A 62,173-nucleotide genomic window follows, 5' to 3' on the forward strand; every position below is an offset into this window, starting at 1 on the left:
CAGCATGGTAATGCTCAGCAAGCCTCTGAGAAGGAGAGAGCGTGTTGCTGCATAGCTGAGTGCAGGATTTGACATCCTTGATTTCCTGTCACTGGCAGTCACATGCCGATTGTGTGGGCGAGATAGCTGAGTGAAAGTGGAATGCGTTAAAAGAGGCGAGGCAGAAGTGCAGACGTTGCTGACTCTCTCACTCACTCTCTCTCTCACACACACACACACACACACACACATTTGCACACATAGACACTACTGTTCTAACTGTCGGAACTATTGTGAAGAAAAAATGTGAAGACGTTTTCAGGCAAAGCTGTGCAACAAGTCATCAGGGCGGGCAGGCTCAGGCTCAGGCCAAGTACTTGGAGAATGAGAGAAATGTATTTGATGAGATCAACATGTCGAAGGAAAATAAATCATATATGCACACACACTCTTCATTTGTGTAAACTGTGCTTAACATGCTTTTCACTAAGTGTATAAATAAATAGAATGTGTTATTCATGCATATTCAGAAGATTATGATGCATAACTAATTATAGGATATTAGTGACATATTAGACTAACTATGCATGTATTTGTGGTGCAATCAGCCAATCAGCAATGTAATTTCCCTTCGGCTCTACAGTGATTAGTCATTTTCATTTATGGCTCAGGTGATTGGCACAAAAGAACCTATATCCACAATTAACGCTGGGTTCAGAATTGCATACTACCAGATTACTCTTACTATTTCCGCCATAATCAGATATGGTCACTGTAGTATGGGTAGTATGCAATTTCAAACTCAGCCTAATCTGAGACTGTACAGGATGTGACTGGTCACTGGTATACACCAATGAATGGGAGAAATCTTTATGCTGAATATGGCGGCTCTAGGAATTCAAGTCCTGCCTGACAGTTAAAAGAGCCATACAACTTTGTTGATAGAGACATCGTCTATCAATTTCCATCTAGAACGTGTTTAAGTTAAGCTCAATCAACAGCATTTGTGGCATGTTGATCACAAAAATTAAAGGTGCACTCAGTAATTTTTTGTAAGACATTACATCTGTAAACGTTAAAATACTTTTCAAAAGCATAACCACAAGACATAAACATTGTGCATATTAACATTATTTTAGTGTGATTTTATCACACTAAAATAATGTTAATATGCACAATGTTTATGTCTTGTGCATATTAACATTATTTAAGTGTGATTTTATCACACTAAAATAATGTTAGTGTGATAAAATCAGTTACTAACCATTACTGTGTAAACAACCTTTATAACTAAATTTCTATGATGACGCAACACCAGTGAACCCTTAAACGACCGTAAAAACAAAGCTTTAAACAACTTTACAGCTCAAATAATACACAAGTTTTAACAGAAGAATTAATATGTGTTTTTAGAAATTTATATTCTTCACATTTCTGCCTTTTAAACCATCCAGAAGTCTCACTGTAACATTTTTGCACTTTGTAAAGAAAACGAGGGATGAGATGAAATACTTTTTTGTGGTTATCAACATTATGCCACAATGCTGTCGATTGAGCATAACTTGTATTGAACCCGGAATATTCCTTATTAAGGGACTTTGACTGAGTGTGCATGAGCAAATATGACAGATTTAAAATAGTATATTTACTGGAGCCTCCTGCTCCAGCCAGCAACTGCTATTAAGATGAACGGGAAGGCTAACAGATAGATCTCTTTAGGTATTATTGACTTCCTTGAGTAAAATAGTTTTGAAACCCATCACTCTCTGCGAAGATCTTTGAGAAAATAGCTCTTCCCATTTCTTCACAGAGCTAAAATGCAGTGTGAAAATTTCAAACATGCAGTTTCTGGCGTGACTAAGTACATTCATGTATTCTTACGCCACAGACTAAATGTCAAATGCCGCAATACTAGAGAAGCTTGGAGGAAAACTACAGCAGAATATGGCATCTGAATGATCTGGCTAGCAGATCAGCATCCACAATATATTGGTGCAATGCTGTCATGTCACAAGGAGTGGACGTGTCAGAAGTTTATCTCAGGGTTGCAGAAGATAATCCTACCGTTGTGGGGAGGGTAACTGGTCACTGAAAGTGCCAGCCAGATTATCTGACTGCAATGATAATCAAAAAGAGTTGAGCCTTTTCATAGCTGCAAGTGTGAGGCACTGTAAGGTCTTAAGTTTTAATGCTGGCTCCTAGTGTGCGTTAGAGCTGAGAGTCTGCAGCTGGAGCTATTGGCCTGAGAATGGAGGGCGCCTGACAGTGGACGACTACAATCGGAAGAAGACGTGTTCCTATTGGAACACTGTTAAAAAGACCAGCATACCTGGTAACTAGCATATGTGTTTTGGATGCTGGTCCTCAACATAGGTTTCTGGTGTGATTGTGTTCCCAGCAGGCTTTTCCAACTGAGTTACATAAGACTTCCTTGGTCAAGCCAAGCAGCATCTCAAGAGAGTCTATACTGGTCGACCAGCATAACCAACTAAGTGTTGCTGGTCCACCGTCTAGACCAGACTTAAACCAACATATAACTCCCCCGGACCAGCATAGAAAACCATGCTGGTTTAAGAAGGTCTTTTCAGAATGGGATTACACAGCCTTTTTTGTAGTTTAGTGTAGTGGCATTACATATTCGTCCTGTGCTTCCTCACCTGCAAGATTGAATGTTTATATGCACAGAAATACGCTTATAACTATAAAAAATCAGCTTATCCAAAAAACCCAGACAGAAACCTGCATTTCTGAGTCATGAGGGTTAGTCTCTTCTTCTGATGTCAAAACGTAAACAGGTATGCTCACAACACCTGCACACATTGGATAAGCCAATAAGAACATTAAGTATAAGATTCTTATACATGCAGAGCATAATCAGGGTAATAGAATATAGAAAAAAATAATGTGTGCCGATCAGTTCACAAATAAATGATAAATCTCCCAACATTTACTCACCCTTATGCCATCTCAACCTCATATTACTTTCTTACTTCTGTGGAAGAAAAACAAAGATATTTTGATGGTGGAAAAAATGTGCTTGTATCTAAGTCAATGGGGTCCAACACTTCCAAGCTCCAAAAAGGACATAAAGGAAAAATAATACGACTCAAGTGGTAAAAGGCATTCAAGGAATTTTCAGCACCAAAATCAGTCTGGAAAATAGTTTGAAGGTTTAAAAGTTGTTGTTTTTTTCAATGAACACAAGGCTAACACATAAATACTCACTTATTCTCCATTGTTTTGTGAGTTGCTATATTTCTAGCCAAAGTTCAAATCGAGCACACTCAAAGCCGGACTGTCTAAAAACACTCTCCACTACCTGGCAGTCTGATGATCTGCCTTTCCTCTCTATAATGTATGGTTCTGTTATATGTCTCCAAATAATTCTAAACAAATATAGATTGAAACAAATACAGTTGTGTGGTGGCACAGTCAGCAATACCTCATCTGCAGTGAGGTGGGCTCAGACTGGGAAGCTGGTTAAGCAGTGTCAATGTGGTCTCCCTTCAGCCTCTCTTGGCTCAGGCTGCATCTTTCCATTCTGCACAGTGTCAGCACAGAGGTTCAATACTCAATACACAGCCATCCTAGCAAGTGTCACAGTGTGCAGGCCATTGCAAATACTCACACATATATACTCATTTAGATCAAATACTCACACATCTTAAAATATGTGCCACTTTATAACTGTAGAGGAGATGACCTTCCTGTTTGCACATCATCCAGTGCTGCTCAAGGAGCAGCAGACCTACAAGCAATGATTCAAGGTCTCCATCTAGAGGTTGATTGTGAAAGACACAAACTAAAAAATGGCAGGTAAAAGAAGACATTTAAAGATAAAGAATGTAATTTCTGCACCACTAATGCCACCAAAACAGAAATGCACAAATATATTATTTTCAAAACACTCTTCACATCTCCCATTGATGGGAAAAACAGATGGTGTCTCACCAAACTTTTGCCATTGGTTGAGCCAGTGTTGCTGTGTCGGACTGGTTGGGATGCTTAAACAAACTATATTATGATATATAAAATATTTTGATAGTGTCACAGAGCCTCACAGTTTAAAATGGTTTATAGATGTTGCTGTATTTTTCTAGGATACGAAAAAGTATTTTACAGTAAATAAATTTATGGTCTTTACCTTTAAGTATAGTCTCCCGTTCAAATACTTTTGCTGGGTCCATAATTTTATTATTGGCAACTTTCAAACCAGACCGAAAATGCTAGCATGTTTTATACTGTATTATGGTTCCATCCATCCATCTTCAATCGCTTATCCGAAGTCGGGTCGCGGGGGCAGCTGCTCCAGCAGGGGGCCCCAAACTTCCCTATCCCGAGCCACATTAACCAACTCTGACTGGGGGATTGCAAAACTAAAATTTCACTCATTTAAAATGACAGACTGTTTGTTATTTTTTAGTTAAGCATTCCTACCAACCATCTCATATTGTTGGAATGCAGTGAAATGAAAATGTTTTGGTCATTCATATTTCACGTGATTCCTAGCTGTCATTCAGTAGCACATCATAACTCTATAAGTGCTATGTTGGTACCATGTTACAGTGATGGTATCAGATTGTTACATCATACTTGATATGTACCAGGGTAATTAATAGTTGCGTTCACACTTACAGCCTTTTCCAGAAAATGACCTACAATTTCCAGTTTGGAGGTCATATGTAAACACAACACTTTTGAAAATGTAAATACCTTTAACTATATATTTCCTTATTGATGGTATATGTGAACAGCCCATTTGGTACAATTACCAGTTAAGTCAACCCAACGATTTTTCTGTAATTTACCTGGTTGCATGTGTGAACATGGCTAATGATATTGACAGACATGCAATTTATAGGTCAAGTAAAAGGGCACTAGAGCGAAATCAGTAAAGGGGGGAGTAGACAGCCTGAAAGCTGTCTGGAGCTCAACAATATGGACTGTATTTTGACCGGCAAACTCTTGTCAACAAACTTCCTTGATTTATGAGAATTAAATCCATAAAGCCGTGAGAAAGAAACTATCTTTGCAATTGAAACAACTTTGAACTTTTTTAATTTGAACTTTTGCAGCGTGTACTTCGATACTTCTAGGATTTGCTAAATATCGTTTTAAATCTGCTTTTATTTCATCAATATTTCAGAAAAGTAGTAGAGGTCATTTTGTTTATTTTTTGCATTGTAGTGTAATGCTACTATTGCCAATTTGTCTCTGATTAGTTGTCATTATTACAGGAGAGATTAAGCAACCCTGTTGTTTAGAAACCCCGGACATGACAAAGAAAGAAAAAAACAGTTACAACAGTTACTATTATCACAGTAAAACCATTGTAAAACCAAAATACCTATTTATATAGGTATTTTATATAGGTATTTTATTTCGTTGTGTTGTCTCATGTGGTTGTGGGTTTGTCCTATGTTGTTTTATGTAGCACCATGGTCCTGGAGGAACGTTGTCTCGTTTTGCTGTGTACTGTACTAACTGTATATGGTTGAAACGACAATAAAAACCACTTGACTTGACTTGACTTGATTGTAAAACAGACTGTACATTTTCATACACAATTGGCCTTCTGGATTCAATTGTATTTTATTTTTCTACTTTGTACATGCTTTGTGGCACGTTTCATCACATGCAAATAATTTTCTCAATGCTGATGTTACAGATAGGTAACAGAAAAAGTTTGAAGAGTTGAGCAGACATCTTTGCAAATCTGCTAAGCCACAGAGTCGTTTTGCTCAAGTTAAAAGGTGTCATCCTACCAGCTTTCTCACATTTCCTTAACTTATTGTTAAAACAAGAAGTTCAATACATTCTTCCTCATCAGAGGATTACACCACTTGGTATTTTATTTCACTTATTGACAGTTGTTCCTCTATTGTAACCGTTTTAGAAATAATTAATCAGCATTTCTTGGAACAATATGTCTTACTTCTGTATGAACAGTAACTGATATGCATACAATAACAGATATTAATTATTTGATGGCATGCTCTCACATAAGTACATCTTTAATCCGTCCTCTACACTGTCTGATCCACACTCTCGCAAGAATGTCAGGTTCATGATTTTAGTAATGAATTAGGTATCATGAACTATCAATCATTTTTTACAACATTTATTAAATAATGGTTAATATGTAAATAAATATACTATTTTTCATTGTTTGTTCATGTGAGTCCATAATGTGTAAACTAATGTTAACAATGTTTTGGTAAAGTCAGAACATGAACCGAGATTAATAAAATCGCCGTAAAAGTATTATTCATTGAAAGTTCATGGGACCATTAACAAATGTTACCATAGAACCCTTGTGTAAAATGTAAAATATGATTTCTGATGTAAATAACTATGTATTAACACTTAGTTTGTTGCCAGATGACACAGATGTACAGCCTCAAAAATAACCTCATAATTCAATGAGCATCTCTGTAATCCAGAAACAAAAGTTAACATTGTGAGCTTAAATTTCAAATTCAAATCAAAGCTGAAATGTATGGGAGGGCAGTCATTCTGAAACTGTTTGTTTCCAAGGCCAAAAAAGAAATACATATTGCTTGGGTGTATTTAGATATCAAGATTGAGCATTAACATTGTTAAAGATTTTATACAAAAAAATATTTTTTCAATTGTGAAATGGGTGCATGTTGATCTCAGAATGGCTTAAAAGTGTTTTGAGGGAAGAAATGTTCTTTCCAAACATTCTTTCCAAACACTGTAGCAATGCTGAGAAATGAGTCTTGAGATTTCCTGGTCATTCACATTTGTAACAATCTGTCAGCTGTCATTCAATATCCTAACAAAAGTAAGTTTCATGAGCCATATGATGAGAAAAAGAACTTCTGCTTTGTATGCGTGTATGAAGTAAACTTAATTACAGAAAGGAATTACTGTAGAAAGAAATATTGCATTTATGGGGTACAACAGGGCTACAGGCCCGTGGGGTAAAACGCTTTGATTTTATTTTCTCCCAAAACCCTAAATAGCAACAAGAACTACCACAGTACTTTCCTAAACACCTGTGGATTCGAACCACCAACCTTGCAATTAGTGGCCAACACACTCTACCAACTGAGCCACAGCCACCCCAAATATTGGACATTTTTAAGACATTTATTCTGAGAAAAAATACTTATTTATCATTTTCAGTTTTGTTCAAGGTCATTAAATCAAAAGTGTTTTAATAACTGTCCAATAAAAAGTGAAAGGATGGAATTTGTGGTAAAAATTCCCCCTGTTGCTGGGTCTAAAGGCCCCCTTAAAACATATTGTGGGGCGAATAGATTTGTTCTGACATTTTTTAAAAGTGGCTCACATTGAGTGATCCAATCACAATGGAGATGAATTTGTTTATTTAATACTTGAGATGTTATAAAATGCCAATTGTGTTGATTAACAGGAAATTAACAGGAAAATTTACAGAAAATCGTTCACCCTTTTCTGAAGCGGTTATTTTGAATAAGTAATATCTTAATTTGTTATTGAAAAAAAGCATCTTGCTTTCTCAAAATGATTTGCATTAGTTGATCAATTTTGCCCTCTAACTATTGCCTCTATATCTACATGATATCACTATTATAGGTTATAGGTTATTAAAAGTTGACGTTATTAAATTGTATTCCATATCAGTATCGACAAACCTGCTGGAAAATAGTTGGGTAAAGTTATATAGTTCAGAGTTGGGGATTATTTAATAAAAAATCATACATAGTGTAAACACACAGTCTCAGTGTTGCCCAATGTACATAACATTTTCATTTGTTGCAGTAACATGCATGATACAAATGAAGTGGTGAATTAGTACTAAACAAAAGAGGAAATTAAGCATATTTGCATCAGTGTCATAACACAATGAGCAGGAGGTTTTGTGGATTTATTTAAACATGATAAGGGAAGCAGTCAATGGTTTGAGGTTGTTCATTTTTCGGGGCTGTTGCACACAGCTTAACAGACATTATAGCCTATTAATACTTGTGACTTAAAGTACACTGATCCAATTCTCTTTCTCTCTCTCAAACACAAAAACATTTACTCACACTCTACTGTAACTGTTTTCTAAAGGAGTGTAAAGCCCAAAAATACTACTAGTAATTTCCAATGCTTCTAAAAATGGTGCATTGGCACAACAAATAAATATGAAGGAAAAAAAATCCTTTTTATGGAAGTAAATCCATGACTTAAGTCTTCGAAGTATAAAAGCATGCTGAATTGTTCAAATCGAAAAAATAAATGCATTGTATCATCAGTGCTTACATTTAAATGTGTTGTATTTACAGTGCTTGCATTTTGGAAGGCTGAAATGTAACATGTATTTTAAGCATTGAATATTTTATTTGGAAACATTTCACAACTAATCTCATTATTAAAAATTCAACAATAAATATTCACCTTCCAAAGTTAATTTCCAAAATATTTAGCTCATTTGAAAATACCATCTAGATTTTTAAACAGGTAAAATTGATCCCGTTCTATGTCGCTTAACAAAAATTGCACTTCCTCAAATTCAATGGTTCAAATTCTATTGGAATTTCAACCTTCTACATCTGGGAACTGCAGGAAAAGCAGCAGAGTATGATGCACAATCTCGACCTGATGCTATTCAGGAGTTGACTGCTAAAGACCAAAGCCATAGGTAGAGTGAAATGCCATGTACGTTTTGATAGTTTGTTTTTCAGTTTGAAAAGAAATGAGCAGAAATGAGAAAATAAGAAAATTAAATAAAATAATATATTACAATAAAAATTATAAATAAAAAATGTATTAGGCCTAAACCAATAAACAATAGGCCTACCTTTGTGCATGAGTTGGTATAAAGTGGCCACATGATATTGTATTAAATTCAGAAGGAATGATGTTGATGTTATACTGTATTTACATGGGAAATTGTAAATCTTGGTGTGTCTTCCCACTCCTCATCTTCCACTCTGACACCGAAAGGCGCTGTCACCCGAACATTGTTATGCACTGATGTCACCAGTATCAGTTTGGAAGCAAAGCGCAGATATCCACTTAATCAGTGAATGTTTGTACATTTACACTATGTTAGTGCTTCCACATGTGCACATGAAATAGGCCTGCCAACACGTTTACTTCTTTATACTTTTTATATAGTCTTCATAGACCCTGGAAGCTTGCACCCCATTGGTCAACCCACAGATGATAAATGAAACATTGCAAATGCACATTTGAGGAACAAAGCAGTGATTGTGTAAAAACTGTAGCTCGTAGCCTCCAGCACAAAAATTATTATGATGTATTTAATTAATTTAATTAGTTAGATTATTTAAGAAAATAACTTTGAACATATGCAGTGAGGTAAATTACAAGTATTTATAAAGTTATGCATAAGTCTATGAATGAGTGACACTATACGGTCAGATTTCAGCACTTAAAAATACATTGAACATGCGAGGTAAGTGCAGGTTTGTGAAACGCACGAGAAAAAGGAAAGAACATTCGCAGCTTCGCATGTAGAGAACGCTCTTAAGAGCTAAGACCCATAGTTATCATAAAAGCATGCAGCCTTTGTTTCTTATGATCAATGCACTTGGCTGGGAGCGCTCGCTGTTTCAGCTTTAAGTTCTAAGAAGAAATGGCTGCTTAGAAAGAAATGACATGCAAAGAAAATAGTGTAAAACAACATACATAAATGAATAGAAATGTCAAGAGATTTAAAGCTCTTGCTCCCTTAATGCACATTAGTTTTGTGCAGGGTAGGTGGTGCTCTCGGGTGGCTGTTGCCATATTTACAGTGAACAAGAACTCACAAATTGTGCCAAGTCACATACACAAACATATTTTAATTTACTAAAACAAACGTAATTAAACGGGGGGCTATGTGTGACAGGCAGCGTGGGACAAGTGATGGCTGTGATATTGAGTGTAAAGGTGTGGGTTACGGCCATAACAGTAGCCCTATTTTGTGAAGTGTTCAATAAACACTAAAAGCGTTCAGTTGTCGTGGTGTTAAATGAGAAATGCTACAATATATTCTGGCAAATTTGATTTGGTAACCAGCCATTTATCTGGGTGGACGAGGACACATTGTAAGTACTTAAAAGAGACGCTGTCCATGTGCGAGGTGCTGCTCGTCATTGTAACATCGTTATATTTGTGCGTAACTTTATAAACATTTGTAAATTACCAAGATATTTTCTTAAATATTCATCCTGATTACTACATAACTACATTTTGTTTTGCAATAGTTTTGTGCAGAACGATTGTGTAGGCTATTTATTTTTCACAATCAATGCTTCGTTCATCAGGTGTGAATTTATGTGCATTTGTAATGTTTAGTTTTCACAAATTGTTCTGTGAGTTGAAATGAAAGCTTCCAGGATCAATGAACACAGTGGAGGCTGTATAGTCCTGCCAATGATATTATCTGAATATAACTCACCTTGTTAATGCGGAGCAACAAACAAGGAGACATGTGGAGCCTGCGCTTTAGGGACATTCACCAATCGAGAGGTCTGCTCTTTACTCCTAGAGGTGGCAACAGTGACAGAAATTTGTGCCATCTTTCACAGTTTATCAAAGACAATGGAACATTTAATACATTGTATTAATATATTATTGTATATAACATATAGCTATGCATTCAGGAGCGGCGCCACACCGCTGTCCACAATATTTTGCTTGCTTGCGTGTCATGCGGTTAGATGTTTGCTTTTAAAATGTTGTAAGATGTCTTTAAAATTTCCCAAAAAATGTGTGCAGATCATGGTTATCCTAATTATCAAGTGAAACTAAAGTTTTATCTAAAACAGCAATGTTATTATGATCAGAAGCCATTCGCAAAACGCTCCAGTCCCAGATGCTGCTTCTTCCATCGACTGCCTACAGAAAGATTGACTTAGGAACATCTGTTTGAAAAAGCTTTGGAAAATTTTGTTACGGACCGGCTACGATAGGTGTCCAGAAATGGAGTGCAATGAATTACATATAAATGATAATTATTGTGCTAACAGGTGTGTGTACATGTGCTGAAAGTTCACAAAAAATGTTGAGAGTTTGTTCATTTCTATTAAGCGTTGGCCTTTGTGAATGCTTCCCATGTTTTGAAATTACATTATTACTGTGTATAAAAAGTAACAGTGTTTTTCCTGAACTGTCTGCGAGTAGTGACAATGTTTTCAACTGTTTTCATGCTGTGAGAATTCTACAATGAAAGACCATAATTATTTGACGAGACAACAGTAGTGAGATGTTTTATCACGTTTGAAATTAATTGTATTATGATTTTCCGCTTTCCTGCATTTTTTCTGCCTGCAATTCACTTTCTTTGAGTGTCTTTGCAGAATGTGCTTGTCTTCCCTTAAGGGGAAAGGTGATTTGGAAAACAGTGTGGACATTAATTCAGTATCAATTAAATTTGTATTTATACAGTATTTGTACAGTGCTTTTAATAATACATACTGTTGAACTTTTGTGTGCAATGTTTATAATGTATGTCCAAATAAATATGTTTAATTGTCTTGCATGTAGTTCTTTTTGTACAGTACAGTTTATTGTGTGGCTGCTTAGACATCATTATTTCCTACACAAGAACAATAAATTAAATCTATCAACAGGATCAGTTGTTCAGTCAACACTAAAACATTTAATGTAGATTATAGCATTTAGATATGGAGATTGTATGTAAACTAACAATTATAAAGTTACAGTCATTGTCGTGGCAGATTCCCCAAAACAGCAATCGAAGCGCAGTAGAGTCAAAGATTTCGCACAAAGTTCTGATTTAAAAAAAATACTTTTATTGCAAAGTAACAAAGCCGAGGTGGTCCATGGAGCATCTAAAATGACACTTTAGAACATGCATATGTGGCGGGGCAGTGGTTGGACAAAAATTACACTAAATGTAAAAATGAAGCAAGATGAAGAGCAGACTACGCCACCCCGTTTCTATGAACGGGGAAATTTAATAAGACACACAGGTGCGCTACCACAGAGAACAAGAGACGTGGATATGAATACAAAACAAATTTTTTTATTTTCACAACAATAATACATTTAAAATGTATAAGAACGGTTAAGAGTTTACACTGCTTCAGTGGGCGCCAGACCAAAAAAAAATGGAAAATAAAGAAGAAAAACTTTCAGGCTGAGGTTTACCAGTAGGGTGGCTAGCTGCACAGTGAGTATCCTAAGACCACACCAACACTCACACACGCCAAGTGAGAGAAAGGCAAGTGCCAACAGCAAAACACTCTGTGAAGGAAACACCACAAAAAGGACAAGAACAGCTAGCTTCCCTACACCGGGGGCCTCCAGTTCCTGAAACAAACAAAAAAAAAAAACTATTTATTTCGCAATCAACAGACACTCAGTTATAGTAAAGCAGGTTCCAACCCTGAAGAAGGTCAATAACTGGCGAATTACTGGCCACAAGTTCGACAGACTGGTGTAACCCAGAAAGGTTTACACCAAATTGCCAGTAAGGCCTGAACAATCAATGGAGCAGCCAACTGCGATAAAGAAAAAAATAATAACAAACAAAATAAGTCAAACAATACAAAATGGAAATGACAATTAATTATGCTTCAAACAAATTAAATCACAAAACAAAAAGTAATTAGAAAGTTAAACTAGGAAAAGCACAAACCAAAGAAAGCAACAAATTAACAAACAAACAGTTGGTAGCGATATCGTAAAAGGTGGGGCTAAGGTACAACATTGGAAAGTCTCATGCTTAGTGACGGCCCTGAGACTAGCCACCCTTCACCAAGACCACCAATATTAGCGTAAAGCTTACAAAACAAAAGAAAACAAAGTCACACTAGTATGAAAGGCAGCAGAACAAACAGTGCAGTCTAACAAGGTTGTCGTCTAGGAAGCATTTGCCCCACAGTGACGAACCGCTACAGAGCAGATTAACGCACTAAAAATAAACAAAACGAATGAAAGAAAAATACTCAACCTCATCATGCTCAAGTGGTTAAATATACATACCAGGTAGTAGATCGCTAGAGCCACAGATTATTCAGTTACTCACAGCTTCGTTCATGATAAGCAAACCGCCAATGTACCGGTGTTCCATCTGAAGGTACACATTAACTGCAATACGATATAAGCATAGGTTACCGGGGGTCACACCAAAACAAACATTAGTCCGTTGAAATAGACATACCGGAGATAAAAGACAGCCTGCACCCCAGAAGCAAAGTCGCACCAATCCTGGCCAGAACCTGGCTACAACAAATACACCACCACTTTAATAGTGTGTGTGTCTGTGTGTCTGTGTGTCTGTGTGTCTGTGTGTCTGTGTGTGTGTGTCTGTGTGTCTGTGTGTCTGTGTGTGTGTGTGTGTGTGTGTGTGTGTGTGTGTGTGTGTGTGTGTGTGTGTGTGTGTGTGTGTGTGTGTGTGTGTGTGTGTGTGCTAGCAGCAACATTAGCCAAACAGCTAGTACATACCTCCCACAGAGCTGCGCGTGCACACGCAAAAGCGAATCTGACGATGACACATACCCAGGTGGCCCGAACTCTGCCTTAAATAGGTCAGGGACAGCAGCCCATAGGCTGTCACACCCATCAGTCATGTAACAAATCACAAATAATAGGGTGGGTTCTAACCCGCCTTGCCACACATATATTGTACAGTTTCTGTTCTCCTTATCTCTTTGGGGCGATGGCCTCTTCATCCAATAAAATTATCTTATGCCATCACCACCATCTCCCTTCAAGCTGGTCAACCTGACCCAACTTGATTAAATGGTAGTAAATGCTTTTGCCCTAGCCAATGACCATGTTCATGCTGATTTAGGCAGGGTGACCTGGGAATGCACATTGCATGGGTATACCTACCCATTTAGATTATAGGTTTGAGAGATCAGGATTTTAAGTTTTCTCTTATTTTGGGCCAGGCTGGAATTAAATTAGACCGTAACTCGGCCACCTTATCTGAAGGAGAAGAGTTGCTGCAACCCTTTTCTTTCCACCCTTCACCAACTTCAGTTAGTGTACATCTTACTTTGCCATCTGTCTCAACATCCAGCACCCCCGTCAACTCCATTAAAGGTTTAGTGAGTCTGGCAGATGCCTCACGTACCAATAGAAAACAATTTGAGAGTCTGTTGTTAGACTGGCCTACTGTCTGCACTGATACTTTAGGCCAGACAATGATCATTAAACACCAGATAATGATCCCTGATGCCATACCCATATGGAAAAGTGCATACCCAGTGCCAATTCATAAACAACAATTCACTGATAGCGATAAAAGCAAAAAAAAGCAAAATAGCGAAAATGCTAAGCAAGGATATCATATGATCATCCACCTCTCTATGGGCAGCACCAGTTGACTTAGTCCCTAAGAAAGATGGCAACATTCGGTTCTGTGTGGACTACAGAGCCCTCAATCCATTGGATGGGTTTCCTATGCCGCAAAGCCATGAGATTCTTGAGTCTTTGTATGGAGCATCTGTCTTTAGCAATTTGGACGTATGTAGTGGATATTGGCAAGTGAGTATGGATGAAGCCAGCATCCAGAAAACTGCTTTTGTTACCAAGCAAGGCAAATATGAATTCCCAAAATATTTGGCTTAAAAAATGCTGAGGTTGATGAACAGAGTTTTGCAGGATCTCATTGGAAAGTGTTGTTATGTTTATATAGATGACATATTATGTGTATTCCAAGGATGTGGAGAAGTGATGGCAGTACCTGGAAGGACAACACTTCGAGGTACTCACTGACCATGCAGCCCTTACCTGGGTGTTTAATCATCCTCGCTCAACCTCCTGTCTGACTAGATGGGCTATCCATCTCCAAAGCTTTGATTTCATGGTAAAGTCTGGAAAGAGCAATGTAATGTTGTTCCTGATGACCTGTCACATTGAGTAGATGTAGAAGAAGTTCAAGGTCAAATTGTGGTGTGTCAGGCACAAGGTAATAATGGAAATGTACCCAAACATTGGAAGGAAATCTAAAAAAAAAGGCCAAAGAGATGACCAATCCCTTCAGTCATTGTGGCAGGCTGCCAAGCTTCCCCAGATAGATCGTAAACACATTCATTATGTCATAATAAATGACTTCCTGTTCAGATGCATCCCAGACAGCCAGAAAGGCCAGACCGTTCAAGTGGTTGTACTAACATGTCTCCTGTTCCTACTGTTCGCACACAACAACCCCTTGAGTGGACACTTGGGTCGTATGAAAACCTTGCGCATAAATACAAGCCCAGAATTTCCAAGCTCACTGTATATTTACAGTCTACAGCTGTGGTTGAGCCTGGCCATATGTTGGGAATTGACCTTATGGGCTAATTTCCAAAAAGTTAAAAGATGATTGAGTATCTACTTGTCATTGTGGATTATTTTAGCAAGCAGGTTGAGTTGTTCCCGAAGCGATCAGCTAAAACACACCGGATCTTTTAGTATTGACACACACATCTCCTCCTGGGTTATTCACAGAAATGGTCATACACATCTTTACTCACTGGGGAACACCCGCATATCTTGTGTCTGACAGAGGGCCACAGTTTACATCACAACTCCTTAACACCATGTGCCGGCAGTGGGATGATGTACAAAACTCACTATCGCGTACCACCCTCAGACTAACCTAATGGAGAGAGTAAATCAAACTCTTAAGATCACATTGCATTTGATATGATCGAACGCCAGCAAGCCCTACTTGAAAGGGCAGAGAGAATGTTGCAAGAGCACAGACACATAAAGAGAAATATTGCAATCTCAGATGATGGCAATAAGCCTTTCAAGTAGGAGAACCTGTATGGATTCGTACTTATCCATTGTTTCGGGCAGGGGATGGATTCATGGCCAAACTGGCCCCTAAAAGGCAAGGACCATCAAAAATCCTGAAGCAGTTAAACAAAGTGAATTACAAATTTGAGATGCAAAGTAACCCCCTGCGGGTTTAGTAGTTTAGTAGTACAAAATTTCATCCAAATCTAAATTTTAGTAGTACAAAATTTCATCCAAATCCCTAGGGGGCACAATGGAGTTTTTCTTCATGGAAGTGCCCTATATTAGTGAGAGAGTGAGTAGTGGAGACAGGTGTGTATCCAAGTCTGTTTTTATCCTATTTTGAGGAACAATGTTGTTCTAAATACTCAAATCTAAGTACTTTTTTATTTCTGTTATTTCTTTTATTTTTGTATGTTGAGTAAGACGCTTTAATTGATAGGTAGCACATCTCATTATTTTGTTTTGCTTGTATTTGAACACAAAGGGTTTTCTTTGTGTGTGTTTTGAAGACGTCTCAAGAGGTGGACTATGAATATGCTTTGAAAGTGGAATTTTACTTTGGATTAGCTGCACTGTGTGAGATTGTGTTTTCTATGTGGATTATCGTTTCAAAGAAGCCTCCAAACTTAGATCATTATGGACTGTGTTTAAACCCACATGCTAACAGGACCTTAAAGACTTGATGAGTGATTGGCTGCTACACTGACATTTTTTTTTTATTGTCAATAAGCTCATTCTAGAACTGTAAAGTCTCTAATACATACCTATTTGATAATAGGTATGTGAAAGAAGTATAGTAATTTTGTGTGTATTTGTATGGTAAAGAGATGACTTTAGTTTTTTTGCTTGATGACATTTTCTTCTTTGTTTGATGATTTGTGTTTCTTTGTTTGGTGACTTTTGTTTTTTTGTGCAATGGCATGAAATGCCAACTAACAAATATAGCTTGGTTGAGCACCTTCCTTCAATTTATGTATCCTTACTGTGTGTATAGTAGTTAGCGTTATAATACAATGCATTTATTATTTTATTTTGATCAGAGCAATTCAACATGCTTTTGTTGCTTCTTGCTTCAAAGACTTTTGTCATGAATTTACTTCCATACCTTTTTAGAATTGGTTACTGAGCAGGATTGTATTCCAGGTTTGGTTCCAGTTTATTTATTTTTTTCCAGTTTTATGTGAAAATTTGACAACCTCAAGACAGTTAATGTTTTAAATCCTGCTAATGTAATTAGTCCCACTGCATTAAAAAAGAAAAGTGAAAATGTTACTGTGGTTTTAGATTATGGTAGATTTATAGGAGTATTCCAAGTGTTGCATAATCAGTGAGTGGGATTTTTATTTTAACATGTGACATCAATGCGACCTAAATTTGGAAAATCATTGTAATTCAACCTCCTTGTCCCAAATAATTTCTGGCTAGAGCTTTTAGGATGTTGTGTTTTGTTTTTTGTTTTTTACTGTATGATACTTGACTATAAATGATAGACACAGTTAAAGAATTTATTCCTCTCTAAAAATTCTGTCACCCTCATGTTGCTCCAGCCTGAATTAATTTTCCTCCATGTAAACACAAAAGATGTTATGGACTATCAGGGGCGTGTCTAGGGGGAGGCTGGGGGAGGCAGTGCCTCCCCTAGGATAAGCTCTGCCTCCCCTGAGAATTTGAGAAATAATCTGTCCATCTGTTGTTTTGAGTGTAGCCCCGAATGTATTTTGAATAGTTGACTGACAAATATGAAACCGGACAAAAGCCTATGTAAAACCCCGAAATCATAAGTTGCCTTATTTCATTGTGCTTTGGCTTTGCACATACTGCATACAGCCTGTAAAAATAGACATAGGCATAATCTAGCCTATAGAATAAGTTCCTTTGCTGTCGGTAGCCTATGGGCGACTCCGTTTCTTCCTCTCTGTTGAATATGCAGCAGGTAGAGGAGGAGCTTGCACAGTCGTTGACATCAACTACCGTTACTTAGTGGCGAGTTAACGGCAATTAGCAGGAAAGACAGCAAAAATTAAGCAAATGAGGCTTTGGGGATTTTTCCGAAAGAAGTCAGTGGGTAAGAATTCCTCAAGACCTCAAGAGTTGTAGCCTCTAACCTCCTTGTTTGTATTGAAGCAGCTTGGTAGCTTCGAGTTAACGCAGTCGCCTCTCACACCGCGGTTCGAGCCTCATTCGGAGTGTACTTTTCTTGTTTATCAGGTGTTGTTTTCGCTAAGGATAACCAATAAGCATTAACATAAAATGTACGTGTGACTTGTTTCGTGATATTAGTTTGTAGGAAATATACACTTTGATTTGATTAAATGGTTTTGTAGAGTGTAGCAAAGATGAGCTACAGACTGAGGAGCAGCAGCAGCAGCTGTGCCAGAATCAGGCATGGAAACTGCTAACAATTAATAAGTCACTTTACTTTAGAGAAAGTTAAAAGTGAAACATTGTTTATCTCAATGATCCTAATGAAAGGATTTTGACAGATGAATTATTCTCATAGAGATGATGAGAATTATATACAGTTCAATGCCATAGTGTGTCAATGAACTTAGACTAAAGTCATTCATGTATTGCTTTAATTTAGGATCTTATACATCATTTTGACTATTTATGTCAAAAAATATTCAATATTTTTTTTACCTCACTTTACTCACTATAATATAACTCTTTTGTGATGACTTTATGTTAATGGACACGAAAATTCAAGAATCATGATAGATCTAAGGGCAATCCCACTGATCTGCTCTTCCCAATACATTTTCTTCAATGGTATTGGTCCACAATTTGACATATGTAGCACTTGATGAATTAGTTGTTTGAAGCTGATTTGCAAGAAGTTATGTGCTGTATCTGTTCTTTTGCATCACAGATGATTCAGGGAGGAGAGAGGATGTTGAGGATAGTACTAGAGTGGAAGATTTAGAAACTGTAGAAACAGGCCCAGCCAGAGCAAAACTCAAAGAATACCCTCTCACCAGCTTTGGACTACAGAGAAGTGGTTGCTAGTGTGAAAATAAAATTGTCTGGGCTAAGCCCCGGATGTCCTTCAATGCTGGAAACGCCTCTGCATCTGATGATAAATTACAATTTAAAAGTGGATTGTTTTGTGCATATTTTTCCATCGCTAGCAGATGAGTGAGGTCTGACACAACAAAAATCCAGTTTAAGCCCTATAGTCTAATAGGGGCCCTGTGCCTATCTCTGGGTTCCTGTCTTAGAAAAAGATATGCACTAAAACAGATTGTGTGTAGTATAGCTTAATTTTGCGCCAATTTTTTCAATTGTTTATGTTGCCCCCCCAAACAAGCCAAATGCCCCCCCAAACATGATATCCTGGTAACCCCTCTGTGGACTATATATATTTATACTGTATATATATACATGACCCCAATTCCAAAAATGTTGGGGCAGTATGAAAAATGACAATAAAAACAAAAAGGAGTGATTTGTAATTTTACTTTGACTTGTATTCAAACAAAAACACTATAAAGACAGTGAACTTCATGTTTTACCTAATGAACTGCATTGCTTTTTAAAGATATATGTTATTTCTGAAATGAATGCCTGCAACACATTCCAAAAATGTTGAGACGGGGGCAATTTAGGACTAATAACCATCTGATGAGTTCAAATAACACGGTGATACGAAACAGGCGATGTTTAACAGGTGAGGCAATTGTGTCATAGAATATAAAAAAATTAAAATAAAAAAAAAAGCTTATCCTTCAAGAGCAAGGATGGGTCGAGGCTCGTTGATTTGCCAACAGATGCGGTGGCAAATAATCCAACACTTTCAGAACATTGTTCCTCAAAGACAGATTGGTGAGATTATTTTTTTTTTTTTTTTTTTTTTTTGCATTTCATCCTCCACAGTACACAATATAGTTAAAAGTTTCAAGGGATCTGGTAAAATCTCTGTGCATAAATGGCAAGGCTGAAAACCACTTCTAAATGCACATGATCTCAGATCCCTCAGACTTCAGTAAACCTTTGTCAATCAACACTGTTCACAACAGTATACACAGATGCAAGTTAAGACTTTACTATGCAAAGCAGATGCCATACATCAACAGTGTCCATATGTGCCGCTGACTACTCTATCCTCGGTCTCACCAGAGATGGAAAGCAGAACAGTGGAACTGTGTTTTGTGGTCCAAAAAGTCCACATTTCAAATAGTTTTGGGAAAAAAACAGCCGTTGTGTGTTTCGGGCCAAAGAGGAAAAGGACCTGGATAAGCTGTTATCAGCGTCAGGTCCAAAAGCCGGTGTCTGTCATGGTGTGGGGGTGTATTAGTGCCCGCATCATGGGTAACATTCACATCTGTGAGGGCACCATTAATGCAGAAAGTAATGTAAAAATGTTGTCCAGCAGGACAACGCCAAACCACATTTTGGCTGGTGCATGGCTGCATAAACGGAGATCATGGGTACTAGATTGGCATATCTGCAGTCCTGACCTGTCTCAATTGAGAATGTGTGGTGCATTACGAAGTGCAAAATATGTACAATAGCAGACCTGCATAATGTTTGATTGTGGGAAAATTCCATTTGCAAAACTTAAACTTGTGTCTTCAGTGCCTAAATGCTTTATAGTAATATTAGAAGAAATCGTGATGTTACACAGTGGTAAACACTCGACTGTCCCAACTTTTTGGGGACAGTCGAGTGTGTTGTAATCATCTGATTTGAAATGAGTAAATATTATTTTTTTAAATAAATTAAATTCAAAAGGTAAAACATCAAATAATGTGTAGTTGTAGTGCTTTCAATACAGCACAGGTTAAATAGAATTTACAAATCACTCCTTTTTGTTTTAATTGTAATTTTTCATACTGTCCCAACGTTTTTGGAATTAGGGTTGTGCGTTGCACTGACGACGTTAAATTAACACATTCATAATTTTTCTTAAACTGTTTATTCATTTGTATTGTCAAGAAATGTAAAAAATAATTTAATAAACTAATTTTATTTATGTTATTTTCAGGTTAGCTACACTCATCCTTTATAAGCTGTTCATTCAACTTCCACTTTAAATCACCCCCCTCGCCCATGTCTGCCACTCCCAAGCAAACCACAAATAAACATACTGTACAAAGCCATGCATCCTTGAACTTACACTTCCTCCTGATTAAATGCTCATTAAGGGGTATCTAACTGTCATAGTAAAATAGAATAAACTTCCTGTTCTTCCAGTGGGAGGAGCCCCATGAATAAATATGAGTGACAGACCAGAACTGGGACACCAGACAGCAGGAGAACCAGAGCCATGAGAGAGCAGATGCACCTTAAAAACAAGGTAAATATTAATTGACATAATGTCATTTTATCTATTATTGACTTTGTGTACACTTTGTCACATTATTAGTGATATCATCTGTAGATGCTGGTAATTTAGAAATGTGTTTTTTTTTTCTTCAAATACATGGGCCCTTGAGACCCTGTGAACATTTAGAAAACACACTCTCTTAAACAGACATTTACACTCTCGCTTAGTTTAATTAGTCTATTAATCATGTTCAACAGTGGACATACATGCATAACAGAATGTAATTTTTTATTTTATATATATATATATATATATATATATATATATATATATATATATATATATATATATATATACGTATGTATATATATATATATGTATATTAAGTCACAAACATTTCCATTGTTTTGTGATTGTGTTTTAGACAATGCAAGATTTCATTTCTTTGCCTGTTTTTTCCCATTTTAACTTTCAGATGGTTCCGGTATTGGTGTTGCTCATGGCAGCGCTTGTAGCTGCAGATGAGCCAATGACTGATCTCTTTAGCAAAGTAGATAGTGCATCTACATCAATAGTGCACTGTGACGCCATCACTTTATGCCCTGATTTTACAACATGCTGTCGGAATCCTTTTGGGCAGTGGTTCTGCTGTCCATACGGGATGGTAAGTGAAATTAAAATGTGCAACCATTTTATGCTTTAGCTATAGCTTTAGCTAAAGCTATGTTTTTTCTCCGTGCTTCTTTAGGGTCAGTGCTGCAGGGATGGAGTTCATTGCTGTCCGCATGGTTATACCTGCGATTCTACATCAACCCATTGTTTGAAGGGCTGGCTGAGACTGCCATTGATTTCTCCACAGCCGGCCTCCAAAGCAATTCAGAAAACTCAGGTGTGTGCCAGTGCTCGTTTCTATAACTCCAAAAGTAATACATATTTGTTTATCAGCAGTACCTACACTGTAATGCTTAAAGACTCGTAGGAATTTGTAGGATTTTGTCAAATGAAGAAACATTTCTTTTTTCCATACAGTTTCTAGATTACTAACTCACACCCACTGCATGTCATATGACTTTATAGTTATTGTAGTCAACGGTGGATGGCAAAATATCTTGAGCAACAGGTGAAAAAGTTCACCTATAATTGAAAACGATGTCATATGACTTTGAATCGCCATTTGCAACAGTATATGGCTGCATAAAAGAACTAAACATCTGACAAGTAAAAAAACAGTACCAATAAAAAAGTAATATGACTTGATGATTATAATGGGAGGAGGGTAATATAAAAAAGGTGTAAATGATTTGTCAAGTACAAACATTTAAAGGAATATTCCAGGTTCAAACAAGCTTAATAATTTGAACATGTCCTTAAGTTTGTAAAGACAAACAAAAAATGTAGTGTTTACAGTAGGCTATTGCACTTTCAATGGAAGTCTATGGGGAAGGAATTCCAAAGGGTTTAAAAGCAGAAATGTGAAACTTATATTTCTGTTTAATTTCATATAATTCTTCTGCACAAACATTTTTGTTAAATCACTAAAATGGTACAATCTAAATCATTATTTAATATTATTAGACAAATATTATAGATGGATGAACCGTATATGTTCTAATTTTTAGTTAAATTTTTCTCTATGTAAACGTTCCCTTTCTGCTATCCTTAAATGAATAATGAGAACAGATCCTTTTAATGTTTGGTCATGACAGGAGTTGATAATCTTGGTATAACATTGCACAGATAAGACATTATGCAAAACAGTCATGTTAACATTATATTTTAAAGTTTATCTCAGTACAATAAATTACCCCATATACTTCCATGGTAACTGCATTACTTTATGTGTGATTTTTTTCTTTTTTTTTTTCTTTTTTGCACTGAGGGACTGACAAAGTTATTTTCTGTGGTAATCAAAAGCATGCCACAAAGCTAACTTGTACTAAATCTGGAACATTCATTTAACAGGTTCCCGCTTTTGGTTTAGGCCTGTTTGACCAATATTAAATAAAGTAGCACTTCATAGAGAGAAGTAAAAGAAGCGCTTTCTGAAACTTATTTTTTGGCAGTCTGTGCACTTGGACCAGGATCTTGAATGGAAGAACCAGGCTGAGGTTGTTCAATGTGATGGAGATGTCTACTGCCCAGCAGAGAAGTTATGCTGCAAGACAAGAACAGGCCAGTGGGGGTGCTGCAGCGGTAAACCAGACTGTATGTTGCTTTGGTATTTGTGGTAGTAACTAAAAATAAAGTTTTAATAAATACACATAAATCAATATATTTCATATGACTCATAGATCAAGTAAAACTTACCCATTTCTCAATTAGTACTTTTTGTCTTTTATAGGGCCGATGTTGCAAGGAGAATAAACAATCCCGTGGTTTTGGTTCACTTTTTTGTGTGCACAAGCCTTTCAAGCTTCGCCATTGCCCTACACGCCTAATATCCAAATGATTTTTTTTTTTTAGCTCAAAATATGTGAAGGTGGCAAGTTCAACTTGTATTTCCAAATCATTAAATAAACAGTTGTTTGTCTTTGTGAATGTGTTTGTACCTCCTTATTTTCGATTTTCCATCCATCTTGACAGCACATTAACTCAATCGTATGCTATTCTATGTAACGCTAGGTATGGGCGGATCAATCCTACAGTAGGCTATTGATACTTCCGTTACTGTATTGAGAGGATTGATTGAGCATATTCGCAAATAGTTGCATATTATGGGAACTATTTCTTTTTCCGCCATTTTAATGTGAAGAAATGCTGAAAGACAAAAGCACTCAGTCATAAATACAATAGCACTCATTCAAACAAGATTAAGTAACGCTACCCTGAGGTAATGACAGAAAGGCAGAGAAACATAATCTGGAGTTAAATCTAAATAACGACAAAGCTAGATGTAAAATGTATTAATGGGTTCATGTGACATTTGTTATAAGGGTGTTATATTTGTGTTGGGTATCTAATCTAATAACAAAGTAATTAATTACCATAATCTGTAGTGATTGGAGGCAGAAAAATAATTAAGAGAATAATAAAGAGGCCCCCGTAATCCACACCAGAAATTCCTCAAAGGCATAAAATTAAAGACATGTGCTACATCTTGTTTCCTGCAGAGCATCAACCGATTCTTAACCCCTTTCACCTAAAGGGTTAGTTCTCCCAAAAATGAAAATCCTCTCACACTGTAAGAAATGTCTGTAATTTTAATGGTAAAAGACTGTAAAAATGCTACAGAAAAAAAAAAACTTTAATTGATTAACGACATTAATGTAAAATGTACATAAAAAAAAATAGAATATATTTTAAGACAATACAATATTTAAAAAAAACATTAAATTAATGTACAAAAGTATGATTTTCCTGTATAATTAATGGTAAAAATGTACAATAGGTTTCACAAGAGAGTACATGTACTTTTACAGTAATTATTTGTGTTTAGGGTTTGTGTTAATGACACTGAGCTCTGTCTTTACATGTTTATTGATCATTACTCCAGGAAGAGACTCTATTGATGAACTGCATGTCATCATGTGCCCTTTTGTAATTACTACAGAGACTAACAATACCTTATAAAGTGAAAATCATATTTTTACAGTTTCAGAAGGTTAATATAAAATTTATGATGTTTTTTTTTTTACTGTAAATTTAACACATACAGTGAGGAAAATAAATATTTGAACACCCTGCTATTTTGCAAGTTCTCCCACTTAGAAATCATGGAGGGGTCTGAAATTGTCATCGTAGGTGCATGTCCACTGTGAGAGACATAATCTAAAAAAAAAAATCCAGAAATCACAATGTATGATTTTTTAACTATTTATTTGTATGATACAGCTGCAAATAAGTATTTGAACACCTGAGAAAATCAATGTTAATATTTGGTACAGTAGCCTTTGTTTGCAATTACAGAGGTCAAACGTTTCCTGTAGTTTTTCACCAGGTTTGCACACACTGCAGGAGGGATTTTGGCCCACTCCTCCACACAGATCTTCTCTAGATCAGTCAGGTTTCTGGGCTGTTGCTGAGAAACACGGAGTTTGAGCTCCCTCCAAAGATTCTCTATTGGGTTTAGGTCTGGAGACTGGCTAGGCCACGCCAGAACCTTGATATGCTTCTTACAGAGCCACTCCTTGGTTATCCTGGCTGTGTGCTTCGGGTCATTGTCATGTTGGAAGACCCAGCCTCGACCCATCTTCAATGCTCTAACTGAGGGAAGGAGGTTGTTCCCCAAAATCTCGCAATACATGGCCCCGGTCATCCTCTCCTTAATACAGTGCAGTCGCCCTGTCCCATGTGCAGAAAAACACCCCCAAAGCATGATGCTACCACCCCCATGCTTCACAGTAGGGATGGTGTTCTTGGGATGGTACTCATCATTCTTCTTCCTCCAAACACTGTTAGTGGAATTATGACCAAAAAGTTCTATTTTGGTCTCATCTGACCACATGACTTTCTCCCAATGACTCCTCTGGATCATCCAAATGGTCACTGGCAAACTTAAGACGGGCCTTGACATGTGCTGGTTTAAGCAGGGGAACCTTCCGTGCCGTTGCATGATTTCAAACCATGACGTCTTAGTGTATTACCAACAGTAACCTTGGAAACGGTGGTCCCAGCTCTTTACAGGTCATTGACCAGCTCCTCCCGTGTAGTTCTGGGCTGATTTCTCACCTTTCTTAGGATCATTGAGACCCCACGAGGTGAGATCTTGCATGGAGCCCCAGTCTGAGAGAGATTGACAGTCATGTTTAGCTTCTTCCATTTTCTAATGATTGCTCCAACAATGGACCTTTTTTCACCAAGCTGCTTGGCAATTTCCAAGTAGCCCTTTCCAGCCTTGTGGAGGTGTACAATTTTGTCTCTAGTGTCTTTGGACAGCTCTTTGGTCTTGGCTATGTTAGTAGTTGGATTCTTACTGATTGTATGGGGTGGACAGGTGTCTTTATGCAGCTAACGACCTCAAACAGGTGCATCTAATTTAGGATAATAAATGGAGTGGAGGTGGACATTTTAAAGGCAGACTAACAGGTCTGTGAGGGTCAGAATTCTAGCTGATAGACAGGTGTTCAAATACTTATTTGCAGCTGTATCATACAAATAAATAGTTAAAAAATCATACATTGTGATTTCTGGATTTTCTTTTTTAGATTATGTCTCTCACAGTGGACATGCACCTACGATGACAATTTCAGACCCCTCCATGATTTCCAAGTGGGAGAACTTGCAAAATAGCAGGGTGTTCAAATACTTATTTTCCTCACTGTATGTTAAAAAAAAGCTGAAATGTGCTTATAAACGTTTGGTTACGTATGTAACCTCCATTCCCCGAGGGAGGGAACGACACGTTGTGTCGGAGAAGCGACACTAGGGGTCTCTCTTGAGCGCCGATATCCACATCTGATCTATGAAAAAAGGCCAATGAGAGTTGGCAGCCGGTATTTGCATGTCCCGCCCCCGCACATACGGGTATTTAAGCGGCGCAAATACGGGAGTTCATTCAAGATTTTTCTGAGGAGCCGGAAATGGTCCGGCCACAACAGTGGCTCGGTTCAGCGACATGGCGGAGGAAAGACACAACGTGTCGTTCCCTCCCTCGGGGAACGGAAGTTACATACGTAACCAAACGTTCCCCTTCTGTCGCTCTCTCCATGTTGTTTCGGAGAAGCGACACTAGGGGACCCATTCCAATCTTGCCATGCGCTGAACCGTGTACGTGAACCGCCGATACAGAGGCGGGCAGGGATTTCATCCAGTGCCGCGCATCGTCTGTACCTGGCTGCATGTACCCTTCCCCAATGCCCCATAAGAACATCGGAATCCTTCTAGTTACCCTGGAAGGGGAACAAGGCGATGTTTGCCAACATGGGAACGGGCCAGCCTGGCTTGGCCTCTTTTCTCTCTATGTTTCTCGCATAGAGCAACCACGGCCGGGGCCCTTACACGCATATAGGAAAGGGGGTCTTACCCAGACCCTGCGGAGACCACACCTGCCCTTTTTCTTGGGGAGGAAAAGTGGTAGACACGTCACACGGCCGTCTTAGGGCTCGTGTGGAAAGTATGGTGCGGTGGTAGATCCAGCCTCGAAAGGGGGGAGTTGCTACAGCACGGCGACCGGGGCAGCTGTAATTACACACAGGGGGAGTCCGAGCAGGAGGCCTTACCTGTGGAGCACCTATACCAGTACAGGGTAGCCATCAGGGTACCCGCAGTGGCTTGGGTCGGCGAGTTCCTCCGCTGAACCGCGGACCCGGAGGGCTGGGGAGGAATCGACCAGGGTCCCGACTCGGAGTGGGGCACCCTGGGAAGAAGGCGCACTACTTTACCTTGACGTCAGGAAAAGGGCGCTGGGTGCAAGCGATCCACCCGTCCGGTCGGTCTACGTGTTACCGAGTTCTACGGGCTCGGACCTGAGAAAACACGAGACGCAACCGACTCAACGCGGAGGTTGTAAAACCTTGCGAAGGTGTTGGGTGTTGCCCAACCCGCGGCTCTACAGATGTCTGCTAGGGAGGTGCCCTTGGCCAGTGCCCACGAGGACACAACACCCCTTGTTGAGTGAGCTCGGACCCGCAAGGGTAGGGGCACAGCCAGGGTGTGATAAGCCAGTGTGATGGCGTCGACAACCCAGTGGGTGAGCCTCTGTTTGGAAAGGGTTGGGTCTGCCTCCTCCCGGGGCAGCGCTTGCAGGTTCACTACCTGATCTCGGAAGGGTGTGGTAGGAACCTTGGGCACATAGCCCGGTCGCGGTCTTAGGATCACAGACGTATCTGTCGGACCGAACTCCAGGCACGTGTCGCTGACAGAGAACGCTTGCAGGTCCCCGACCCTCTTGATAGAGGCAAGCGCGATCAGCAGGGCCGTCTTAAGAGAGAGGGCCCTGAGTCCAATTGATTCAAGCGGCTCGAAGGGAGGTCTCTGGAGTCCTGCCAAGACTACCGAGAGATCCCAGGAGGGAACTAGGCCTGGCCGGGAGGGATTCAACCTCCGGGCGCCTCTCAGGAACCTGAGGATCAGGTCGTGCTTACCCAAAGACTTGCCATCTACAGGATCGTGGTGGGCGGCAATGGCGGCAACATACACCTTGAGGGTGGACGGGGACAGCCTCCTGTCCAGCCTCTCCTGTAGGAACAGGAGCACTGACTTGATCGCGCATCTCTGCGGGTCATCAGTTCGGGAAGAACACCAATCTGCGAACAAGCGGCACTTTAGGGGATAAAGGTACTTGGTAGAGGGGGCTCTGGCTTGGTTGATTGTATTCACAGCGGTCGCCGGTAAGCCGGCTAGCTCTTCCGCATCCCGTCCAGGGACCAGACGTGGAGGTTCCAGAGGTCTGGGCGCGGGTGCCAGAGCGTCCCCCGTCCCTGAGAGAGGAGGTCCTTTCTCAGGGGAATTTGCCAGGGAGGAGCTGTCGCGAGAAGTCTGAGTTCCAAGAACCAAGTCCGAGTGGGCCAGTAGGGGGCCACTAACGTGACTTTCTCCTCGCCCTCCCTGACCTTGCACAGCACCGTGCAAGAAGGCTCACTGGGGAAATGCGTACTTGCGCAGCCCCGAGGGCCAGCTGTGTGCCAGCTGCCTGTCCCGAGGGGAGCCTCTGTTAGGGCGCACCAGAGCGGGCAGTGGGAGGTTTCCTGGGAGGCAAACAGGTCTACCTGGGCCTTGCCAAACCATTCCCAAATCAGCTGGACCGACTGGGGGTGAAGCCTCCACTCCGCCAGGCAGGCGTTGTTGTGATAGCGCGTCCGCTACGACGCTGAGCTTGCCGGGATGTGAGTGGCACGCAGCTGACTTGAGTCGCTGCTGGCTCCATAGGAGGAGACGGCGGGCGAAGTTGTGACATGTGGCGGAGCGCGACGCGCTTTGGCGATTTATGTACGCCACCACCGTGGTGCTGTCCAATCTCACGAGGACATGTTTGTCCCGAACTAACGGGAGGAACTTCCTGAGAGAAAGAAGGACGGTCAGCAACTCCAGGCAATTGATGTACCAACACAGCGGGGCCCTTTTCCAACGGCCCGCTGCTGCGTGCCCGCTGCACACGGCACCCCACCCGGACCGGGAGGCGTCGGTTGTTACCAGAACACGTCGGGACACCTGCTGCAGGGGCACTCCTGCCCATAAAAAGCAGAGGTCTGTCCAGGGTCGGAGTGTTTTGAGGCAGGCGGGGGTGATCTTTACCCGATGCATGCTATGGTGCCATGCTTGTCTCGGGACTCGAGTCTGGAGCCAGTGCTGGAGTGGTCTCATATGCATCAACCCCAGCGGCGCGACCGCCGCGGAGGACACCATATGCCCCCGAGGACGCCATATGCCCCGGAGCCTCTGGAAAAGTTTCAGAGGGACCACTGTGCCTGACTTGAAGGAAGCGAGGCAGTCCAGCACCAACTGAGCACGCTCGCTCGTGAGACGTGCTGTCATTGAGACTGAGTCTAACTCCAACCCGAGAAAAGAGATGCTCTGAACCGGAGTGAGCTTGCTCTTTTCCCAGTTGACCTGAAGCCCCAAGCGGCTGAGGTGCCGGGGCACCTGGTCTCTGTGTGTGCATAGTAACTCTCGAGAGTGTGCTAGGATGAGCCAGTCGTCGAGGTAGTTGAGAATGCGGATGCCGGCTACTCGTGAGCGGGCAAGGGCCGCTTCTGCGACCTTCGTGGAAGACGCGAGGGACAGAGACAGGCCGAAGGGGAGGACTTTGTACTGAAACGCCTGGCCGTCGAATGCGAACCGTGAAGAAGGGTCGGTGCCGTAGCAGAATTGAGACGCGGAAGTACGCTGCCCTTCAGGTCTACCGCTGCGAACCAATCTAGATGCTGAACACCAGCCAGAATATTTCTCTGCGTGAGCATTTTGAACGGGAGTTTTAACAAGGCCCGATTGAAAACTCGCGAGGTCCAGGATTGGCCGTAAGCCACCGCCTTTCTTGGGTACAATGAAGTAAGGGTTGTAGAAACCCTTCCTCATTTCGGTTGGAGGGACGGGCTCTACCGCGCTCTTGGCTAAGAGGGTCGCGATTTCGCGCGCAGGGAACTGGCATGCTCGCCGTGTACTGCGGAAGCGGACGCTCCTGAAGGGGGCGGAGCCGGGCAAACTGAATTGCGTGAATCGAAGTCGAATGGTCCGTGCAGCCAGCGTGATGCGTTGGGAAGCTTAAAGCCACGCTTCCCAGCTCTGCGCTAGGGGCACCAAAGGGACGAGTATTTTGGACGTACCCGGCAGGGCCTCGCAGCGGGGCGGAACAGGTAATGCAGCGTCGGGCGGCTTCGTTTCGGCCTGAGGCTGAGGTAGCCCTACCTCCTGGCGTGGCCGCCCCGTACTCCCATCCAAGCCCTGTAGGACAACATCCTCGCTCAACGCGAAGGCCTACAGTGCGGCTGGACGCGTTGCCTCCGCCCTGCATGTGATGGCCTTCCTGCAAGTCCACCAGGCCAAAGCACTCAGAAGCATGCACGGGGGTGGACCTGATCCTGATGTGCTGCAGGAACTGCGCTCAGCGACCGACCTCGTCCTGAGAGCGATGAAGGCCACAGCGCAGGCACTCGGACAGGCGATGGCCACCCTAGTGGTCCAAGAACGCCATCTCTGGCTCAATCTGGTCGAGATGCGTGAGGCTGACAAGAAACGCTTCCTGGACGCACCTGTCTCCCAGATTGGCCTTTTCGGCGACACCGTCGAGGACTTCACCCAACAGTTCTCCGTGGTGAAGAAGCAGACGGAGGCCATCTCTCACATCATGCCCCGCTGCACACCTGCCGCTACGGGCCTACAGTGCGGCTGGACGCATGCCTCCGCCCTGCATGTGATGGCCTTCCTGCAAGTCCACCAGGCCAAAGCACTCAGAAGCATGCACGGGGGTGGACCTGATCCTGATGTGCTGCAGGAACTGCGCTCAGCGACCGACCTCGTCCTGAGAGCGATGAAGGCCACAGCGCAGGCACTCGGACAGGCGATGGCCACCCTAGTGGTCCAAGAACGCCATCTCTGGCTCAATCTGGTCGAGATGCGTGAGGCTGACAAGAACCGCTTCCTGGACGCACCTGTCTCCCAGATTGGCCTTTTCGGCGACACCGTCGAGGACTTCGCCCAACAGTTCTCCGTGGTGAAGAAGCAGACGGAGGCCATCTCTCACATCATGCCCCGCTGCACACCTGCCGCTACGGGCCCTGCCCCGTCTGCTCGCCCCCCTGCAGCGAAGAAACCAGCTCCTGCTCCGCCCCAACCCGGGCCCAGCTCTCAGCCCCAGCGTCGAGCACCCCGCGAGGTAGGGCTACCGGGGCATAGATGGTACGCAACTGCCCTATCGACCTGGGGAATCGCCCCGTATCCGTGGCGCTCTCCGCCGTCGAGGGTGGTGAGAGTGGAGCGGGTGGCACCTAGACGAGCACCCCACGCTCACGGCGGCCCGGGAAAGCATGTCAGACATCTGAGCGTCGGCCTCAGCCTGGGCCTGCTGGCCCGAAGGCGGCAGTCCAGGGGAGTCCTCGGCATCAGACATCACACTCTCCGATGCAGCGGCGAGCTCATCTGCTTCGGGCTCGGAGGATAGACAGCCAGGCCGTGAGGCGAGCCGCTATCGCCGCGAAAGCATGGACGGGGACCAGAGAGCGTGTCGGGGAACGGGAGGTTCGCGGGGGGCTACCCGGCGAAACTGCACCCGCTGCCGCCCCCAAATCGCCCCCAGCGCAAACCGCATCGTCCTCAATCCCATGGGAAGAAGGAACAATGCGGAGCAATGCAGGGTGCAGCTGGGGTGGCATGCTTTCAGTTGAAAGCAAGCCGCGACCGCAACGTGGTCATGGTCATGTTCTCGCAGTGAGAACATGAACCATCCACAAACGCCGCCTCGGTGTGATCGCGGCCAAAACACACGAGACAGCGCCTGTGGCCGTCTGAAGCGGAGAGACTTCTACCGCATCCAGGAACAACACAGGGGCGGAAGGGCATCTTGAAAAATACGCGTCCTGAAAAGGACGTTCAACGCCGCTGTGTTTTGCTCTTTTAGAGAAATTACTCTTTTAATAGAAATTTGCTCTTTTAAATACACAATGTGTGTGTGTGTGTGTGTCTGCGCTGTCGAAGCGCTCAGGGGCAACAAAGCACGCCGTGCAATGTGAAGGAGAAAGCCGCTGTTGTGCGCCGTCAAGATCCAACAGCATGCAGATCGCCAGAGGAAACAGGAACGTTAGTGGTGTGTAACTCGCAGCAAACTGCAGACAGACCATCGGCTCGAAGAAATTTTCTGAATGAACTCCCGTATTTGCGCCGCTTAAATACCTGTATGTCCGGGGCGGACATGCAAATACCGGCTGCCAACTCTCATTGGCCTTTTTTCATAGATCAGAGGTGGATATCGGCGCTCAAGAGAGACCCCTAGTGTCGCTTCTCCAACACAACGTGGAGAGAGCGACAGAAGGGGAACATCTTTACTTCAGTTCTGCGGAAGAAGGAAAGTCATACACATCTGGGATGGCTTAAAGGTAGGTTAATCATTAGAGAATTCGATTTTTTTGGGTAAACAAACCCCCCAATGATTAAAAGTACAGTCTAATGCTCTCTTTGTTTCTTCCAACATAAACAAGGGTGTCTGTTTAAAAGTATGAACCAAATGACCCCTACAAGACTGCCAGCCTAACATCACATGCTAAAAACGTATCTAAGACAAGTAGACGGTGGGCCGAGGGCCCGTATCTGCTTTACTTTTCGAAATGGAAGATCCCCATGGAGGGAGAACCTGAATTTGTAAAGTTGGGACGGTTGTTTTATTCTCAACGATATGAAAAGTGTTGCCACTCCCATTTATTGCACATTTTCCCCCGAAATCATAATGCATGACCGTAAATATGCAGGCAAACGCGGTTGCCTACTATATCAGTCGAGCCAATAGCGTGGCAAGATAATGACATAGGACTATTATTAACCAATCAGATGTAGCTTATTTAGAACAGCTGTTACACGGATGATTCAGCTGTCAGACACGAGCAGCATCTGCGGCGGCAGCAGCACAGTGACTATCGCCAAGGACATTGTTTTTGTGATTGTAAGTATTCATTTAATTAGAATATGATATCTATAAAAAAAAATGTGTTTTGTACACTGTGTTGTTCAAACGTATGTAAGCGTCTCGTTAGTGTCGTTTTAAGTAGGGTAGTTTCAGCTGGCTAACTAGCAGTAGCTAGCATCATGCGATTACATATTTGATTTGGTGTAAAGTTTAAATACTTAATTCTAACGGTAACACTTCGTCCATCTCACATAGGCTACAGCTCCACTGTATGTCCGCGGATAATTACCTTCGACTGTTTTGCAAACGTTCGCCAAAAACTCAAGGTAAACATGAACCTCTTGATGGTTAAGACATATTTAATTATCAGTTACATCTGACATAACATTAAAGGGTCAGCAAGCAGCCAATATTATAACCGGAGAGCTAAGAGCTCAAGAAGAACGGCATGTAATAGAAATAAGATTAAACTATCTAAGAACAGAGGCTATCAAACAGAGCAGAGTTATAATGTACATAAACATCGTTCAGATTTACTTCTGCAGGAGTAGCCAACACACACACCCCTCCCCACATGTGTATTTACAAAACCACATGTGCCCTAGTCATCTTCAAGTGACTTATTGTCAGTTTACACACTGACAGAGGTTTGTACATGGCAGCTCATGCAGTTTACATGAGCATTTACCCTTAACACAATTTGTTTTTTTACATGAGCAGTGCACAAGTTCCAGTATGGCCTCTGGAGCTGGCGGAAGTGTCATCCAGTCCACTCCGTAGAAATCTCCTACCATCTTCCAGCCATGATTTACAGGAGGAGGAATGTCTGGCATGCACTCAAGACTCCTCCTGTGTACTGCAGCCTGATAGCTTGCCTGCTGGACCTTCATTTGCAGTTTCTTCAACTAATACTGCCTTCTCTCTTCTCCTTTGTGCTCGTTCTATCATTGTAATATTTGTGAAATGGCTGTAGCACTCCCTGTGGTAGCCAATGTTAGCTGGTTTGACTAACTGGTTTGTAGGTTCCTGGCTTTGTAACTTGTATGCCTGTACTGCCTCTTCTGCTATAAGACTTTCTCTGCATTCAAGGTCTTTCCACAGAAACACAGATTTAATAAATTTCTCCCAACTTATGTCTGTGAAAGGAATGGTGGGTCCATTTCCCTCACATATATGCATGCAGCACTTCATGATTTTGCCATTTCTTCCACAGTAGAAATGTGCGGGAAAAAGAGTATTGTCTGGCTCGTTTTTATCATAGACATAATAAATACATAGACGCCCAATTGCCCGCTGGAGCGTACGTCAAAGGTGCCGCCACATTGTGGGGGGCAACTTTCCCATAACTTTCATACCGGGAATTGAGAAAAATGTGTTTCGTGTGCTGCTTGGGGCTGTACAAATCACCACACAATTGAAAACATGTCTCGAGGAATTACCTTTCACAAGCAAGACTGAACATTTGTTTCTGGTTGTATTTGGCCATTATAGAATTAGAAATTTCAAAATACTACTGTTATTGTGTCACGAAATGTAGTTTTAATAGTTTTTCAGTCGACAATGTAGTTGTCTAAAGCTCAAATCTATGGTTTATTCATAAAGATAGAGCCTATTTAAAATTTTGATCTGACGCTTTTGGAGTGAGAGATCCAGGCGCCAGCTCATGTACCCCACCTGGAACAGCCTTACCTCGGCTAGTGCTTCTGACGTTTGCCGCTGGCTCTGATGTCTAGTGGTTAAACATGAGATATAATTCGTCTTGTGTATATCTAACGGGAAATCTTTGGTCTCATTAATCTATAATTTGTTCCTTGGCAAATCGTTTTGGCTGAGGGCAAAGTGAAGTTTCATAACTTTATATTTAGGCTATTTTAACGTTGTATCCTGCTGTAGATGTCTATGGTTTTTATGATGTTGTGTTTCCAAGCAATACCATGGATCAAATGTGTGAAATCAGAACGGTATATTTATTAAAGATTACAACGAAATGACAGGACATCGTATGACAAAAGATGGTTACATAAAATAAAAACAGTGAAAATGCATAACGTTACCTCTACATTCACATTTTGTGTCAAACTGAATATGTAGCATAAGTGGGCAAAATGAGTTAACAAGTTCAATCTTTCCTGGGCTAAAATCACTTCTCGAAAAGATGTGCACAGACAGCAACTTCATATCAGCGCGCCAGTGTGTTGACAAACGCGTCACCAACACCGACACTTTCCCACGCACGCTATTGGATGAAGGCAACAAATACGTCATGGATGTCGGACCCCACACATAGCCGCCTGTTCTATTCGCCGGGAAAATAACCTGGAGAAAGTTATCGATATTATAGTAATGTGCAAAGTATGTGAGTGGCAACAATTTTTATTTGCTTTGTTGAGAAGTGTAGTGGTTATATATAAAAAACTGGGTTATCCACCCCCACAGATCGTCTGAAAACACGAATTCTCCCCTCAGCCCACCGTCTAAACAGAGAGAGATCGAACAGATTTTCTTTGTATTCTCTTTTTAGCTGGACACAAAACTAATGCTTTTCTCATCTCTCCAAAATTCACAAAATGAACTTTTCATGTGCAGAAAAATATCAGGAAATCTCATCTTAATCCAGGAACTTTGACACAACCACAAAACTTACTTTACTGTAATTTTATTTTACACGCAATCTATGTCAAAGTGCCTAGAACTCTCATGATAACCTGATAATAACCCTAAACATTGTGGTATAATGATACAGTCATGCCTTACCCATGTTCTAAAATCAATGAAGTATGATCCATTATGATTTCTAACTAGCACGTTGAATATTCATGAAAGTATGTCATATTTACTATCATTGAGTTTCATTTTTCATGTCTCGAATGCTAATGGAGGTTATGTTAATATCTATATTATTTAACGTATTAATGATATTACAATACATGAATAAAACATGCTCTTTTTTTGAGCGGGAGACTGAGACGATTTGAGAACGATGCTCATAAATCACCTTTGAAAAGAGAGGGAAAGAGGTGAAAATGTGACATAGCTCAAGACACCTTTGGGGTGTGACCATGATCAACTCAAAATCTCCCCACCTTGTACAACAGTGTTCTTTTCCTCTCCGGGAAAGTTCTCTGTGTTCGAAACTGCTTACTGTCAGTATAGGTACTGATTTTGATGGAGGATGCACTTATCTGCTGGAAAAACAGTATGTACTTTTAGGTATGTATGCGAGTAATATGAATACATTTTGGACATACTTTGGCATCGTCCCGTGACCCGAATATATGATGTAATAACGACAACCGATAAAACGATCTGCTTTGGTTTTGTTAAACAAGTACCATTAAAGCACAAGGAACACTTATAATACTTACAGTTGAGAAGAAGAGGCGACTGCATCATGATTCAGCACTGTTCCTTTAAATTCAGTGTTTCGAATGTGACGTCACCTCAATTCCCAAGGGATTGTGGAATCGTTAAGTGTCCAGTCGATCTGCATTTACAAGTCTCGCTGAACAAATTATGTCAATATGTAAATCTGTTTGCGTTTCTATGACAGCTGAAGAGAGTGAGCCACCTATCGAGTCAATAAACAAGGAGGAACAGACTTTTTTTTTCATTCGATAGGAAAAACATACGATTTTATGAAGAAAGTGTTTTAGAATATAATTTTAAAATAATTAGTAATGGAATTACTTTTTCAATTAAATAATCTGTAAATTCAGTAATCTGATTAAATTGTTTAGACAAGTAATTAGTAATTTGTAGAAATACTTTTTGAGTAACTTACCCAAAACTGGTTATAAGTTTATTTACGGTAAAACATTTTTACAACTTTGATAATGTTCTGTAATTGTTGATAGGTTATAAACCTTTAATAAGAAGTTTAAGCTTATAAATGTTAAATACTATAAATAATATTTAAATAATAATAAATGTAAATTTCTAAATAATAAAATTACCTATTTTCTTCTCAGAAATCACAACAAACGCTGATTTAAGAGTATCAGTACTGGTATTATAATATCGGCGATGTTGGCCTTGGTTTTTACTTGGTACCGGATTGAAAAGAAAGAGTATAGCTGAGTATTTAGCAGGTACCACTTCTATTAAAATTAATGTGAGAAACTGAAATGCCCAATAGCCAACTGATGTAGAAAAGGACGTATGCATAACCTTTTAGATACAGACGTCGCCTCTCAGTTTACTCGAGAACGCGCATGCGCATTTACCAAAGTCATTCTAGCAAGTCAGTCCACTGTCGGCCATTTTCGGAATGCTCTCGGGATGCTATTTCCAGTCATACCAGTGCAGCTCCTATCTACTTGAATGAGGAATGACTGATGAACGACTATAAATGCCTATTGGCTCTTTTAAGTGCAAGGAAGGACTTCTTTTCTACATCCGTTAACCGTTGGGCGCACAGATCTCCTTGGTTGGGCGATCCAATTTCTCCCATCCATTTAAATAGAAGTGGCCCGTCTTTTCGAAAGAGTATCTGGCAGATTGAAATAGCGTTTTTAATAGTGATCTGAGCTAAAGACGCACAATTTATGAAACTATCGTTTCTCAGATTATACTGCTGATTTTTAAACCGTGTGGGGATTTTGGTCTATAGGAGCTATACTTCTGTGTCGCTTGTTCACAAAGAAAATAGTCTGCCAAAAATGGCCACCGAGTGGACTGACTTACCTTGATAAGTTCGCCCATCACCAACGTGCTCAGAAGATTGCCCCGCCCTCAACACAAGCATCAATAGAGATTGCAAATGTGACGTCATCGTGACGTTTTACCAGTGGTGAACGCAAAGCATTTTGGGAATCCGCGGCACAAACAGTAGGCGCCAGACTTGATTGCATGGTGGGAAGAACGCAGTGTTCAAGATGCAGTCTACCTGCTGTGTTATAAACTGCAATATTCGTTCTCACGATATTAGTGGCATAAAGCTTAAGAACGGAAAATCCTTTTATCGTTTTCCAGCGTGGAAAAATAATAATACAAGCCATGTTTCAGAGGTGACAAAAAGGCGACGAATGGCATGGATAGCAGCAGTAAGGAGGCCCAAGATTACCTTCGATAACACTCCACCACACATGATGGTGTGTTCAAAGCATTTTCACAAAGGTAAGTTACAATTACTCTCTGTAAATGTTATGTTGTGGGCAAATAACCAGCGTGTTTTGTTTGATTTAACCAGACCATTATATTTGACGTTAGGCCAATGTTAACTGTTAACTAGCATGAAATAGCTAGAAAATGTTGTACATCTAGGCTACATAGCAATTTATTTGGTGACTGTTTGCAGGCAAACCTGCCTATGAAATGTTGGAGTGTGATCCTGACTGGGCCCCTTCTCTGTACCTCGGCCATACTGAGGTCAAAGCTACGAACACAGACCGGTTCAAGCGGTTTAGGAGAAGAGCCACGAGGTCACAACAACACCATCGCCAGGCACTGACTACACTGGTCCTGAGGCTGAGTTGGAAGCTCACATGAATCAACCCCCATCGCCAGGCACTGACCACACTGGTCCTGAGGCTGAGTTGGATAATGCAGCACCTTTATACCCAGGTAAATAGTAAAATAATACAATATATGTTGCCCCCTGTGTATATCTAATCTGGATTACTTTGGATTAAAGGTTGTGATATGACACAATTTATTTTTATTGTTACTGTCAGACAACACTACACCTGCAACTGAGATGGAAGGTCCCGTGAATCCACCCCCATCGCCGGGCACTGATATTAAAGAAAGTGTTACCCTTGTGGGTGCTACACTGAAAATACCTGCCTTCACCAGGGGCCACAGACCAGGAAGTTAGCTCATGTCAGGATCCACGTGGAGCGAGTGATCGGGTGTATGCGCTCTAAGTTTAACATATTAAATGACACAATACTTCTGGGATTTGGGGTGCCTTGAGAGGTGGAGGATAAGACTTAGCTGGATATAATTTTGGTTTGGGAGTGCTGTGCTTTGACCAATATGTGTCCAAGTATTGTTGTGAAGCCGTCGTGTTAGAATTATACACCATGCTCACATCTAATATGTAAATATGTTTTTTTTTTTTTTTTTCAAAAGATTTTGTAATGTCACTTCTCACATGTAATGATTTTTAGCCATCTCTGTAAATAAAATACACAAAGACTGAATTAAATTCTGCCTCCTTTGTCTGTATTAAGGAAGAATTGTGCAAAATCAGTGTTATTTGGTTGCAAACACAATTACATAACTTAAATAGTAGTAACAACCAACTTAATTTCAGTTTCTTTATATATATAACATGTAAATAAATTTAGATGAATACATTTACATTATAAATAGACCATAGAAAAGATAACTGGAAATGTATGAGGTAGGTTGTGGGTGATAAGTCACAGACATGAGCATGTATGCACTAACACTTAATATCATGTAGTCGTGTATGTGTATATATATGTATATATATATATATATATATATATACACGACTACATGATATTAAGTGTTAGTGCATACATGCACATGTCTGTGGGTATATATATGGGTGCTGGAAGTTGGGCAACAGGTTGATGTCCCCTGACCAGTCCCTGTGCTCGTAAGGATCCAGTCCTTTGATTCCCTTTATTTTCTCGTCATACCTCGTCTTTGCATTAGGATTTAGTTTTAGGCGGTGTGGTCCGACAATGTTTTCTTTAGACCGCTGCATTTTGTAGGATTATATTCTGTTTTTCACGCTAATTTTTTATTATTTTCATGCCAGAACAGCCTGCTATGCGATGCCAGCCCATATAAACGGGCCAAACATACCCATAATCCTTTGCGTTCTGATGACGTTGCCGCCCATTTGGTCACATGTCTTAGCAATCTCTATAGCAACATCAAACGCAAATGCTGACGGTAGTTTGAGTTAACGCACCAAAGAAATATCGGCAATGAACAGAAAGATAATTCAAAACCTCGCCGAAACGTTATGCAAACATGTCAAACACTGTAGGTATCTAAAACCTTTTTACGTCTATTACAGTTTGGAATGCCAGTTGATATCGATATTCTTTTTAGAAAGATTGATTGCAGCTTTTACCCAGTTAGGTCCTGCCTTTTAAAGTGAGGAGTTACAGTAAATATCTTTTATTGCCTTTCTTTCTGTAATGAGTTGCCTAATAACATCAGTGAGGTTTTCATTATTTTAGATTCAGTCTTCTGTCAAGTAGGTTAATACTGTGATCATGCTGTAGTTAATAAAACAGAGGCGGAGTGTCTAATAAGAGCGTTCAACGGTCTGCTGGAAGAGCAGGAGGAGAGAATAGCAGGTCATGGACTGGACCGAGTCCAGTTTCGAAATATACTGCACAATACATTCGGAATGACTGACGATATGATGATGGATAGAGGTAAGTTCCTGATCTGGATGAGGCGATTAATTAGTGGCATATTCTGTGATCCTTTGTAGCCTAATAAATAGTACAATATAATAATTATATAGTGTAATGAAGGCATTTTTCTTAAAGTTAGGTAGGGAAAAGTTGTCACTTTGCTTTTAAATTAATTACAATATTTGCAACTGGTTTGATATTTGTGTACTTTACCTTTAACAATTTAGCATTTTATAATTGTTTTACTACTTAATTTTAGGTGAAACGGCCAATAATATACTGTTGACTAGTAACTTACTAGTTATTCACTGGAGTAAAAGTGTGTCAAAGCGTGTTACGCAGGTCTTCCCTACTTGGTAGTGTGGCAAATATAGTTTTATATATATATATATATATATATATATATATATATCATAATATTGCAAATATACAGCTCTGGATAAAATTAAGAGACCACTGTAAAATTACCAGTTTCTCTGAATGTATTATTTATAGATATGTGATATGTGAGTAAAATGAACATTTATGTTTTAATCTATAAAGTTCTGACAAATTTCTCACAAATTTCAAATAAAAATATTGTCATTTAGAGCATTTATTTGCCGTAAATGACAACTGGTCAAAATAGCAAAAAAGATGCAGTGTTTTCAGACCTCGAATAATGCAAAGAAAACAAGTTCATATAAATGTTTATACAACACAATAACAATGTTTTAACTTTATTCAGAAACCAATATTTGGTACCCTGATTTTCAGTCACAGCTTTCATGCGTCTTTGCATGCTCTCTACCAGTCTTTCACATTGCTGTGACTTTATGCCACTCCTGGCGCAAAAATTCAAGCAGCTCGGCTTTGTTTGATGGCTTATGGCCATCCATCTTCTTCTTGATCACTTTCCAGAGGTTTTCAATGGGGTTCGGTCTGGAGATTGGGCTGGCCATGACAGAGTCTTGATCCAGTGGTCTTCCATCCACACCTTGATTGACTTGGCTGTGTGGTGTGGTATGGAGCATTGTCCTGTTGGAGAAACCAATCCTCAGAGTTGGGGAACATTGTCAGAGCAAGGAAGCAAGTTTTCTTCCAGGATAATCTTGTATGTGGCTTGATTCATGCGTCCTTCACAAAGACGAATCTGCCCAATTCCAGCCTTGCTGAAGCATCCCCAGATCATCACTGATCCTACACCTGGCCATCTAATGGTTAGACAGAGTCCTGGAGAGGCCTTCAAGCCACAGTGTCTCGCATCAGGTGGAGGAGAGATGTTGGTATGCGGTGCCTTTTTACGCCATATGTAGTGCTGCGAGTTCTTCCCAAACAATTCAACCTTAGTTTCATCAGTCCACAAACCTTTTTCCCAGTAGCATTGTGAAATGTCAAGGTGTTCTTTGGCAAACTTCAGGTGCCCAGAAATATTTTTTTTGTTGGAAAGCACAAAGCAGCTGCTTCGTGGTGGACACCTTGCCTGTTTAATGTTTTCCGTATAGTAGAATCATGAACAGAGACGTTAACCAGTTCCAATGATTCCTTCAAGCCCCCCCTTTTTTTTTGGGTTTTGAGGCACCTTTAAATATAGTTCACAAAACCAAAGTGGCACAGCTGTAAATACCTGAAGAACTGAGATCTGGGAATCCTAAAATGTTGAACAATATTTTCAAAGGATTTCAAGCCATGCTCGAGGAAACATTTAAATAAATGTCCGAATTAAACACTCCGGTCACATTTGTTCATACCACATGCAAATGTGAGATAACGGGGTGTAACTTAACTTCTCCGGTTACTTTAATAGAAATGTTTTGCATCTTTTTTACCTCACTGAGCATTCTGTAGTGTGCCCTTTGAGTCATCTTGGCTGGATGGCCACTTCTAGGGAGAGTAGTCACAGTACTAAATTGTCTCCATTTATAGACAATTTGTGGACAGATGAATATCCATGCTCTTCGAGATAACTTTGTAACCCTTTCCAGCTTTATGCAAAGCAAAATGTCTTGATCGTAGGTCCTCTGAGTTTTATAAGTTACTCTAACCCACACTTCGGAAAAAAATTACTGCATTTTCTATATTAACCTTTTGTTTCAGTTTTTCGTGCATTTGACAAGGACAATGACAGCTATGTAAGTGTCAAAGAGTGGGTTGAAGGTCTGTCTATCTTCTTACGTGGGACATTAGAAGAAAAAATTAAATGTAAGTTCTTTATATTTACACTTAATGTGATGAGCATGATGGTTACTTAATGTCATGTACTATATCTCATGTATATGCAAAGACTGTTTTGACATTTATGACCTAAATGGTGATGGATACATCTCACGGGAGGAGATGTTTCATATGCTGAAAGACAGCCTCATTAGGCAACCCACTGAAGAGGATCCAGATGAGGGCATTAAGGATCTTGTGGAGATTGCCTTGAAGAAAATGGTATTTCTATATGCATGTCAAAAAGAAAAACACTTTATTTCACAATAGGAATGAAACTTCACATTAAAAGTCATTAAATTAACTAATAACTTTGTAGTTGGATTACACCCAACACTGTCCAAAACACTTTAAACAACCAATCCTTGTTTTCATTCCTGTCAAGAATCAAATATGGAGGACAATGAATCAAGTTCATATTATACCATTACCAAGTATTAATGCCTTACAAATTGTTCTATACAGGATTGTGATCACGACGGGAGAGTTTCTTTTACTGATTTTGAGAAGACTATAAGAGATGAAAACCTTTTACTAGAGGGTTTTGGCAACTGCCTTCCAGATGCCAAGGTACAAACACAAGCAACTACCTTGCCTAAGCAGTTACATACTTGTGCGTGTAAAATGTATTATCATTTCGAAGACCAGGCCCTACATTTTTTGTTTTGTTTTGCAGAGCATACTGGCATTCGAGGAACATGCATTCCAAGAACCACATGGACACTGAAATGCATAATTGAATTATACATGAAATAGAAATGATTTGTCAAACATTGTGTCTGAAACTGAAATACATTTTCAACATACTAGTCCATGTAAGACTATATAATGAGTTGCAGAGGAAATCAGAATATTTTTATTAAATTCTTCTGCGTGGCTTTGCAGTAGTGGTCTTCCCTTGTATAGGTTTTATCTCTGGTACAGATGCAACCTAAATAAAAGAATAAAACAAATTATCAACATATTTCAGTATTAATGTTGCTGCAGTTTTTAAAATCAAAATAATAATAAAATGTATACTGCATCCCCACAACAAAACAAATCTCAAACATGAGCCTTAACATTGTTTATCAGTAAAACAGGGTAGGCTATATGCAAGTTTGAAATATTCAAGACATGTTTCTCACTCACACACACACTATTATATAAATAGATGCAAATTAGAGGTTGACCGAAATTGGATTATTATTATTATTTTTTTTTAATTGTTAGCCTATATTAAATGTTCTTAGTCTTTTCTTCCTGTGATGGGGAAATTCCAGATGCACTTTATGGTTGGGGGTGGGCAGATTTGATTCATAGTGTGGAACTTTTAACTTTAAAGGCACTTTAACTTAAATGACAATCTGAATTAAAGGGGGGAAAAAATACTTTTTATAAGTTTAATTCAGTAAAGAAATTCACTGCAAAAATCCTAATGTTCAAGTGTTTTTGTCTTGTTTTCCATTTAAAATTGTGCACTGACTGCACAGAGAAATGCCAGTTTCAAAGTTTGCAGTTATTTACATGACCTGCTTCCTTATTATTTGAACTTTATTAAAGCTATAATGCATTAAATATAACTGTATTAAAGATGTAATTCCGGGGTGTTTCCTTTAAAGATGCTTGACACGCAAGTTTTGCTTCAGCTGAGCAGCAGCTCCATCTCCATTTATTCCACAACGAGAGTGCTTCTGCATTTACTTAATTTTGCATTATAATTCCCTCATATTTTGCGATCTACATCACCTGAGCATCTGGAAAACACTCACAAGCCCCCGTATGCTAGGAGAAAATACAACAGTGCCGCATTTTCACTCTGAAGGATACAGCACATGCATTTAATTAAATCACATTCTTTTGAAGTTTGGTAATCACATTAGGTCATATCACGATTCCTGTTTTTCCCACCTCAAAATTTAAGAACTTTTAAATCATTTTTTTTACATTTCAAAAGATTTTTGTTGTATCATTTAAGATTTAAGGCTATGTCTACATTAATCCGGATACATTTAAAAAAAAAAAAAATGGCATTTTCGTTTCAAAATACTCTCCATTCACAATAGTGTTTTCTGAAATGTATGAAAATGCTTAAATCATGTTACTGTGCACGCAGAAAATCCATGTTGCATGTACGGCCTGAAATGCAATTGTCCTTGTGTTCTGTCGCTGGACACCAATTCTGAGTAAATTTCCTGTTGCAGGAACGTAACGTGATGGATGTACAAAATTTACAAAAATTTAAACAACGCTATCAAAGTGAGAATCAACTACAACAGCATCGCTATAACATGGGTCACCATCTTGATTGTTTTGGTTAGATAGATCACATGACTGCGTCACATGACAACAAATACATCATCATTTACAGATATAGCAGTTTTCACTGTCCACACTACAATGCGAAAACAGCGTTTTCAAATGTATCCACTTTGGAATGCGTTTTAAAAAAGCTCAGTTTTCATGAAGAAAAATGCCATCTCAGTGTGGACGGAAGGCCAAAACGGAGAGAAAAAGATGCGTTTTCAAACGAAAACGTATTAGTGTGGACAAGGCCTAAGACTTTTTATGACCTTAAATTTGGGGGAACTGAATTTAAGGGTGTTTTCACACTAGCACATTTGATGCGCAACAGAGTTCGAATAACGTCAAAGATTGGTTGGTTTGGGTGGAGTGAACGCTGTTTTCCGAACTCGGGTGCACACCCACAAACCGCACCGGAGTCCACATTAAAAGGTGGTTTGGGGTACGGTTCATGTGAACTCCAGAGCAGTTTGCTGCTAATATGAATGCAATCATACCAAATTGTGGAAGTGAACCCTTATTGATGATGAAAGTCATGTCTTTGCAGGCTCCCGTTCACAATTATTTTAGTTTAATACATTTCTCATACCAGCTTGCGTCCACATAAATTACCTTCAGAAAGCAGCTCACATTCTTCACTATTGCAATGATTACGCTGGCTCACGGCAGACAAACGCCAATATTCTTCTCATCATTGCACATTCAATGCATTCGTGACAGACAAATATAATTGTCATTTTGTCCATGTAATGTTTTGGTGGTAAATTCAAAATGATTAATACATTAATAACTCAGCGAAGCCAATGTCTTCTTGAGTTGTTGCCTAGTTACAGTAGTAAACAGCTGCCACTTGTACTCATGTTGATGATGTATTCAGACTACGGTTCAGACCCAAAAAATATGATTTGAACAGAGACCAGCAGGTGAGGAAACAAACTCTGGTTTGGTCCAAGCGATCGAACCAAGTGTGAAAGCACCCTATGACATACTTTTTAAAGATCCACAGGAACCCTGAATATGCCATAATGTGGAATTATATACCTGTACATAGTGGGAATAAAACAAAGAAACTAACCTTTGTCATTGTTTGACGGATTAAATTGGCAGTTAAATTTAACGAATTATCCTCCATGTCCACTTTGGGCAGTTCTGGTAGTTTTGGACCAATCATTGGCTCATTTTTGTCCACATCAGTCAAAAATAATGTTTGTTCTTCTAATTTTCTTTTTCTGTTTTCTAAATGTGTAGTCCTTGGCATAAATCTAATAGATGGTTGCAGGTTCTTATGCTTTTGGCTTAAATCTCTGCCTTGAAAAATGCTTGAAGATGAGCAGGGTGTAATCTGTTTTGCAGTGTCTGTTACAGGAAGGCTGAAATGGTGCAGAGAGCCCATATTATCCTCTATAGGTAATGTCCTTTCAGTTGTCCTCTGCAATTGTAATGGATGTTTATGAGGAAGATCCTCCCTAGGTGGCAAAGGCAGCAAGGGAAATCCCAAATAGTTGGAGTTTACATTTTCCCCTTTGGGTTTTTCATAGTCTTTCTGGAACTTGGGTGCAGAAGCTGCTGGTGTGTCTGTCCTTGGAAGCTCTGCACTCTCATTTTGTTGCTGATCATTTTGTTTTGCTAAAGAAAAGAAAAAAATTAAATCACATAAGACACATGGATTTTGGCAACAGATTTTCAGAAAGACACTTAATTAGGCCTCTTGTCTAAGTACAAATCAGATGTAATAAGAGAATGAAAATTATGTCATCATTTACTCACTCTTACACTGCTCCATACCATTTGACTTGCTTTTTTTCATGAAACACAACACTGTGTGGGGCCTAGGTAGCTCAGCAATTAAAAACGCTGACTACCACACCTGGACTTGCAAGTTCAAATCCAAGGTGTGCTGAGTGACTCCAGCCAGGTCCCCATAGCAACCAAATTGGCTTGTTGCTAGGGAGGGTAGAGTCACATTGGGTAACCTCCTTGTGGTCACTATAATGTGTGGTTCTCTCTCGGTGGGGAGTTGTGCATGGATGTCGCAGAGAATATCATGAAGCCTACACACGTCTCTGCAGTAACGAGCTCAAAACGCCACGTGAAAAGATGCGTGGATTGACGATTTCAGACGTGGAGGCAACTGATTTTCATCCTCCACCACCCGGATTGAAGCGAGTCACTGCACCACCACGAGGACCTTGAGCGCATTGAGAATTGGGCATTGCAAATTGGGAAGAAAAAAAATCTTATGGACTACATTTATGATACATATATGGTGCTTTGTTATTTTGGAGCCAAGACCCAAGTTTGACAGTCCAGTCCTTGTTCACTTTCATTAACCATTTTTACATTATCGGGCCAATGCGAGTCAGGGCTATCTACTTGCCTGCCGGGGCCAATAGCCTCGGACCTCGAGCTACAAGACCAAAACCGATCTGCTTTCACACCATTGAGCTAATAACTCAGCAGCAATGTCCAGAAACCCACTCTTAATACACCACTGTGGTGCCAATGTCACACACCCTGAAAAGTGCAATCAATCCCAGAACAACAGCAAAGGACCTTGTGAAGGTGCTGGAGGAAACAGGTAGACAAGTATAAATATACATTGTAAAACAAGTCCTATATTTAACTGTTTGCCCATAATGACCATCGTTATATTTGGAGGAAAAAGGGTGGGGCTTGCAAGCCGAAGTACACCATCCCAACCGTGAAGCATGTGGGTGGCAGCATCATGTTGTTGGGGTGCTTTGCTGCAGGAGGGACTGGTGGACTTCACAAAATAGATTGAATCATGAGGAAGGACCAGCATCTCCCATTAATTGTCTAGATTCTGGCAGCCCGCCACAGTCTAATTTGCCCTGCCACGGTCTCATAATGAACCGAAAACATTTTTACACTTCTCATCTAAAATATTTTTGCACTTCTCGGTCTCATAATAACATAAAATAAAAGGTTGTGTTTTGCGCTTCCTCTCGCACGCCAGTCAGCTCCACACCGTTGCTGTAAACTCATGCGCGCACGCACACACACTTGCAGATACAGTGAGGAAAATAAGTATTTGAACACCCTGCTATTTTGCAAGTTCTCCCACTTGGAAATCATGGAGGGGTCTGAAATTGTCATCGTAGGTGCATGTCCACTGTGAGAGACATAATCTAAAAAAAAAAATCCAGAAATCACAATGTATGATTTTTTAACTATTTATTTGTATGATACAGCTGCAAATAAGTATTTGAATACCTGTCTATCAGCTAGAATTCTGACCCTCAAAGACCTGTTAGTCTGCCTTTAAAATGTCCACCTCCACTCCATTTATTATCCTAAATTAGATGCACCTGTTTGAGGTCGTTAGCTGCATAAAGACACCTGTCCACCCCATACAATCAGTAAGAATCCAACTACTAACATGGCCAAGACCAAAGAGCTGTCCAAAGACACTAGAGACAAAATTGTACACCTCCACAAGGCTGGAAAGGGCTATGGGGAAATTGCCAAGCAGCTTGGTGAAAAAAGGTCCACTGTTGGAGCAATCATTAGAAAATGGAAGAAGCTAAACATGACTGTCAATCTCCCTCGGACTGGGGCTCCATGCAAGATCTCACCTCGTGGGGTCTCAATGATCCTGAGAAAGGTGAGAAATCAGCCCAGAACTACACGGGAGGAGCTGGTCAATGACCTGAAAAGAGCTGGGACCACCGTTTCCAAGGTTACTGTTGGCAATACACTAAGACGTCATGGTTTGAAATCATGCATGGCACGGAAGGTTACCCTGCTTAAACCAGCACATGTCAAGGCCCGTCTTAAGTTTGCCAATGACCATTTGGATGATCCAGAGGAGTCATGGGAGAAAGTCATGTGGTCAGATGAGACCAAAATAGAACTTTTTGGTCATAATTCCACTAAACGTGTTTGGAGGAAGAAGAATGATGAGTACCATCCCAAGAACACCATCCCTACTGTGAAGCATGGGGGTGGTAGCATCATGCTTTGGGGGTGTTTTTCTGCTCATGGGACAGGGCGACTGCACTGGATGACCGGGGCCATGTATTGCAAGATTTTGGGGAACAACCTCCTTCCCTCAGTTAGAGCATTGAAGATGGGTCGAGGCTGGGTCTTCCAACATGACAATGACCCGAAGCACACAGCCAGGATAACCAAGGAGTGGCTCTGTAAGAAGCATATCAAGGTTCTGGCGTGGCCTAGCCAGTCTCCAGACCTAAACCCAATAGAGAATCTTTGGAGGGAGCTCAAACTCCGTGTTTCTCAGCGACAGCCCAGAAACCTGACTGATCTAGAGAAGATCTGTGTGGAGGAGTGGGCCAAAATCCCTCCTGCAGTGTGTGCAAACCTGGTGAAAAACTACAGGAAACGTTTGACCTCTGTAATTGCAAACAAAGGCTACTGTACCAAATATTAACATTGATTTTCTCAGGTGTTCAAATACTTATTTGCAGCTGTATCATACAAATAAATAGTTAAAAAATCATACATTGTAATTTCTGGATTTTATTTTTTTTAGATTATGTCTCTCACAGTGGACATGCACCTACGATGACAATTTCAGACCCCTCCATGATTTCTAAGTGGGAGAACTTGCAAAATAGCAGGGTGTTCAAATACTTATTTTCCTCACTGTATATCCACTGGAGTATACCTGGATCTGTCTAACGTTAATTGGTTGAGGAGGATGACAAATCTTTGTGGTAAGTAATGTCCAGCCCTCTACATTGCAAGTAAATCACTCGCATATACGAGTAAACTTTGCATTATGCGACCAAAAAACTGTTATTAGCCACTGGCAAGTAAATATTAACATTTCACTCACCAGTGATAGAGTTGTGTAGTTTTGAAGCACAGATTCCCTTTTACTGAATGAAAAGCAGTTGATTAAGTGTGCCCTGATCCACGATGGAGGATGGTATGTTTTGTTATGTTAACTCTATACTCTGCTTGAAAGCTTCACTTTATTTAGTTGACCAGCTACTGGAAGCTTGCTTCTAAACAACCAGGCCAATTTAACTGTTACACTGATTTTTGTATAAAAATCACTATGCGTCTACTGCTTTATGCAGCACAATGAGCTAGTAGCTAACAGCTAGAGGTTGTGTTATTGTTTTGGTCAGTTTGTGTTGTGTTTAAGTTGATGTCACGGCAGTAGAGGCGGCGCAACTATGATGATCAACCTATAATCCCACCCACGTTGAGGTGGCACTAAACTGCAGTGGAAATGCAAGCTCAGAAAAGTAAAAAGAGTACAGTTGAACCGTAACATGTAGTGGAAAATTGCCATTTAAAATGGATCAATTTTCCAACGGGGAGCAGGCCCCGGATAATTTTTTTTGCGATTCACAGCTCCAAATGTTGTGTTTCATGGAAGACATAAAGTCATAAAACATGGGAATGATATTTGTTTATGGGATCACAAATGAGTAGAAAACCTCTACAAACTTAAAATATCAAACCTTACATGATTTTTGGCTCACTCTGTTAACGAATCTCCTCCTATCCTGTAACTTCTGCCTCGTCTCTTCCACAGTTTCATACTCGGGTGCATAACAGACATGCAGTTGTCCCCCAAAGAAGCTCTTTTCATCCGTATGTCGTTTAGCTGCCCTGCAAAATTACATTTGGAAACATAAGTGAAAAATCACAAGTGGTGATCCTACTTGCTATCACAAGCTCACTTTATAATCTACACTTACCTTGCACTTGTAAACTTTTGGAATTTGAATAAGTAGACTTCAGTGAATTGCTCTGCTGGATACTCATCAAGTACTCTGTATTCCTCTATCACTCCATAGAGAGCAAAGAGCTGCACCAGCTCTGTCATCACTCCTATGGCATGCACTCCTTGCACTAACAGGAACCGTGACTCCAAGTTGACTGTATAAACCTGGAAACGGAGATTCAGCCATGTAAATACTATTATAACTTATTTGACTGTGTTTCAAACACTCAAGCTGACTTCCTAGATAATACTTTTTGGGATCCTATTGATTTCTGCCAAGTAAGGTAAGGTAAGCTAAAATGGTGGAGTACTGGCAAAAAAAAAAAAAAACGCGATATAAAAGAAACAGTTAATAAACAGACCTTAACTGCTTTGTGGCGTCTTCCCTCTCTGTACTTAAGCCGTGTTTGAGCAACATTTTGTTGCTCATGGTGTTTATATACTTTATGTGTATCCCAAACAGACGGGTTAGTTACTGCACTGTCCATTTGAGGTGCGTGAAGTCAGCGACCAGCATTCGGATTTACAAAATACAAGTCTAGAGTCAAAACACAAGTCTTCATCTTCTTCTTCTTCTTTCGTTTATTGGCGCGTTGCATTCTTAGTGCATATCGCCACCTACCTTTGCTGTTATGCAGTCATGATTTCTTATGATCAGATTTTCCTTATTATTATTATTTCCTTTGCTTCTTTCGCACATATTCATCCTTATTTACTTTTTTGATGCTCCATCTCATTCCATCTCCTATAGCCCGCCTGGCGCTGCGTGTTCAGCTCCTCCAGACTGGACTATAAAATCTAGAATAGATCAAACCATCCTTATTCTATACTAAATCCTTTCACTTAATCCAGTATTATACACAGTGGTTAAATTGGCTTTTGTAGGGAGGGGGAGCCCTTATTTACGGTGAATGGTCATCATCATGTTTTTACACCAAAGGGGCTCTTTTTCCAGTATTAATGTGTAAGTTAGGGTTGAGTAGTTATTCAAACAAAGACAAATACTTTACAATTCACTTATTTTATTATTATTTTTTATTTGTGCAATTTAGAAACGTTGAAGTCCCTTCGCACCTGTATGTTAATGTAACTCTTGCAGTAATTATTTATCATATTCATGCTGCCTGTGTTATTCTGTTGAGTGTTGAAAAACATCGAGGAGAAACGCATCATGACAAGTTTTAGAAAGAAAAAAAAAAGAGTAAACTCGTCCGCTTTGCGACAAACATTAGTCGTTCTATACATTTTTTTTTTTTTTTTTTTTATTATTATTAAAACTGAATAATAAATTAACAGGGAAGTAGAGATGGCAAAATAAATGTATAATCTCCGCCTTTATTGAGTTTTGTAATGCCTGATAGAAAAGTATCTATCTTTGAGAGCAATATAATACTTTAGGCAATTGCAGAATAGTCCCATTAGTCACAGATACACTTCAGAAAATTGAGTACACAACTATTTCTGGGCTTAAAAGTTACAACAAACCAAATCAATGCAGAACATTGTATCTCAAAAGCATTACAATGTGGCCCCCTATGCACTACTTAAAGCCCGATGTGGCCCCTTTACCAAAATAGTTACAAATATTAATAATTACACACATCACCTTTACAAATTTGTTTCAGGATTTTACACCTAGTAAAAGTAAAATGTTTCAGTTTCATATGAAATACTCTAAAGGTAGAATTATTAGAATTATTATTAGACATCAACAGTGGCCGTTTAAAGTTTCAAGATGTGTTTCAGCTAGTATTTATTTTTCATAAATACATTAATTTATTATTATTATTTAAGACTATAGCACACTGACCTAACCATGGTAATGAGGAGCCTTTCCTTCTGTGTAATATGTGTATAAATATGTAATATTATGTAATAAATGAGATAATAATGGGCCCATATTAAGTACAGTTTCTGTAGATTTTGACATCAACAACAAAAATAATGTCACATGATGCATGTCCTTGTACCGGAAAACCATGAACAAATCTATGCAACATAAAAGGAAATGCAACCCAGGATACATTAAATACAGGTTATGTTTAATCTATGGCAGGACGACACAGAGACGTTTCCAGCATTGAAGGACATCCGGGGCTTAGCCCAGACCATTTTATTTTCACACTAGCAACCACTTCCCTGTAGTCCAAAGCTGGTGAGAGGGTATTCTTTGAGTTTTGCTCTGGCTGGGCCTGTTTCTACAGTTCCTAAATCTTCCACTCTAGTACTATCCTCAACATCCTCTCTCCTCCCTGAATCATCTGTGATGCAAAAGAACAGATACAAGCACATAACTTATTGCAAATCAGCTTCAAACAACTAATTCATCAAGTGCTACATATTTCAAATTGTAGACCAATACCATTGAAGAAAATGTATTGGGAAGAGCAGATCAGTGGGATTGCCCTAATATCTATCATGATTCTTGAATTTTCATGTACATTAACATAAAGTCATCACAAAAGAGTTATATTATAGTGAGTAAAGTGAAGCAAAAAAATTTTTTTTATATAAATAATTTATATTTTTTGACATAAATAGTCAAAATCATGTATAAGATCCTAAGTTAAAGCAATACATGAATGATTTTAGTCTAAGTTCATTGACACACCATGGGCATCGAACTGTATATAATTCTCCATGTTCATCTGTCAAAATCCTTTCATTAGGATCATTGAGATAAACAATGTTTCACTTTTAACTTTCTCTAAAGTTAAGTGACTGATTAATTGTTACCAGTTTCCATGCCTGATTCTGGCACATCTTTGCTACCCTCAAAGTGTATATATACAACAAACTAATATCACAAAACAAGTCACACATACATTTTGTTAATGCTTATTGGTTATCCTTAGCGAAAACAACACCTGATAAACAAGAAAATTATGCTATGAATGGGACTCGAACTGCGGACGACGGCGTGAGAGGACATTGAACTAACCACGAGGCCGGAGGCCATAAGATATCATAATAGGCGGTAGTGGATGTCTTGAGGTTTAGCCTACTGTGGGTGAAAGCCAGCTAGATGATGACAAAAACAAATGAGAATTCTTACCCACTGACTTCTTTCGGAAATTTTAGAAGCCTCATTTGCTTCATTTTTGCTGTCTTTCCTGCTAACTGCTGTTAACTCGCCACTAAGTAAAGTAAGTTGATGTCAGCTCCTCCCCTACCTGCTGCATATTCAACAGAGAGGAAGAAATGGAGTCGCCCATAGGCTACCGACAGCAAAGGAACTTATTCTATAGGCTAGATTATGCCTATGTCTATTTTTACAGGCTGTATGCTATATGTGCAGAGCCAAAACACAATGAAATAAGGCAACTTATGATTTCGGAGGTTTACATAGGCTTTTGTCCGGTTTCATATTTGTCAGTCAACTTTTCAAAATTCATTCGGGGCTACACTCAAAACATTCAAAATCGGCTGCCGCCGCCTCTGAAGGAGACGGAGCTGAGCTCCGTCAGGGTGTGTTGTGGACCTGAGGAGGCGCTGAGCTGCGCTCCGGCCCAATTTAACCTCTGATTATACATATATTTCATTAATATTCTATATCCTTCTCTATCCTTATTAAACTCATAACCTAACAAATATGCCAAATCCCTATTAACCTATATAGTATACTAGATTATACCCGAATTTACTGAATAATTAATTTTTATTATTATTAAATTATAAATATATTGAAAAGTTATATTTATTTAAAATGAAATTGGCATTTTAAATACATTTACATTTACTGTATATATTGTGTATGTTATATTGTCTACCATACACCTACTATTAGGGTGGCAAGTAAATGAACAATAGTAGGCCTAAAACATACATTTTATTGCCCTCCACTGATAGATTGTAATATCATTTTCAATATTAATGTAAAGTATTTACAAAATGACCTACCGTAAACATCTCAATTAATTGCATTACAATGTAATTAATATAATATACATGGATCTATAATTACAAACAAATTAATAAATCCTAAATGTGTACTGGGAATGATTCCTTTCCTGGACTTCAGCTGCAAGGTGCAGCATAACACATATAAAGCAACATATGCTACATGAACCTTGACTTTTTACACACTTTATATATACACTTTCTGTCTAATCAAAATTGATAATTATTATGTTATTTGTTCACAGTGTATGGCTTAGCAAAAACTAATAAATGACATCTAAGGAACTCTGATAGGTTACCAGGAAAAGTGTTTCAAAGGCATGAAAGTTTCCAGAGGACATTATAAATAAAAAAAAAGTCATGTTTAGACTTTCTAGAGCTGGCTATTCTCCAACATTGGATATACAGGGGAAAATGGCCTTATACTGAAAAGACAGTTGCTGAATGTGTCAGCTTGAATGACAAATGCTAGATCTGGTACCTCGAACCACCTGGCTAATAGCAGATCTACGGACAAGCATCTTTATTCTTTATTTGGATCAGCTCCCAACAAAGTGTAAAAAAATTACACAATAAAAAATAACAATACATATGATGACAGAAAAAATTATAAAACTCTCATAGCCAAATCACAAAAAATATTTTTTGGTATGGTGAACATAACACAGTATAAGACTACACATGAAACATGGAACCAATTTTAAAGCACCAATTTTAAATACAAAGCATCAAAACAAATATAACAGTAAAATAAAGTTTTAAAACACACATAGTGACACATAGTGGCATAATTTTTACTCCACCGCCTGCAATCTTTGTGACCATCAGGAGGAGGAAACAATGGCGGTGAATGGAAAAACCTCAAAAAAGGCTTTTGATCTATGCCAAGTCACAGAAAAGGTATATAGAGGGCTGAGGTCTGCACAATATTGCCAAATTGGACTTGCGCAGACATTTAAATATATTTTATCCACGATTTACTAATGATTCAGTTTTACCTCTGTACACCAACGAGTCTGATGTGTGACCGGTGTTACAATATATTCAGTTCCTGATATTTGGTTCCAGTCAGTGGAGCATATATGAACATTAATTAATTACCCTGACATGCATGTTGCAGTGAATCTTAAAATGTTAACGCACCACTGTCATGACTCAAGTTCAACTTGTCTGAAGGATTATTTCGAAAAGGTAATTAAATTTTGACAAAGTTAGATTAAACTACAACAGTTTACATTTCTGTAACCTTTGATAATTTGTCAAAAGTTCTTTTGATTAGTCTGTGCGCTTTGCATTCTTGCACAAATTAATACTGTGGAAACGTACCTACAATCAACTGAGACAAAATGCTGCATCCAAAGATGGATGTCTTTTGACAACAGCTGTCATGTTTAACTGTGTTTTTAGCATCTCTCATTGGAGCGCTGCATTTTTAGAAGCCATTTTAAATTAAAAAGAACTTTAAGTGATAAAAGCGTTGATAAATCTATTCGTTGAGGTCCGTTTTGCTTTATTAGCATGAGAACTGTCTGTTCTGAATGGATACTGGAAGAAATGCTTTAGCCAATAGTTACATGAACACTACTCATACTCAACAACAAAAAATACTTCTCTCAATGTCACCAGAATTTAATTATTTGGTGTTGTTTTTGCCCAAAAATCTCTCAGGGGAGCTTCAGATAGAAGGTTGTACAAGGCAGATATCTGTGCGTACCATCAGATGAAATGCTGCAGGTGCCCATGATCCAAGCAAATATAGAGGCTGTTTCATTTGTCCAGTGTGCCAAGACCATGTTTTAATAAACTATTTTCTGGGGCACTCGCTAATCTTGTGTTTAATTTCTTATAATGTTTTTGAAACTTTCATTATCTTACCAAGAATAGCCACACTCATTGTGACAACTTCCTCAAATGATTAGGCTTTGGAAACATTGATTCATGTGACTAATATTTACACAACTTATAATACAGAAGGCCAGAATTGGTGCAACATGCCTTTAGTGTGTGCAGAAGATGATTTTGTCATTGTACATAGAGTAGGCTAAACTTGAAAATAAGAACACCTGCGAATGAGACTTGAGTATTGTTTTGGATCATGTATTTAATGCTTTATTGCTTGCTTGTCACTATCAATTCTATACCTAGTCATGCAGTCTTTTAAATTGTTGCCAGCAAACATTCTGATACAGTTTTGCAGTGAAAAGTGCAGTGTTTATCACAGCTAGTTTACTAAAGCCATTATGTCTGTGATCACTTGTAGAAAGCTTTGTCGGTAAGTGTTTCTGATAATTGCTGTATTTATTGTTTATATAACAATTGTTTATTGCTATGTCTATTAGGAGGCCATGCCTCTAGTTGAGTGTGCTTTAACACCAATTGGGCAAGTCTAACCCTGCGACTCATTAGCCAGGGCATTTGCATCAACAATGCAGTGAGAGAGCCTTTGCTTGGAGACAGACATTCCATTTGTGTGTCCTCTATAGCATATAAAGAGCTGAGCAGACAGTCTGAACTGGCAAGTATGCTCACCGTATGCATGTAGTGCCCGCACAGGGTATAACAAATGCAATGATTGTTCCTCATCCGAATTAAATGGAGGAGGTTAGAAGGCCTGAAGGTGAACCACCTACGCTTTGAAGGGCGTGGTTAGGATCTTAGGCACATAGCCCAAGTCGAGACTGTAGCCGGCCGAGGTGGGTTTAATCATCCCCTTAAGGAACTTTATGATTAAATCATGCTTGCTTATAGAGGTGCCGGCTTCATGTGGTGATATACAAAAATAGTTGACACATACACTTTCAGCGTTGACGGGGTGAATCCTGCATTTAATCGCTCTTGAAGAAATATATAAGAATTTCATAAACGGGGCAGTTTGCTGGGTCTTTCTCATGTAAGAGACACCAATCAGTGAACACCTTCCATTTTAGTGCATAGAGGCATCTCGTGGATGGTGCTCTGGCCTGTAAAATGGTGTTCATGTCTAAACACATCAGTTCTGGCACGTCTAGTGTCCCCTGTGGATGCCAGATTGTGCCTTGAGCTTGAGAGAGGAGATCCCTCCTCAGCGGTATTTCCCATGGCGAGATGTACAGCATCTCCATCATTCCCGGAAACCATGGCTGGTTGGGCCATTTCAGCACTAGTAACAGAACCATTTCCTTGTCCTCTCTGACTTACCATATGACAGAGTGAATCAAGTATACTGGAGGAAACACATATTTGCATTTCGTTTTTTGCACCCATTCTGACAGAGATCGCCAAGCATCCGCGTAATGGAACAGAGGGAGATTGGGTTTGCTCACTGTTGCTATGATGCGACGCTCACTATGGGGAAGCGGTTGCGCATAATGTGTGTGCTTTGAAGAGGCAAAGGGCTCTTTCTTGTGAATGTGTGAGCATCTCGTGCATATGCATTGAGTACTGTATTCTTTTTTGCACATATTTTATTTTTTATTGCATTTATTTGAGTGCATGACACAGAAACAACAATTTTAACAATATTGTGAACAACAATATTCCTTTCCCGACAACCAGTAGCAGAGAGATGGGGAACAGTGTTTTGGATCTACAATCAAGCCTTTTTTGGAGCAGACCCAGCGGGAACCGTAGGCTCTGCTTTCTGCTTCAAAGGATTTTGCCAAACAGGAGAGCTTTTGCTGCACTTGTTGATACGCAGGTGCCAGTAAGGCAGTTGTATGGGGCTTTAAGTTGGGCACTGGCTCGAAACAGCAAGGGCAAACCGGCTGCAAAATACTGCATTTGGGAATAAAGTGTCTCATCGCCTGTGACTGCTGCTGAGTCATGACATAACGCTCAGCAAACTTGTGCAGAGATCAGCCAAAGAGGCTGGCTGGAGACACTGGAGCATCCAAAAGAGTGGCTTTTTCATTATCACCCATTTCTATGAGGGTCAGCCATATACGTCGATCCAGAACTGGCAGGTTGCCAATGGACTTTTATTGTATGCAGTGCTAAGTCTGTAGCGGTGTGGAGTTCATTGATTGTCTCTGGATCGAAGCCATCCCTGTCCATTTGCCTGAGGAGCTTGGCTTGAAATAACTGGAGCACCGCCATTGCATGGAGTGCTGATCCAGCTTGTTCTGCTGCTAAAGCCTGCCAGTGCAGACATTTGTCGACATGGTTTGGAAGGATGTATGGGGCGTGATTTCCACACCCTGTTACTTACTGGGCAGAGGGTAAATAATAGTTTTCTTCCCCGTGATCCACATTTAAGAGGATGGCTTCACTGCGAAGAATGGGGCAGATTTGAGAGAAGGTGCAGTTTGACGGCATCCGGACTGCAGGAACCATTCATCGAGGCAAGTATGTTAAGGTTCCTCTGGGGGAGACCACTCAAGGTGAAGCTCTTCGACTGCCCTTGTAAGGACGTGGAGCATCTCCCTCTCAGTGGCGTGTGCACGTTCCTCTCCTATTCTGGGGAGAGGGGCAGCAGCATCATCCAGTGACTACTTGACTGATGCAGCGAGAGAAAAGCGATCATCATTATTATCCTGTAAAGGAGTTAAAGGGAAAGGAGGAGGCGAGAACCGGCTTGAGAATATAAATAATATTTTAATAAGAAACTTAAACAAAAAGACAAACACACACACAGGTGTCGGACAGCTGTCCGTAAATCTCTCTCTCTCCCGCACTGCAGTCTTCGGTCAGCCTTTATCCCTCTCGAGAGCTAATTAGCCTTATTAGCTGCCAGGTGTGCAGAATCACGACCCGGCCCCACCCTCCACCCTGCCACATTCCTCCCTCGTTCTCTCAGGCCGGGGAGCCCTCGGCATGACGTATTACCCCCCCGCCCCCCGCCCCTTTCCCTGGGAAGGAGCTGGGGGGGAGCCCTCGGCATGACGTATACCCCCCCGCCCCTTTCCCTGGGAAGGAGCGTGTCTTGCATGTCTGTCGGAGACAGTCTTCCGGCCCATGGCGAACGGAACCCCCCCGCCACGTTCTCGGGAAACAGAAGGGGTCTCACCCGACACTGGCAGAGGTTCTCCCACACTAGGCGGTCAGCCAAGACCCCCTCCCCTTCTCCCTTTGTGGTCAGTGGCCGTTCGTCCGCTCTCAGGTGGCTGGGCTCCTCCGTCCTCCGGAAGATGGCCTGGGCTGCTCCGTTGGGGTGGATGGTAGTGGCGAGGACTCTACTACGGTGCATCCCTCCTCCTTCCTGTATTTCAGCACCAGTGTAAAGGGGTTAAGGGAAAGGAGGAGGCGAGAACTGGCTTAACAATATAAATAATATTTTAATAAGCAACTTAAACAAGAAGACAACCACACAAAGGTGTCGAACAGATGTCCGTAAATCTCTCTCTCTCTCTCGCACTGCAGCTTCCAGTCGGCCTTTATCCCTCTCTGAGGTTTGATTAGCCTGCTTAGGCCCTCCTCCACACTTTATGAACAGGGTAGCGCTTGACGTTGCCGAAACAGCAGCGCCGGTGCTGTTCCACTGTCTTGAAGTTGAAGAACTTGGGGAATCAGCGTGTTGAGCAGGATGCTGGGTGAGAATGCCCCCAGCTGCTTACAGTCCCACAAGTATGTCTCCTCCACACGTGAATAAACATAACCTAAAGAAACACTGAGTAACAGTGAAACAATCCATTCAAGTTTTTTTGTTTTTTTTTCCTAAAAAAAATTCACCTTTGGGCCATATGGTTGGTCTCCACCCCTTGAGCATCTTGGTCATATCCTGGCAGAATTTGGACACTAAACACAAAAAAATAGCACCCTTTGTGTGTGAATGACGTAGCGAACAATATAATTGGGACAATCACTTTTTCAGAAATAATTAGGCCTACTATATTTTTTGTATTTTATTATTTATATTTTTTTCCCCTTTTGCCTGTGGGCTGACCAATGGCAGATGAGCAGATATTTTAGGAAACCTGTTTGAAAACCCTCATTAATTGCTATTCTGTTTGGTATCGGTAATGGTGTGGAAATTCCACACTTCACAATTAAAACAACATAGATGTCTTTGCCAAACGGTTGAATTGGCAATCTAACTAGTGAAGTTACAAAAGTCTGTCTTTCAGCAAATCAGGCATGACTACTGGCCGAATGTTACGTTTCATTTTTAATATTCATGAGCCAAGATGATAATGTATTAGAACAAAACACATGGATTTTACAAATAGTTCAACAATTATTTTAGCACCACTCATTCAAAAGACACAGTTTTTTTATGTTTATTTCCTTGAGTAGTGCCTGATTGAAACAAGTTGACATCTGGTCTCAAATGTCAATTTCAGCATGTCCAAAGGACTGGGAGTATCAAGCAGAAAATGTTATCTCTATAAACACAAGATGAATATCAGGTGGAGGACATCTGGGTAGGGTTGTACCAGCTGTGCAGAAGTTCTCACATTAGTTGGGATGTAAAGTTCACACTAAGGGCTTAGTAACTACTAGTTAGTTTGTAACTAATCAGTGCTTAATTTAGTTGCACCACCTGTTCTTAAGGCAAGACCGGTAAATAACTATTTCATTGGTGGGGGTCCTGTGGAATGTGGTTTTTCTGGACCATATATGTTTGAACTATGTGTGAAACATGCGAGTAGAGACCAGAAACACATTCCTAAAGAACACATCCTTTGAACAAGGAGCAGCTTTGCTTTGTGATGACACAGCAAGCTACATCACCCAGAGAAGTTGTTGAGAAGCATTAATTATTTCACAAATACATAAAGCAACCAAGGCATATTAGAGAATATTAATATTAAATTAAATAAATATTATAATATATAATTAAAAAGTTAAATTAATTAAATTAAATTAAATTAATAAGTTTACATTTTCAAATTACACGACAGGGGTGAAAACATAAGACATTTCACTATTGACGAATCCCTGACGACTCTGCCTGGACTCCAAATTGCATTTCACAACAGAGTACACACGAGAAGTGATACGAGATACAAAAACAAATGCATGATCATATGTTATGCATTTCAGATGATGTGTAGGTTTTTAATCGCCTCAAGGCATCATATATTTATTTGGTTACAATATGAAAAAGTAGCTCTTACTGCAAAATCTACCTATTTGCTTACCTGGCTGTCCAAGAGAATTGGGAATTTCTCTCCAACTCTTCTCTTTCTTCATCCGATTGTGGTACAGTTCAGAGGAAATTTCAAATAGGCACTGGTGCTCCTGCCAATGTTCCGCAAATTTTCCCTCCATTACTTCGGTCCAATTAGATCTTGATACCGCAGCCATGGCAGTTGATATTCTGTTACAGGTACATCAGGACTCCTCCAACTGAAACTTCCCGTGCCCAGTTTCTTGGTCACTCATTCGCTGTAGGCCAGCGCTGCTGTTGTATTCGGTCAAAGCATATTTCACACTGCACGGTTTGGAGCCACAGACAGGTCCAGATATTTAACATTCTAAATATCTCGCTGACATCGGCGAAGATTCTCTCAAATCACGATTTGAGCCAACGATTTCAGGCTTTTGACGGCGATCTCCACAAAACTATCTCGGTGAGCGAAAATCGGGCTTAAAATAGTGTAGTGTAAACTCAGCATAAGGTGTAAGAGCAGTGCATATCTGTTAGGAGTTACTGTCTTTATTTTTGAAATTACACATGTTAGCCTGCAGGTGGTGGCAAAAGATAATTTTTGTGTGTAATATGAGCCAGTATTTAATACTTTCCAGCTTTATGCAAAGCAATACTTCTTGATCATAAGTCTTCTCATTTTTTGGAAGGCAAGATCCATGTCAGCAAATGCTTCTTGTGAATAGCAAGTTCAAAATGTTTGAGTGCTTTTTTGAAGTCA

General features: G+C 40.2%; 3 protein-coding genes and 2 long non-coding RNA genes across 6 annotated transcripts; 3 read left to right on the plus strand and 2 right to left on the minus strand.

Moving 5' to 3' along the window:
- Positions 1-11,957: 11,957 nt before the first annotated feature.
- LOC127619761 (uncharacterized) lies at positions 11,958-13,432 on the minus strand. Its single transcript, XR_007967612.1, has 3 exons — positions 13,396-13,432; positions 13,112-13,173; positions 11,958-13,038 (listed from the first exon to the last, which is right to left on the minus strand). It is a non-coding gene; the product is annotated as an uncharacterized LOC127619761 (long non-coding RNA).
- A 7,502-nt stretch (positions 13,433-20,934) lies between these two features.
- LOC127619757 (progranulin-like) lies at positions 20,935-23,472 on the plus strand. Its single transcript, XM_052092739.1, has 5 exons — positions 20,935-20,983; positions 21,429-21,617; positions 21,702-21,842; positions 23,017-23,158; positions 23,295-23,472. The coding sequence occupies exons 1-5, from the start codon at positions 20,954-20,956 to the stop codon at positions 23,315-23,317; spliced, it is 525 nt and encodes a 174-aa protein (XP_051948699.1). The 5' UTR covers positions 20,935-20,953; the 3' UTR covers positions 23,318-23,472.
- Positions 23,473-37,781: 14,309 nt separating this feature from the next.
- LOC127619760 (uncharacterized) lies at positions 37,782-39,071 on the plus strand. The gene is made up of 3 exons (XR_007967611.1): positions 37,782-38,057; positions 38,239-38,504; positions 38,615-39,071. It is a non-coding gene; the product is annotated as an uncharacterized LOC127619760 (long non-coding RNA).
- Positions 39,072-39,811: 740 nt separating this feature from the next.
- LOC127619755 (calaxin-like) lies at positions 39,812-43,278 on the plus strand. Of its 2 annotated transcripts, XM_052092736.1 has the most exons (6): positions 39,812-39,905; positions 40,151-40,306; positions 42,365-42,469; positions 42,552-42,703; positions 42,947-43,051; positions 43,158-43,278. In XM_052092736.1, the coding sequence occupies exons 1-6, from the start codon at positions 39,848-39,850 to the stop codon at positions 43,206-43,208; spliced, it is 627 nt and encodes a 208-aa protein (XP_051948696.1). In that variant the 5' UTR covers positions 39,812-39,847; the 3' UTR covers positions 43,209-43,278. The 2 variants fall into 2 exon arrangements, with proteins under 2 accessions (XP_051948696.1, XP_051948695.1); XM_052092735.1 differs by having other exon boundaries at positions 42,947-43,237.
- On the minus strand, positions 43,194-50,997 carry rbm48 (RNA binding motif protein 48). The gene is made up of 5 exons (XM_052092731.1): positions 50,849-50,997; positions 50,461-50,651; positions 50,226-50,371; positions 45,840-46,390; positions 43,194-43,412 (listed from the first exon to the last, which is right to left on the minus strand). The coding sequence occupies exons 1-5, from the start codon at positions 50,972-50,974 to the stop codon at positions 43,341-43,343; spliced, it is 1,086 nt and encodes a 361-aa protein (XP_051948691.1). The 5' UTR covers positions 50,975-50,997; the 3' UTR covers positions 43,194-43,340.
- Between the last annotated feature and the right edge of the window lie 11,176 nt (positions 50,998-62,173).

Source organism: Xyrauchen texanus, chromosome 26 (genome assembly GCF_025860055.1).
Source record: "Xyrauchen texanus isolate HMW12.3.18 chromosome 26, RBS_HiC_50CHRs, whole genome shotgun sequence".
Lineage (NCBI taxonomy): Eukaryota > Metazoa > Chordata > Actinopteri > Cypriniformes > Catostomidae > Xyrauchen > Xyrauchen texanus.

What these genes read in the sequence shown, in the direction of transcription:
- LOC127619757 (XM_052092739.1), top strand. Translation starts at nt 20,954, where the DNA reads ATGAGAGAGCAGATGCACCTTAAAAACAAG. An exon ending in AGATGCACCTTAAAAACAAG is followed by an intron (nt 20,984 to 21,428) that starts GTAAATATTAAT and finishes TTTAACTTTCAG; the next exon opens with ATGGTTCCGGTATTGGTGTT. An exon ending in TCTGCTGTCCATACGGGATG is followed by an intron (nt 21,618 to 21,701) that starts GTAAGTGAAATT and finishes GTGCTTCTTTAG; the next exon opens with GGTCAGTGCTGCAGGGATGG.
- rbm48 (XM_052092731.1), bottom strand. Translation starts at nt 50,974, where the DNA reads ATGGACAGTGCAGTAACTAACCCGTCTGTTTGGGATACACATAAAGTA. An exon ending in CAAAAGTTTACAAGTGCAAG is followed by an intron (nt 50,372 to 50,460) that starts GTAAGTGTAGAT and finishes GTAATTTTGCAG; the next exon opens with GGCAGCTAAACGACATACGG. An exon ending in CAGAGTGAGCCAAAAATCAT is followed by an intron (nt 46,391 to 50,225) that starts GTAAGGTTTGAT and finishes TCTTTTCTTTAG; the next exon opens with CAAAACAAAATGATCAGCAA.
- LOC127619755 (XM_052092735.1), top strand. Translation starts at nt 39,848, where the DNA reads ATGAACAGAAAGATAATTCAAAACCTCGCCGAAACGTTATGCAAACAT. An exon ending in CGATATGATGATGGATAGAG is followed by an intron (nt 40,307 to 42,364) that starts GTAAGTTCCTGA and finishes CTTTTGTTTCAG; the next exon opens with TTTTTCGTGCATTTGACAAG. An exon ending in ATTAGAAGAAAAAATTAAAT is followed by an intron (nt 42,470 to 42,551) that starts GTAAGTTCTTTA and finishes GTATATGCAAAG; the next exon opens with ACTGTTTTGACATTTATGAC.